Source organism: Malus domestica, chromosome 08 (genome assembly GCF_042453785.1).
Source record: "Malus domestica chromosome 08, GDT2T_hap1".
In the NCBI taxonomy this organism is placed as follows: domain Eukaryota; kingdom Viridiplantae; phylum Streptophyta; class Magnoliopsida; order Rosales; family Rosaceae; genus Malus; species Malus domestica.
The window spans coordinates 27,278,428-27,350,516 of record NC_091668.1 but is presented as its reverse complement, the minus strand read 5'-3'; the positions used below and the strand labels follow the sequence as shown (position 1 = coordinate 27,350,516).

Here is a 72,089-nt window from a genome sequence, read left to right as displayed (position 1 = left end):
GTAAGCTTCTATATAGCAATATATTTGCATTCATAATGGAACACACTAAAGTCATTACTTTTAATGTTTCCATCCAAATATCTCTTTTGTCATAATAAAGAGATATCTGATTATCTCTTCATTCATAATGAAGAAACATCCAATGATGGATTATATTCATAATCTAATACATTTACGCTTCCTTTACGTTACTCTAATTCTTCCTCATTCTTTGAGGAATCTATCCTTTAGTATTTCTTAAATACTTAAGGATTCACTTGACAGTTGCCATGGTTCTGATCCTGAGCTTGCACTGATATTGTCTTGTACCATTCTAGGTACAATTCATATCAACGTTTTTCATACAATATGAAATACGTAAATCACCTTTCTGCGTATGTATATAGGTTTCTATTTATGCATTATTTCTTTGGGAGTCAAAGGGTACGTTCCCTTTGAGAAGAGCAACTTCCTAGTCTCACTAGAGTTGTCTTTTGATTGAAGTTCATCATCATATGAGAAACTTCCTATCATCTTTTGTCTATATTTAGGGCTCGATATAATCCAATTATATCCTAAAATCTATCAATATAGATTTCCATCCCATGTATATAGACTATGTCCCCCATATACATTCTATCTTCATATAATGTTTTAAAGTCATAACTTTAACGAAGAAGTATTCTTTTCATTTCCAAAATTAATGTATCATATATATTTAAATTTTAGGAACATGATTAACTCCCACTAATCTTTTGTAAACCTAGTAAACAAAAGATTCATTTACATCTTTATGAGAAATCAAACGATTTGATCATTTTCTCATAAGATGCTTATAACTCCCACTAGCTTGCAAAGATCCATGATGGATGGATCTCTACAACTTAAATGTCTTGTGATTCATAGTTTTAGACATATATTATCAAGACTATCTTAATAATGGTTTCAGAAACCCATATTATCTACAAACATTGAATCACCATTTAGTTGTAGCTAGTAGTCTTCGAATTAATTGAAACTAAGACTATGTCAAAGATGGTTTCTTCAAAGTCAACCATTCTCTTTGATTGTAGTCACCTTAAGCTAACAATTAGTTATGAAGGTTTCATTATTTCGGGTCAAATGGTACTTTACCATTTCCTTGAGTATATGTCATATATACACTCAATGTAGTCATAAGGATTTTCATTCTTATTTCTTTCGAATTAAGAGGTGCAACTCTATGACATAGTCATAAAGTTCAAACCATTCAACTGAGACGGTTTATAAATCCTTCTCGACTACCTTGGAGCTTGTGGTATAGGAACTAGGTTGTCATATTTGTTGATCACTATCTTGTTTCTCAAAGAACCCATTCTTTGAGTTCTATCCCTCGTTCATTTGCTCTATCTTGGGCAAATCCTAGTGTAGGATTACAATGAACTACCCAACAAACAACATTTGTTAGTTGGTTTATAGAAGTGATATCCAAATGTTAATTTAAAGATATCCATAAGATAATTCTCAAACAAATATTGCTTATTAGCACACAACCCCTAATCTTAACATAATTAAGATTTGTCTTTCTTTCCAACTACATCCTATGGAGTCATGAAAATTTTGGAAGATCTTCTAATTGACAATCATATTGTCTTAGAAGTATATATCCCATATATGGGTAATTGATAATATCCAATGAACTAAATCTTATTCAAGTTCGTTCTTCTCTTAATGGAGAAATCCATTATCTTATGATGCTTCTTTCCTTGATATCTTTCAAGGAAACTATTCTAAAGTGTTACCTTTCCTTGGATCAAATCTAAGGAGGTAAATACTTTAAACGTCTTACTCATCAACTTACATTTCTTGAATTCTTTGAAACATTTTGCAAAGTATTCGGACTTGTGTTTATTCAAAATAAAGTATAGTTCAACCGAGAGTGATCTTCGGTGAATGTCATACAACATGAGTAGTATTATGTTGTGGACAAGTACCACTAACATCTAAGTGAATTAACCTCGACAACTTTGTGATTCTTTCTTCTTTCCAAAAGAATAAAGATTCGAACATTTCGCCTCCATACAATTTTAATAAGAAGGTATTAGATCCAGATCAAACGATCTAAAGCATCCATCTATGACCAACTCGTAATTTATGTTTTAGAGGTATCACAACTTTAGTTGGGATTAGTCACTACCTTGCAACCTTTTGGGTTTTAAGCATCGTTATTTTCTAAACAATTAACACTACCATATCATCTCTACTATAGAGATAATTAATTAGATTACAATAATCTAATCATTCATTAATAAAGAACAATGTTTTGTCAAACAAAACATTTATCCATTTAACATATGGAATTAAGTTCCTTTATTCAATTGGAATGTAAAGACAATCTTTGTTTTTCCATTTTCTTTTGTAGTTCATATGAGGAAGTAAGTACCAACTGCTTTCGCAGAGATCTATATTTTATTCACGTTTCGAATATGAAGTACTTTCTCTTCTCTCATTAATCTTCTACTTCTTATTAGCCACATTTTTACAACGATTGTAAAACATAGTTACTAATACGGAATCATGCATTCAAGTAGAAGAACCAACTGTTTTGAACTATTCAAGAACAATTTACAACACCTTCAAAAAGTATGTTCTTGACACTTGCAAGACATTTCTTGCAAATACCCCTTCCAATGTCCATCCTTTCATAAAGAAAGTTTGTTCTCTTGGAGTTTATTTCGCTTTCTTCATTTGACTTCTCCTTTGACTACAATAGTCATGGTCCCTAAACTCCCACTATCTCTCTTGAAACATATTTCAATTGTGTTATACACATCAAACAATTTGGAGAATGTGTGGTTATTGTTCACTATATAGTTTACAATAAACTTAGTGAACCATTTGGATAGGGACACAAAGGTGAAGTCCTAGCCTAGTTTCCGTCTCGTTAAGTGGTTTATCACTTCAACACTCAATGATTCAAAATCATCATAAGTCCATGTTGATGGACTATTTTTGTCAACCAACCATTATGTTCTAAACATAATTACAAACTTTCAAGAGTTGTTCAAGGCAACTCTCATTTCTTCATACAACAATTTGTAAGTGAAGAATCATGGCACATAAAGTGTCCATGCCCTTGTGCTTACTTCTAAAGTTCCTTGTTCATGAAACAAAGAAACAAGCACTAATGTTTGCATTTAACTAAGAGTTGTTCAAAGCAACTCTTATTTCTTCATACAACAAATTGTAATTGAAGAATTATGACATTAAAAGTGTTGTCCTCTTTATGATCGACTTTTTCTAACATATTCTTCTAATGATACATTATCAATAGGAAGATTGTGAGGATTAGACTACTTAGGTACATATACAATCCATTTAAGACAATCTTTGGGATTGTTGTACCAAGTCCGCAAACTAAAGCTTTCGGCTTTTATTTGTCAAGTGTTGGATAGCGTTTGCAAATATATTGGTAAATAAATACATAACGAATATAAATTGATTGATTTTAAGCCATTTGATCCGGGTCTTTAAATCAAATAGCACCACCCACTATTTTTGGCAAATTCCATGTCCCTCATTGGAATTCGAGAGTTTTGGATGAAACTCTTAGTAGGGTATGAGAGACTCACCATTACCAAGCCCACCTCAGAAGAATATCATATTGGCTAGCAACAATAATGATGAGAGGATAACGCTTTAGCCATTTACAACTTTTGTAATTACCCATCTAATTTGGCCTCTAGAAAATGATGCCTCAGAAGAATATCATATTGGCACCATTGCACTTAGTTAAGTCATTCCCACCATGCTAGTTCAAGTAGGGGTTCAAGAATGGCCTCAGAAGAATATCATATTGATCATACTCGTTGCCTTCCTTTCACTTCATCATATGTTTATAGGCTTCTCCTGAATGTAAGCACATACTTTGCATACCCCAGAACTGGACGAATACGGTGTATGAGTCACAAACGATTGAAGCCCACCATGGTGGAAGGCCTACGAAGAGATGTTCAAAGCATCTCTCGCTTATCAACTTAATAATGGTTTGGTTGAGGGTTTTAGGTCTCATCACATATAAACATTCATTTTAATCTTTATTAAAACAATTTTGGTCCTATTACAACTATTGGTCCATTTGATTGAATTTAGTTGTATATAATACTCCTACTATGCTTATAAAACGGTTTTTAAAGTAAGAGTATATGATACTACTAACATAAACTTTGCATTCATTTGATGGACTATATAGTTGCCTTAGGGCCTTAGGATGACTATGAACCTTTGTTTGGATTCAACACGAGCCTAGTGTTGAATTTTGGTCTAGGGATGGTGATTGATTTTAGTTACGCGTTTAATCACATTAAGGCGTGTTGTCTTAGGGGTGTTGGACCCAACTACTTCAATTTCATGCATATCAAATAAAGCAAGAAAGAAGTACTTCAAAGTAAAGATGAGCTTATGCTCTTTACAACATTTGAATAATTCAAATTACTTTAAAGTAAAGAAGAGTTTATGCTCTTTTACAACATTTGATCATATCAAATTACAACCAAAATCTAATCTACTCATTCCCATGGTTCAAACAAATTTGAAACGGCCTTTCACATAGCTCAATTATCGTAGGCTTAGGTTCATAATCACCATTTCTTTAATTAATTAACGCTTTAACTAATTAAACTTGAATGCAACATTTTCATTTGGTTTTTGTATCCATAGAATAGATTTAAATGGAGCTAAATGAAATGAAAATCCAATTCTCATTTAAAGAGACAAAACCATTTTGTTCTCAACCTAATTTGGGCCAAAATGCTATAACCTCAACTTTTTGGGCTATGTTGCAAAATTTAAACTTTTGAGCTCATTTTGTAAAAACACAAAAGTCCACTACTTCATGTAATTACAACTAGAACCCAAAAATTTCAACAAATTGAAAAAACTTCATTAAAGGAACAAAACAATTTGTCCTTTAATGATTTTGGGCCTTTACGTAAATACGTAAACTTTTGGGTCAAACTACAAATACACAAAAGTACCAAAACTTTATGTAATTGCATAAAAGCCCCAAAAACACCCCACTTGATAGGGTGGCCGGTTTTGGAGATAAAGGGAGTGATGTGTGTGTGTTGATTTGTAAGTTTTAGACATAAAGCATGCAAGTGGTGCATGACATAAATGTCATGCAAGTGGTGTGTGTGAAATGGAATTAATCCTTACACACCCACCAATATTTCTTACACCTTTCTAAATAAATATCTAACACATTTAAACATTGAAAAATATAAAACATAAACTTTATGAAATAAATCAAAACTTTGAATCAAAACACCAAACTTTTTGTTCTTGGCAAAAATGTCAAGAACAATGAAGAACACTCATGAAAAACTCAAAAAATTTCCATGAACAATTTTCACCCAAAAACATCCCAAAACCACTCAAACTTAAGGGAAATAACATATAACCAAACTAGGGTACATAGGGGTTCCAAAAGTTACTTGAAAACATTTTTAACAAGTCAAACAAGAACCCAAAAATCCACCCTTTGGATTTGGCCGAAAATTCCCAAAAACATGGCACCAAATTTTAGCTCCAATATTCATGCTCATATGAACTACATCTACAACATTTGAGATGACAAATTTTCTAACAAAATTTACATTCAAAGAAACAAAAATAAAGCTTGTAACATATTACAACATTTAAATCATAAACTATGAACTACAAAACCCAAAAGGATTCACCAACTACTAGACCTAGGCTCTGATACCACTTGAAGGAAATATTGTGAAAAACATGTTCATTTAAGCAACATCTATAGCATGCAATTAACAATTAAAAGGCGGAATCATGCTTGCATGCACTTAAAAACAAAACATTAACCATGAAATTCAAAGCCTAGTAGATTGGTGAACCAAGACTCAACTAAAAAACAAAGTGAGTTGAGAAATTTATACCTTTGTTGATTCCTCTTTGCATAAGCAAAGGATAATCACCCAAGAGATAGAGTCTTCATTCCTTGCTTCTTAGCTCCATGGATTTGGATGGAAGAATAGGTTTCTCCAAGTTCCCAAAGTTGAGAACCTCTAAGTCTCCACACCAAGGAGAGATTGATGAAGAAATGAGTAACCTTGGAGGAGTTGGATTGCTAGCTAATCCCTCCAAGGGGGCCGGCCACTTTAGAGAGAAATGAGAGCTTGTGTTCTCATCCTTTCCCCAAAAGAAAAACCCTAAATGAATTTTGGCTATAAAGTCATATTTATACCTTAATTCATTGGAGTGGCAAACTTGTAAATAATTCCAAAACCCACTCCATTTCTAACTTGGTATTAGAGCCACTTTCTGGTCGGAAGTGTGCCGACAAGGATGTTGGGCCCCTAAGATGGTGGATTGTAAGATCCCACATCGCTAAGGGGTGAGGATCCTCTATGCCTTATATGTATATGCCCACCTCCATATAGCACGAGGCCTTTTGGGAACTCACTGGCTTCGGATTCCATAGGAACTCCGAAGTTAAGCGAGTTCGGGCGAGAGCAATCCCAGGATGGGTGACCAATTGAGAAGTTTTCGTGTGAGTTCCTAGAAACAAAACCGTGAGAGCATGGTTGGGGCCCAAAGTAGATAATATCTTGCTACGACAGAGTCAAGACAGAGATGTGACATGCGTCCGCCGTGCAGTTCACATGTTTCACGCTCACCTCCACCTCCCTTCACCCTCTACCTTCACCGACATCACAAACCCTATGTACACGCAGAAAGGCCACAACTCGTACCCGAAGTCCCCACTCTCTCTCAGGCTATAACCAGGAGAATTTGGGCCGACTTGGTTACTGGACCCTAACCCGAGATCCAGGATGAATTTCTCGCCCTTGTTTAAGTTGAGACTGGACTCTGCCAATGTTAGGAATGAGTTCAAAGCGATAACCGAGGCCGTCGGTGCCACCTTGTTTGCGCCAAGCCTCCAAGCATCCCCAGGGCTTCCAGGTGTTATCATAAAGCCGGAGAATGAGCCAAAAGCCTGGGTTGAAACGACTGATGCGGTTCGACTTGGGCAAGGCCACAAAGGGCGTGACGATTGAGGCTGCAGCCACAAACGACCCGGAGAGGTCGTGGCTCGTTATCGACCAGCTTTTTCGTTCTCTTCCGTGTCACTCTCGCTTGCTCCCGAACGAGCTTAGCCAGCTCTGAAAGCTGCCTTGGTCCGACTATAAGACCATCTCCAACTGAAGGGTCTAGAGGGTTGGAGGGTCAAAAATAGCCTAAAAACCATCTTCAACAGAAGGCTAGGCCAGAGGGCTCGTGGGCCCTACAGAATCTGAAATGGTCAAGAGGCCAACTGGCTAGCCTAATCCAGCCAACCCCGAGCTAGGCCAAAAATTCTAGCATTCATGTTGGATATAACCGACAGCAATATATATTGCTGTCGGTTATATCCGACATGAATGCTAGACCAAATTATTATTTTTTCTTTCCCTATAAATACCTAAACCATTCATTCACCATTCCTACACCATTTCAATTCGCATATTTTCTTACCTCTTTCAAAAATATTTCCTTCAATTTTTTCAATAACTTTCAAATGGCTTCGTCTGCAATGAAAGGTAGGGCTAGGACTCGAAAAGAAGATGAAGCTATTTGCAAGACTTATAGATGTGTGTCAAAAGATAGTGAGGGGGAATTCTCAAATAAATGACGGTGTTTGGACTCGTGTGTCCAAAAAATACTTAGAGTTCTACAAAGGCACCACTCCATTGAATATCCGAAACCACGAGAGTTGTTTTTCAAGATAGAAGAAACATCTTCACCCAAGTTTGAACAAATGGCATCAAGCACTGTTAGCAGCCTCAAGTAGGCATGAAAGCGGCGTTAACTACTATGGTGAAGTAAGTGTTTTCACAATTTATTTTAAATATATTTAATTATATTACATTTAATTTCATAAATTAATTTCTTTTTATTTTTGTAATTATATTTTCTAGGTACACCAAACGGAGTTATTGTATATGGAGGGTAGCTCGAAACCCTTTCAGTTTTACGGTTGTTGGAAAATTTGTAAATGATTATTTGAAGATCCACCCCAACATAGAGCTCCTACGCTAGTGCTCATAACTGCATCCTCAGCTGTAGATATGGATGAAGATGGATCTCCTACCATTCAACAAACAAGGGTAGAAAATCCGTCTTTGGGTGAAAGTTCCATACTTAGGGCTATGGGACGAAACAAGGCCCGAAGGTGGAAGGAAAAAGGCAAAGAAAATGACGATTACACCACTCAATAGGAAGTGGCGGCCTCATTGCAATTAATGGCGAAGCAAAATGCCATTGCCGCGGAAGAAAGGAACCGTAGGCATGAAGAACGGGCCAAACAAATACAAGAAGAAATGGATGATAAGAATATGGAAAGGAACACTTCGAATTACACTCCAATGTGTAATGCCTATTTTGATAGGAAAAAAAAAAAGATATTATGACCCGGCGGCAGTTGTTTACGTCTGACTATACTCCTACAATGATGGATGATGTTGATTATGGATATTAAATTTAAGTTGTTGTATTTTTAAATTTAAGTTAATGTTGTTTTTAAATTTAATTTGTAGTTTTTAAATATAAGTTGTTATTTTTAAATTTATGTTGTTGTAGTTCTTAAATTTAAATAATAAATTATATTTGGCCCTATGACCTTTTGGTCCTCAGTTGGAGACAGGTTACAGGGCTAAAACGAGCCTTATGGTCCTTTGGCCCTCAGTTGGAGATGGAGGCAAATATAACATTTTACTGTTCATTAAAATATTAATATCTTGAAGGACCAGAGGGTTAAAACGAGCTATCTGGCCAGCTCTCGGTTGGAGATGGCCTAAGGATTGTACCCGCTCAACCACAAGAATATGACTTTTACCATCAATTCGGTTGGAGATAGTCTAACAACCTGAAAACAGAGGGCAAAATGGGAATACAAAATTAAATGGACATTTGAACCCTTGGCATCTACGTAAAGAGAACTAACGGGATCGATTCAATTCAGACGAACATTGAACGAAACGTCGTCGTAAGGCAAACAAAAATTCACGCTGAAACCCTAAATTGGACTAGGGAGAATTATACCTGGATCTTTGAGTGCGGTCGGCGGAGGTTCTCTTCACGAAAACTTTTAGGGGTTTCAAATTTGGAGGTTTTCTTTTTAATTGCACATATATATTTCAATATTTGCGGCTTCTGAATCTGGAAGACAACTGTACAACTGATTGGAATGAAATCTTGAAACCTTCTCAGCTAAAAAGGTTAGCAAGAATTTCTTTTGCCTTTTTTTATTAACATCCCACATAGTTTTGAATACATCCCACATAAAAATTTATTATTAAATAACTTATATATCCTATTATGAAATGACTATTTAGGCCACATTTTAATTTAAAAAATAAAATTATTTTCTGAATACACCCCAAATTGTTTTTATATTTTTTTCTTGAAGCTCTCAAGGTCACTCTTATCATCCGTTGTAGAATAAAACTCTAACAACTACCAAACAAGATGAGTATAGATACACACACACACACGCGCACACACACACACGAAATCTAAAATCCCTAATTGATTGGAATTGATCAAGTTTAGTGAAAACTAACCCTGCAAAATGGACAAAGATCTTTGTAGTTAATTGAATAGAGAAACCCTAAAATTCTTAATTGATAGGAACTCCAAAATGGAATAATTAAAATTTGAAAAAAGAAAATGAGAAATTTTCGTTTGGTACTTTATTCGAGTTTCTTAATAGATGATAAACCATTTGAGAAACCCCTTAACTTGACATATCTCAAGTCCAACAATTCCATATTAGAGGACAAAGTGGAGTCCTCAAAGATGCACAAAGAAAGAAGCAAGATGATACTAATGGAGTTTGGTCAAACTTTATCTTCATAAACCCTAAACCATTGATGTGAAGATGAAGCACCTTCTCTTTACACCTCATAGAAATTTCTCCTCATGATCATTCGACAATACTCATTTCTGAAAATGGTGGAGAAGATGAACTTGTGAGACGAACACATGACTTGATTTGGATTTTAAATGGAGAGTGTGGGGTATATGTAGAAAGTGTGGGAGTGTGAGGATAGTATTGGAAAGTATGTGAGGTGTATGAAGATAAATTTTAGTCTAAAAAGTAAATGTGAGGGGTGTATTAAGTATATGAGGTGTAGTCAACAAAATGTGGGGTATGAATAAAACAACCCCTTTCTTTTTTATTCCTCAACAGTAATTAGTATAGAACTTAAAGTAGGTTTTGGGATGTCTTGGCTTTGTGATGGAGAGAGACAGATTTATCTACAGCTCTTTGGGGCTGCCTTTATAGTAAAAGTTTGTGCATGAGCTACTTTGTGGTTAGCCGGGCCAATTACTTACTCCGTAGCATGATGGTAAAAGTCATATTCTGGTGTTTGAGCGGGTACAATCCTTAGGCCATCTCCAACCAAGGGCTGGCCAGAGGGTTCGTTTTAGCCTTTTGGCCTGCCAAGATATTAATATTTTAATGAACAGTATATGGTTTTATTTGCCTCCATCTCCAACCGAGGGCCAAAGGGCCATAGGGCTCGTTTTAGCCCTGTCACAAAAAACCGTCTCCAACCGAGGACCAAACAAAATTTATTATTTAAATTTAAAAACTACAACAACTTAAATTTAAAAAGGGTGAAAATTATGTGAGAAATAGTGTAGGAATGACTTAGGTATTTATAGGAAAAAACGGGGAATTTTTTAAATTCATTAAAAAACATTTGGCCCAAAAAAAAAAATTGAATCCAAGGGTAATTAGCCGTTAGATTCAAAATTTTCCCTTCTATTTGTGTCGATTATAATCGACATTATTTTTTTTATTCCTGTCGGTTATAACCGATAGGAAATCCGACAAAAATAACAAAAATTTGGGCCAGCCAGTTAGCCCTTTGGCCCTTTCAGATTATGTGGGGTCCACGAGCCCTCTGGTCTAGCCCTCAGTTGGAGGCGGTTTTAGGGTTATTTTCGGCCTTCTAGCCTTTTGGACCCTTCAGTTGGAGATGGCCTTACACTTAAAAGCAGTGGTCCGGGGGTAGTGTAGAGGTTTTTAGGATTTAGGAAACCTCTATCTCACACCCATTGGAAGGAGGTATAAAATTTCTAGTTCAAGTTATTTGACCTCTGCCAAAAATAAAGACATCATATGATGCTAGCTAGTTGGTTGGTAAATGCTTTAAGTAGAAAAAGAGCTACAAGGGGAAAATGGTCATCGGTTCTGATGTTAGACTTTAAATATTTCATAAACAACTTAAAACACTAACATGAAAGAATCTATAGATGATAAAGATGAATCATCTTGATTGAACTGTGCAGAATAGGCTTAACCATGAATGGATTTCTCCTACAGCGAAAATCAAATTGGATCCCTGCAGAATAATATATTAGTTTACCGAAGTCTTCTGCACACTCAACACTCCTTTAAACTCGAACTAATGGGGCGTCATATGAGTTTCTGTGTGTTGTGAGCAGGGCCCTTAGCCTTGTATTTATATGGACGTAACCCTAATGAATCTTCCCATAATAATGTCATTAGGGTTCCCTGCAATCCAAGGATAATTGATACACCAAATCTCATTCCAAATAGGATAGAATTATGAGCCCTTATGCCCCAAGGAAATCCGGAATAGATTAACTTTCTTTGGGGTACAAGCTATAGCTATTAACTAAATCCTAATCTTATTTATATTCCAAGCAATCCTTGAATTAATTGTGCAGACTTATTAATCATTGGATTATGGTCCAACGTCCAACATTCTCCCACTAGGCCAAACAGTTAATTCAGAAAAGATCTTTAATGGATTTATAAGCAAGATTATTTTATTGGCTAATGAATTTAGTCAGCTAATAATGTTCCAACATGTTCTGTCAAGTGAAGTTTACTTATCTAAAACTATCAGAGACTATGAACTTGGTAGCATCCATGAGCTCTTATAATCACTGAAATAAGCTCTCAATTTACTTGAAACATGACACATCTCGTCCCGATGTCCGGGGGACAGCGAGATGGCCACGTGCTGGCCAACACCCGAGGGTGACGCAAGCTATTTAATGAATGCATATGCTAAGAACATGAGAAACATGCATAAAAAATTCGCGCGTAACTAAGCAAAGTAATATTAAAATATTCAACTGCCAACAATGAATAATAATGCATGACATGTTTAGAGCATACTACTAATTCAGAATACAAGCGGAAGATATAACGGAAAATGCTGATGTCAAAAGCAGAGGAGACGACACCAAGATCACTGGTAGGAGAATGCGTCGTAGCTCGAACCATAAGCCTTGTTCCTATTTCCTGAGGGGGCGCAAAACAAACATGAGTGGACCAATTTGATATATAAGTAGTACGAACATAAATATTCAATAACGTATTAACCCCCAAAGTTTTATGAAAGCTAGTATCATAATATGTGATAGGTATTCCAAAAACCCTAGCATGCCATAAAACCTTTCATAAATCATATATCATATACAGTGTGCTAATAGTGGTATCATAAACGCTCGTGGTACTATATCTCTCGACCCAAAGCCAATATCTATATCTCTTGGCCCGCAACCATATAAAGTATCTATTGGCCCACAACTATATATAAGTATCTCTCATCCAGCAACTATATATGTATCTTCTGGCCCGCAGCCAATATAAGTATCTTCTGGCCCACAACCATATATGTATCTTCTAGCCCGCAGCCAATATAAGTATCTTCTGGCCCGCAGCCATATATGTATCTTCTGGCCCGCAACCATATAATTATCTTTGCCCGTAGGCAGAATAGTGACCACTAGATACGCACAAAAACATTGAATATAATATATTTCCAAACTATATATATATATCTCTCGGCGGAGCTCAGTAGCTCAAACAACATATCATAAAATATCTTCATAGTATATAGTTATAATCAATGGAGTATGGTATTCCAGAATATTCTCAGTAAAACATGTATTCATAAAACGTAAGTTCAATTTACTCATAAAATGTAATCATTAAATCATCATTTTCATTTATGCATTTCTAGTAGTAAATATGCAATTTAGAAGGGGTCCACTCATAGATACTTCACCATCGAAGAGCCGCGCAAAATAGCGAAGACGGAAATCACCACAATAAATGCACCTAAGCACATAAAGGGTCCAATTAAAAAAACTCTATCATAACGATTTAATTTGGAAAAACGGATGTTAAAACGGGTTCAGGACGTCGAATTATCCTAAGAAGGGTCCCAAGTAAGTTTCGAAAAAGTCAACAAAAGTCAACCAGAAAGGAATATTCCAAGAATATTCCTCCGGGTCAGGTTAACGTAGGTTAATAGGTCTTGGTCAAAGGCCGATTGACGGGCCGGGTCAAACTAGGGTTTAGGTCGGACATGTTTGGGGTTGGGCTGGGTCAAAGGCCAGTCCACTGGGCTAGGTCTTAATGGGTTTTGGGCTTATGGCTACCCGGCCAGAAGCCTAGTTCGAACGGCCCAAGGGCCTAAGTCCAAAAGGTTTCTGGGGAAGGATGGGTTTGGAAATTAGGCTAGGCTTAAGGCTTGGGTTCAGGCCTAAAGGCTTGGCCCAAGGATTTGGGTTAGGCTACAAGGTTGGGCCGAGTCCCAACCTGGGTCCGGATCTGGGTTTAAAGGATTTAGGTCGGGTTGAACCATTTCCAAGCCAATGAATTGGTCGATTTCTGGGCACCACTCCAATCACCTATAACTTCTTCGTTACCCAACCAAATCAAGTGATCCAAAAATGAAAGTTGTAGTACTTGATGAGATGAAGAGATTGGTACCTTGCACGATAACCAACTCGCCATGGTTTGGCCAAAAAACATCTCGAAAGGGGCAGTGCTCACCGAAAAATTTGGAAAAGTTACTCCGAGTTATTTTCTGCGATTAACACGTATACACAACTTAAAACAAGCTTCAATCTAACCCCAAAACACATCCCAAGGGTTTTTAGAAGTTTATCAACGTTGGAAAATCAAGAAACTCGTCGAGGAAGGCAATGAATAGTGTTGGCCGAGAGGGAGATAAAGGTTTGGGGGGTTGTTTCTTCATTTCTAAAAACACATGGGTGATGGTGTTTAAGTTGTTGTTGTGTTGTTTGTTGCTGAGGAAGGCCCTCGGAGGGGGTTGTTTGAGAAAGAGCTGAGAGGTGAAAGAGAGAGTTTGAGAGAGTGAAAGTGTTTAGAGAAAGAGAGCTTGATATTTTCAGAAAAGGGAATGGGACTCACGAGTGCATGGGGGAACAAGGAAGGGCATGTGGACCCTAGTGGCTCACATATTAAGATTCACTAAAGACAAAACGTGAAAATATCCAAAAACGCTCAACATTCGAATGTAAAATCTTCGTTATAAATCCGAATTCGAATCCGTTCAGGTCTACACGTTCGTGGCGATGAGAACAATACGAATAACTTAATTAATTTATAACTTCGCGTTTCATCGTGACGTCACGCGTCGATCCTGGATGTATGTTGGGTTCGGGACGTGACGATATGTTTCAACTAGGATGGTAATACAACACTAATATATATTCATGAAACAAATGTGATTTAGACACGTTGTAGGGATGTACTTACATTTAAACTTATGAATTCACATGCTTTGCGACAATAGTTGTCTCATACACTGCTTCAAGACCATCACATATGCGATACACACAATCCTGTAGGCTTCATGATCAGAGGAGTCTTCTAATGTTCTTAATGAGGTTGTTCCCTCTTTTAACCAATTTCAGCAGCAATACATATCTATGGTATTCAATCAATAATATAGTCTGCATGCTATTGTCTCAATAGTTAATTAATCTCATAATACCAAAGCATGGGCTATAATATAAGCAATATATACATATTCAAGGTCATGAAGTATCATTAGTTAAAGCTGAAAACTAAGCCATACATGGCTATGACCTTTAAAGTAAAATCCATTGAAATAGACATGTATTAAACATATGCATACCTCACCGAATGCATTTCGGACTAATCATGCCTGAAAAATAATGTATATCACTGAAGAAAAACATGAGATTTACATATGTACATATGCATTGCAAGGCTGCAAGTATCACTGATAACATATAACATAAACTTCATGAATAAAAGGTAATCAAAATTACTGTAAATTACCACTTTCATGCTATCAGATTTTTCATATATTTATACACATATCAAGACTTACAATGTATGTGAACTAACCAAGAACCTGCAACACAATTTTCATTAGTAGTACCGAGAATCTCCATAAAGTAATTTATCAAAAACTTGAACAGGAAACCAAGTCAAAACCATATGTTAAAGCAAATTATGGGTTGCCACATATTCTTAATGCTTATTAACATCCTTAAATTCTCCATGTTGCCAAAAATTATGTAATAACCTTGAATGATGATAAACTAATAAGGCCGTATACTTTTCATTTTCTAGGAATACAAGAATGATAAAATAAATGTAAATCCATCATATTACTAAGCCATATGACATTCCCAAGAATTTTATCAACATTCAAACTAAAAACTGAAAGTCAAAACCGAAACACATATTATATATATATATGCCTATTTACATTCCGAAATTCTCTATGTCAACAAAATAAAAAAAATGAAAATTAATAGGTTAAGAACCATATTTACCCCTTTTGCCGAAATATGTATGTGGCAAAAAAGGGTTTATCATCATGCTATATATATACCTATGCCAACCTCAAGAAGTTCTAGTTCATGACAATTATATATACTTAATACCTTTTTAAGAAAATTTTAATTTTAACATCCCAAATTGTATATGCACAACCACATAGGAGACTTGCTTAAGGTAGTTGTGATAAAGCTAATAAACATGTATAAGCCCAATAGGACAATGAAATCGAAATAGGATGTAATATCAATTAATAGGTTGTAATATTCCTTCAAGTCAAACAACAAGTTTTAATATATAATGTCCCATACTACAATATAAAATTTAGGTTAAATCACAATTCATATTGAAAACCAATTTCTTTTTCCGTGAAAACATGAACATGAAAATTGCACAAAACTTAAAACATGTCTTGGACTCAAGATACCAACTTTTAGGGTTTACCTGGTAGGTCTTTAGTTGTATTATGACCTGCCCTAAGACCAACTGTTAGACTTTATATATTTCATGAGCAACTAAAAACACTAACCTGAAAGAATACATAGATGATAAGGACGAATCATCTTGATTGAATCGTGCAAAATAGGCTCAACCATGAACGGATTTCTCCTACATCGGAAATCATATTAGAACCCTGCAGAATAATATGTTAGTTGATTAAAGTCTTCTGCACACTCAACACTTCTTTAAAGTCGAACTAATGGGGCGTCATATGAGTTTCTGTGTGTTGGGAGCAGGGACCTTAGCCTTGTATTTATATGGACTTAACCCTAATGAATCTTCCCATAATAATGTCATTAGGGTTCCTTGCAGTCCAAAGATAATTGATACACCAAATCTCATTCCAAATAGGATATAATTAGGAGCCCTTATTCCCCAAGGAAATCCGGAATATATTAACTTTACTTGGGGTACAAGCTATAGCTATTAACTAAATCTTAATCTTATTTATATTCCAAGAAATCCTTGAATGAACTGTGTAGACCTATTAACCGTTGGATTATGGTCCAATGTCCAACAAAATGCTTTAACTAGAAAAAGAGCTACAAGGGAAAAGTGGTCTTCAGTTCTGATGTTGCTGTATTTTCTTTACAATTTTCACCAAGTGGTTTATTCATCCAGCTCGGAGCAGCTTCATTTGAGCAATAACAATTTGAACAGTCTTTTATCCTGCTGATTTTCAGAGAGATGCATGCTGCACTTTTTTCTGCAATATAAATTGAACATGGTCCTGCCTGTGCTCACCATATTGAATTAAAAGTGTGCAGATGGTAGATTATGTATGCATACATACACTATCTGTTCCATGTCCTCTAGCTACATTACCGTTCTATATCCTCCAAAGTCTTCCAATTTCCTTGTACAGATATTGGATTATTTTGATTGGTAATTAGTGTTAGCCTTATAAGGTTACACAATTAAAACACAAACGAATGAGTGACTGACTTGATTCCAATGGCGGCCATGAAAGTTGAACACTAAAGTAGTAGAGCACGGCAACACCAAGATCTTCTATAAACTTCTAGCTGAATACAACTACTATATGGGAAGTATTATGTTGTGTGTTCTAGGGCTTATAGGGACCAATGTTTTTATATAGGCTAAAAGTTAGGGTTTCCATCCATAAAGGAAACCTAAACTTTACTTTCTTAACCTCCAAGTCAAGTACCATAATCATGTTCAATTAAGGATTCCATCAATCCTATTTCCAATATAAGACACCTTATATAGGATTGATATCTTTAAGAGATCAAATCATAATCAACATTATTCTCCAATATTACATTCCTATTACATGTAGTATACCACTTAAAGGTTGATTTATATTAGATAAATCCAACATTCTCCCACTTGGTCTACTCAATGTAATATTTATGTTTATACTTGAGATTGGAGATTAATGTCACTTTAGTGGCCATGTAACAGTGATTACATCTCATCCTCAATGCAACTTCTGTCAAATGCATTTCTTAACATGGAACTAACAAGGTTGTAGGATTAACACAACCCAGAACCTTAATAATCACACATGCTAAGATCCTCATTCACATGAAACACAAATTATGATCAAGAGATGAAACTTTAAATAAACTTTAAGTTAACCAAAACATCTTACTATATATCATCTTAGGTCCACCTTATAGTAACACACAAGTTACACTTTTACGCTTCTTCGAAGCCTTAAATCTGCCAATGCATATATCCTTCATCTAATGAAACCACCATAACATGCAGGTGTGAATACATCTCCAAAACAATCATGCATCAGTTTCATTAGACCAATAACAATACAAACAATGTTTGTAGCCAACGGACACAGCTGAAAATACCACATAGGCTCATGTCCAAGCAAAATATCTCATAAAACAAATTAATTCAACACTTGTGAGCAAGATGAATTAATATGTTTTTGACACTGATCTATGCACCATACCAGTTACTTTCATAGTGATTTCCAACACCTGCGGGCAAGATGGAAATCCTCACAATTGAGGCAGTGCACAAACCATGCCATGCCATTTAACATGCAATTTGATAACAACTTGATATCTGATATATATTTCATCAGATAATTGAGTAGCACACGAAAAATGTGACTTAATGAATCCAACTAGAGATTAAATTGAATACATGGATACTATACATACCTTATAGGCCATCTGCAAATGTAAGGCATTACTAACACAAAACTCAAACTCCCACTGATCTGTAACATCATTACTTAATTTACAAATCAATACTTAAATCATATTTTTGAAAATATGCCTTTGGGAATAGCCTTACTTGGTCAATGAATGCATATTACCTCAATGAAAGGTTTAACTAAGCATGAAAGCATTCACCGCTGTTACAAAAACATGCATCCAACAACCATATTATATGTATTAATAAGTCCACATTTATGCTAAGTCCTTATGAGCCCCAAAACAAATGATCAGCCGAGAAATCCAAATGATTGCAAGTAATAGAAAAATGCACCCGTATACCAAGTATCAATTTGTGCAACTTAAACATATTATAGATGTTGATGCACAAAACTGAAGGTCTTGGAACAACGTAAATCCGACCGTAAATCTGCAAGAAATGTAAAGAACACAAGGTGTATCGTGGTTCACCCCAATGTTTGGGCTACGTCCACACTGATATTGTATTTCTCTGTTTGTGAGAGGATTGTGAGGGGGAGAGAGCTTTTTCCCATGGCCTAAGAATTGGCCTTCCTTAATGAGGAGAGTGAGGGGTCCTTTATAGAATAATGGCTCCTCACTTATTACATATTTGCCCTTTCATTTATTACATAATTACATTTAAGTCCCCCGAGTATTTATACGAGATCTAAATACGGAGGCCCTAAGTATGGTACAAACAGTAGTCCCCCAAGTCTTCAGTCAAGAGAGTCTTTTGGCTGGAGACTTGAAATTCAGTCCATGTGTGGGCCGAAGTAACAAGATGTTGTCTTGAACTGATGTTCGATATAAGGCGGTGCTCAATCTGAAGTGATGCTCAACTAGAAGTAGCGCATGTTGCGAGGTTGCTCGGTTTGTGGCTTATGTTGCTTTGGTTGGCTCGGCTTGTGGCGTTGAAGATGAGGGAGTCCCTTTTATAAAATAAGGGCTTGCTCCTCAATACATGAATGATGGGCTAGAGTTGATGCTCTCTAATGATGGTGAGGAAGTCCCTTTTATAGAATAAAGGCTCGCTCCTCAATACATAAGTGATGGGTTAGGAGTTGATGCGATGAAAGTTAAGCACTCAAATTAAACCCTCTTGTTGTCAAATTGTAGTATAAATGCAAGTAGGGATCGTTCTAAACCGGGGATTAGGAGGGCTTGTTAAAACCTTTAAACTGACTCAAAAACATAAAAAAAAAATTAAAAACGTTTGAATAGACTCAAGGGACTCAAAACAGATTTTAAAGATTCAAAACAACTTAATAACACTCAAAACTGCTTAAACACACAAACTGGGCAGATTTTGACTTTAAATCAACTTTGGATGAATTTAGTGTTTTGGTTTGAATCAAAACACTCAAAAACACAAACAAAACAGAAATTTAACACTTTGAAACAAGAAAGTAAAAAGGGGATTTTGGTTTGGATGAATTTGAAATAAACAAGCAAGTTATAAAACTAGGCAGATTATAAAATGAATTTGAGAAATAAAATGATGGATGGATTAGTTAGAGGTCCGTTCTTCACACATGACACTCTTGTACATGAATCGATTTCCAATTGCTTTTCAATAAACTATGAGGCTTAACACCCCAGATTAACCGTGATGCACAAATTAACCCTTAAATTTTTCATTACTCATTGAATTGGATGAATGCATGCGACAACCCAAATCATTCTCTAAAAGTCCCCTATATGAATGCATAATAGAGATACAATTAGAGATCATTATGTTCAATGAAAATCATAAGTGTTGACGAGGCAATTATAACTATGAATGCATGATACAATTGCCAAGAATTCAATTAACGCGATTGTGATAAACAACCTTCACTACTCATGAATATAAACTTGTAACGATTAGGTGAAACTCATTTATATTCTAGCATCTAATTCATGCATGAAAATTAAGTATGCATCCTTAATAACATACAAGAATCAGTTATGAATAAAATAGATAATTGAATTGCAATCACAACTTATCAAATCACAATTGGAAGAAATCAATTCATATCTCAAGCATGTTCATGGCTTCAAACTTATCCCTAACTAAATGGGGGTTTAGCCACTCATAATTGCAATAAAATCAGAAAATGAATTTAACATTGGAAACAAAAGAAAGAAAACACCTAAAAGCTCCAACGATCCAAGTTGACAGCACGCACGTCCAAGCACTTTCCTTTCCTTCCTTTGCTACGTCACAAGGTGTTGGTGGGTGTTTGAAGGTTTGTTTGTATGGAGGAATGGATGTAAATATGAATGGATGTGTTTGGATGAAGGTTGTATTGAAATGGGAGTGAATGATCTAAAAAAAAATATGAACTCCATTTATGTTACAAACACTTCCTTTTATAGAGGAAGTGCAAGGCAAAGCATGGGTAAAATGGAGTAGTGTTGAAATGATTCAAAGGTGAAAGTGGAGTAATGATGCAAAGCATGGGTAAAATGGAGTGGTGTTGAAATGATTCAAATGTGAAAGTGAAGTAATGATGCAAAGCATGAGGGGTAAAATGGAGTGGTGTTGCAACAATGAACGCAAGTAGGGAACATGAATGATTGTGCACATGGTAGAGAAAGGAAAGGGAGGTGGAATGGTGTAGAAATGAGTCAAGGGTTAAGGTAGAGTGATGATTGATGCAAGAAATTTGGAATGATGGAGGGAACAAGGGTGGTGCTAGGCAATGAGTGAATGAAATAGACAAGGAATGTTGTTGGAACTTAGGGACATTGAGGATTAGGAAAGATTAGATCAAAATAAGGTAATCTTGACTCATGTTTCTTCTTTGGTTGCTGAGCTCTTTGTCATTAATTATTCTTTCTTTTTAACAGATTCCAAGCCTCTTTAGTCTTCAATTTCGTCCATCCACCTTACTCTATGCATGTGCTATCCATTCCAAGCCCAAAACTGCTCCAAAATGCACCATATTGCTTTATAAGGCCTATGGACCTACAAACACACGAAAATAGCTTAAAATACATAATTAACTAAGAAATAACAACATAAATGCATGAGAACAAGCTAACTCAGTCGCATAAATATGCTCCTATCAGGAGTGATGCTCGCGGCGAGGCGGTTGCTCAGCTGGCGCCAATGCTCTTTAATGAGGGTGAGGGAGTCCCTTTTATAAAATAAGGGCTCGCTCCTCAATACATAAATAACGGGCTAAGTCCCCCAAGTATTTTTCATGAGGCCCAGTTGTGCAAGCCCAATATATGGTACATAGTGTAGTCCCACAAGTCTTCAGTCAATAGGGTTTGTTGGCTAGAGACTTCGAATTCGAACCATGTATGGGCCGAAGTGACGGTTGTTCGGAGGCGGTATTTGTATACCTGCACTAAAGCTTTGTAGGTGAAGCTTTGCAAGTGAAGCTTTGAAGATGGAGCTTTTGTAAATGAAGCTTTTGAAGCTGGAGCTCTCGAAGTTAGAGTTCTGTAAATGAAGCTTTCGAAGCTGATTGACATGAGTGATGTTCATGAATGTTTATGTTGATTGACATGAGTGATGCTCATGGATTTTAGCATGAGTGATGCTCATAGATGTTGGCATGAGTGATGCTCATGAATGTTGACATGAGTGATGCTCATGAATGTTGACATGAATGATGGTCATGAATGTTTATGAATGATTGTCATGAGTGATGCTCATGAATGTTGTATAAATGACATGAGTGATGCTCATGTATAATTTTTTAGTACTGGATATACTTTTGATCACCTAGTGGGTGATAATAGTGGCATGCTACCGAATAATTTTGGAGTACTGGGCGTACTTTTGATCACCTGGTTGGTGATAACAGCGGCAGGGTGACGAATAATTTTGGAGTACTGGGCGTACTTTTGATCACCTAGTTGGTGATAATAGCGGCAGGGTGCCAAATAAATTTGGAGCCATATGGCTTGGCTCTTTTGAGCATATGGGCCTTGGCCCTCCACATAACATTCCAGCCCATTATTTTGGGCTTGCCGTTTTTTTTTTCATTATTATTACCCTCTAATGGGGTTTATATAGATGTCTCCGAAAGATAAGAAAAATAAATCGCATTATTTGTACCATATTTGAACAATCCCGAAACTACTGAGCACCGGTCAACTTTATACCGTCAAGGACCCAGAAGAGTTTCCCTCCAACCAGGAGGCCAATCACAGCGCGACAAGTGTCGACATCAGAAACTAATCATAGCGCGACATGTGTTAACATTAGAAGCCAATCACAATACGACACGTGTCAATGTCAGAATGAAACTAGAAACTCTCTTCTATAAATAGAGATCATTCTCTCACAATATTTCCTAATGTCATTTGTACTAAATCATTCACTAGTATTCACTAAAGGAAAACTTGAGCCTATGTACTTGTGTAAACCCTTCACAATTAATGAGAACTCCTATACTCCGTGGATGTAGCCAATATGGGTGAACCACGTACATCTTGTGTTTGATTCCCTGTCCCTATCCATTTACATACTTATCTACACTAATGACCGGAGCAATCTAACGAAGGTCACAAACTTAACACTTTCTATTGTACCAAAGTCCTCACTGATTTTGTGCATCAATATTTGGCGCCGTCTGTGGGAATAACACTTATTCTCACTCTCTTCAGCTTTGTTAAGCTGGTTTCCACCATTCGTACACTCTCTTTTGACCAGGCATCCCTCTTCAACATGAGGAGCGAAGGAAGTCACAACACACAGAATGGCACCCTTCTTGCACCTAGTGCGAAGCAACGAAAGAAGGAAAAAAATAGGGTTGCTCTTCAAGCTAAAGTCGATGAGCTAGAATCTCAAAACAACAAGATAGCAATGAAGAATAAGGTCTTCCAGGAGCAGTATGAGAAACTCTTTAAGATGTTCCACGAAACTAGGCGTACTCAAACACGCGAACTTGTTACCCATGTGGACATCAACCATCATCTGGATGCCTCCCAACAAGAAAGGTCACCTTCCTTCGACATGGGTATCCCTGATGAGGAGCAAGCTAATCATCAAAACATTGATCAACATGAGACTTCTCTCAACCCAGCTGCTTCGACCCGAAGCAGGAGAAGTGGAGGAAGACACCTTCTTACAGAAAGGTTGGAAGGATCGAAAGCTGTTTATCGTGACTGCCGAGACTTCCTAAAGCAACGTCGAGAGAATCCCCTCCACATAAGCTTGAAGATCAATGACCCAAGGGTTTCTGAAAGACTCGGTCCCCTCCTACGTCCCAGGCCGGCTACCAATTTGGGGAAAGGGCAACAAGTCCTAGAGAAACACGAAGGTATATGGGACTCAGAGATGTTTCGATAGACATACCTTGAAAGTCAGTACGGCGAGTCCAAGGAAAAATCACATGCTATTGATCAAACCTTCTTACTTCCAAGATAAGATGGAGATTTACGAAAGAAAGCTCCAGTGGTACAAGACTCCACTCAGGACCCTCTTGCTATAACTTTTTAAGAAAGTAAACAAGTTGAAGGTTGAACGACAAGCTGAGATACCTGATTGGAACCAACCTAGGCCTGGCCTTCTTATAAGGAAGATCCTCGACACCCCTTCCAAGCAAAGACAAAGCAGAAGTTTGGCTTGCAACTCTATACTGGAAAGGAGGACCCGATTGAACACCTTAACCTCTTTGAGTCCACCATGGCATACCGGATACACACCGACGAAGAGCGATGTCTTCTTTTCCCTTCCACCCTCTTTGGCAAAGCACTAAACTGGTATTGCCGTCTTCCACCTGAGACGGTAGACTCATTTAAGGAATTGAGGAAACTGTTTATTTCTCAACACATTTTCCAGACCAATCGCTTACATTCTACAGATGACTTGTACACTATTCGCCAAAAGCCGAACGAGTCACTACGAAAGTATGCTGGTCACTTCAGCCATGAGTATTCTCGCTGCGTTGAGGCAGATGACAAGACCGCCCTCAAAGCCTTCACGGTAGGCCTACGTGATTGTTTCTTCAAGTACATGATCAACGATCAACGTCAACACTTGGAAGACTTAGTCTAAGGTGATGGCACAGGCTTACAACCATGTCTCCGCCGAGGCAATGACATATCAAGGGAAACCCCCCACAGCCACCCTTTATCAGCAAGTAGGGAGTGGAAGCCAGATCCAACCAAATGAGAAGACCTCGACCTTCCAAACGACAGCGGTGCCTCCCCCTGCCGTACTTAATACTTTGCCAAGTTAACAGACATATCAATCGCAGGGCAAAAGGAAAGATTTCCATCCTCACCAGTCTCATTTTAGTAAAAGGAGTAAGGGACACTACCGTGATAACCAAAGGTATCGCCACAATAATCCCCGACCCCAGGCAGTCAACACAGTGGGTCAAGCACGTGTCAGGACAGCCCCTACCCCAAGGTATGAGGCATACACACCTTTGAACGCCACATGCGTGGCCATTTACCCCAGCATAGCACAACTAATACCGAAGCCAAAGTCGAGGCACCCAGATTACAAGTCAATGAAGAACACGGGCACGTTTTGCTGCTACCACGAGTATAACGGCCATGACGGCGAGAAGTGTATCACCCTTCGTGATCATATTGAAGATTTGGCACGGGAAGGGAAAAAATTGATCAATTCCTCCTTCACCCTCCAAGGGGTAACCGTAACCAACACCAGGTGAATGTGATATATTCCATAAGTGATGGCACACCCATATCTAAATCTTCCAACAGGGCCATGAAAAATAGTGAACGAGCTTTAAGGTCTGGCCACCAAGTGTTTCACGTGGAAGACATCAGGGGAGGCAAGTATCAAAAGCCTAACTGGGATCCAATATGTTTCTACCCTGAGGAAGAAAGAGGTATCATCTACCCTCACAACGACCCACTGATCATGGAAGCTCACATAGCCAACTTTGAAGTACGACGAATCCTGGTAGACATAAGGGCTTCGGTCAATATCATGTTTGCTGAAGCTTTCAGGGCACTTAATGTAGCTAAACACTTGCTCGATCGCTCGATTTTCCCTCTGATAAGCTTCTCCGGTGATATCATTCAACCTTTAGGGAGCATACACTTACCTTTCACCATTGGTAAATGCCCTTACACAGCTACCATTACCACTAACTTCCTGGTGGTTGATTGGCCAACGGCATACAATGTCATCTTGGGACGCACAGACATCAATGATTTCAAGGCCATGGTATCCACAAATATGTTGTTGATGAAATTTCCAACCCCCTATGGCAATGGTTACATCAGATGAGATCAACTTAGTGCACGATCATGTTACAACACTTCGGTCAAGCAACAGCACCTGCTTGTGCCTAAGGAAACCCTTTCTATACATGATCAAGTCATAAAGATCAGCCCAGACGAAGCCAACTTGGATCTTCACGGTGGAAACAATCAACTCGACAATCCTCAAGATGACTCTTTCACCCAGTAAGCACAACCCGCAGAAGAGTTGGAGAAGGTCTCCATCTCAAAAGATTATTCATATCGCATGGTGAAGATTGGCACCACCTTGTCACCACCCATTTGGTTGGCATTGATCTTTTTTTTTTTTGCAAGAGAACACTGAGGCCTTCGCCTAGTCATACGAGGACATGCCAGGCATCTCTCCCGATATCATCTGTCATCGCTTAAGTATTGACCCCAAGACCAAGCCAGTGAGATAGAAGCGAAGATCCTATGACGCTAAACAGTACGAGGTAATGAAGGCAGAAGTTGAAAAACTCAAAGGCATAGGCTTCGTCCGCGAAGTCAATTATCCAACGTGGGTAACAAATGTTGTCCTTGTTAAGAAGAATCCGACCAAGGAAAGTCTCCTGCTCCAAAAGGTCTTGTGGAGAATGTGTGTCGATTACACCGACCTAAACAAAGGATGCCTGAATGATAGATTTCCTCTTCCTCTCATAGACAGACTTATAGACTCTACAATAGGGTGTGAACTTCTGAGCTTCATGGATGCTTACTCAGGATACAACCAAATCCTTATGAACCCTCCGGACCAAGAACACACAGCCTTCACTATTGACAGGGGACTATATTGCTATAAAGTCATGCCCTTCGGCCTAAAGAATGTATGAGTGACTTATCAGAGACTGGTCAATTCAATGTTCACATTAATGATATGCTAGTCAAAAGCAAACATACTGACCAACACATCACCAACCTATCTGAAACTTTCACCATTCTGAAGAGGTATCAAATGAGGTTGAACCCCAACAAATGTGCCTTCGGCGTAAGCTCTGGCAAATTCTTAGGCTTCATGATAAGCTAACGAGGCATTGAGGCTAATCCCGAGAAGATCAAAGCAATCATCGACATGAAGGAACCAGTAACTTCAAAAGACATCCAAAGCCTTACTGGCAAGGTAGAAGCCTTAACTAGGTTCATCTCTAAAGCCACAGACAGATGTGCTCCTTTTTTTAAAGCACTTAAGGAAAGTAAGAAGTACATTACATGGACTAATGAATGTGATGAGGCATTCAAGAATCTCAAAGACTACATGAGTAAAGCCTCTATGCTCTCCAAACCTGAGGTTGTGACACTCTCATTATCTATATGTTGGTACCGGCTTCAGCAGTAAGTTATGTTCTCATTTGAAATGATGGTAATGTCGAACGGCCTGTCTACTACGCTAGCAAGGCCTTACAAGATGCGAAGACACGATATTCCAACATTGAGAAATTGGCTCTAGCATTGGTCATGTCTGCTTGAAAACTTCACCCTTACTTCCAAGCACACTTCATCATCGTGCTTACCAATCATCCTCTTCGACAGATACTTCAAAGTCCAGACACTTCCGGGTGAATGATTAAATGGGCGATAGCATTGGGTGAGTTTGACATCTCCTACCAACCAAAGCCAGCTGAGAAAGGCCAAGCAGTGGCAGACTTCATTGCCGACTTCACATATCCTGTTGACATTGTTTCTACGCCTAAAGAAGTGGTTTCATTACCCTCAGAAACTCAGAAAACAAAACCAATAGCCCCAGCATGAAGCCTATATGTTGTTGGTTGGTCTAACCAACAGGGTTGTGGAGCAGGACTAGTCCTTACGACCCCTGACAAAGTGGCAATGGAGTATGCTCTTCGTTTCAAATTCAAGGCGTCGAACAATGAGGCCGAATATGAAGCCATTATAGCAGGCTTACGTTTGGCCAAACACCTTGGGGTTAAACGAATTGATATCTTCAGTGACTCCCAATTGGTGGTTAACCAGGTCACCAACAACTTTGACGCTAAGGATAGCTCCATGGCAGCATATCTGGCACAAACACAATTGTTGCTCAAGCACTTCCACTACCAGATCACCCAAATTCCTCGAGCGACAAACAGTCATGTAGATGCTTTGGCTCGCCTCGCCTCAGCGGTGGAAAACAAGATTGGGAGAAAAATCCAGGTCGAATTGTTGGCAACACCAAGCACCACGGCTGCGGAAGTGTGCAACTTACAATAGGGGGATAGTTGGATTACCCCGATTTATAGATTCTTTGCCCATGGCACCCTTCCAAATGACAAAGTCCAAGCTAAGCAAACTCGATACAAGGCTACCTGTTACTTGATCATTAATGACCAACTCTACAAGTGGGGTTTTAACCTACCATACCTATGATGCCTTACGCCCGCAGAGGCGGAAACTGTCCTTCAGGAAATACATGAAAGAGTCTGGGGAGATCATGCTGGATCTCGATCCCTAGCACACAAGGCTTTTCGCCAAGGATATTACTGGCCAACATTCCACCAAGATGCCACCAGAATATCCCGCTCATGTGATAAGTGTCAACGCTACGCAACTATTCCTCACTCCCCTCCCGAGCTACTCACTCCTATGATTAGCCCTTGGCCCTTCGCCCAATGGGGACTTAATTTGATCGGCCCAATGCCTGCAGGGAAGGGCAAGGTTCGCTATGCAATCATTACAGTTAATTACTTCATAAAGTGGGCCGAAGTATAACCCTTGGCAACCATTACTAAGGCAAAAATAGAAGACTTCGTATGGACGAACATCCTTTGCAGATTCAGCATTCCCAATGCGATAGTCACTGGCAACGGGCGACAGTTCGACAACAATAAGTTCAGGATGTTCTGCTCTAAGTTCAACATCAACTTATGTTTTGCCTCTCCAGCTCATCCCCAGTCTAATGGACAAGTTAAAGCCATCAACAAAATAATCAAGTGAACTTTGAAAACCAGCTTAGACAAGGCTCAAGGTTGTTGGCCAGAATTTGTACCCCAAGTTCTTTAGTCATACCGCACTTCGTATCGGACATCAACAGGAGAAACCCCATTCTCACTTGCCTTTGGTACAGAGGCAGTTGTCCCAGTTGAGATGGAGCAAGCAACGTTCCAAGTCCAGAACTACGTGCAAAACGAAAATGACAAACAACTTACCCTCAACTTAGATCTAGTCGAGGAACACAGAAACCAGGCTCACTTGAGGAATGTCACCTACAAGCAGCGCATCTCTAACTACTATGACTCAAGGGTCAAACCTCGTTCTTTCAAAGTGGGGGACTGGGTATTGAAGAAAAGATTACTCTGCGACAAAGTCCCGAGTGAATGAACACTTAGTCCAAACTGGGATGGACTGTTTGAAGTTGTTGGCATCAGTCGCCCTGGCTCTTACAAGCTTAGAAGCTCCAATGGCAAAACCCTTGGCCATCCATGGAACGCCGATCACTTGAAGTACTATTACAAGTAAACTCACATTGTACAAGTGTTAAGCTTCAGCCGTTCGGCATCCTATGTAACGACGACTATTTGGCATGAATTCAATAAAGAGGTGATTTAGACAACTCGATCCTAATCCTTTTACATTCCTAGCAATGAAACACTCGGGTTTAAAGCTTCAACATGAATGCTTCCAACATGAAACAAAGTCTAAGTATATGTCAATAAGACTATACAAATAAACGAACAGCTTCATAGTATATTCGTTCAATCATACATTCCAACACATTCATATATAAGCCAACTGTGCTTTGAAAGGGTTCAACATACTTTGTGTCATTTGACACTTGCTATAATATGCGTAGACACCTTGCCCTTATTCTCACTAACCAGGTGATGAATTGAGAAGAAGGAACTCATCTTCATGCCACCAACCAGGTGATGAAATGTACAACCCGTACTCTCCTTCATGCCACCAACCAGGTGATGAAATATATAACTCGTACTCTTCTTTATGCCACTAACCAGGTGACGAAATGTACAACCCGTACTCTAATATCATTTGGCAACTTGCCACTCATACCACCAACCAGCTGAAGAAAGAACTAATCTTCATGCCACCAACCAGGTGATGAAATATACAACCTGTACTCTCCTTCATGCCACCAACCAGGTGATGAAATGTACAACCCGTACTCAAATATCATTTGGCAACTAGCCATTCATGCCACCAACCAGGTGCTCAAATGTACAATCTGTACTCTCCTTCATGCCACCAACCAGGTGAAGAAGGAACTCATCTTCATGCCACCAACCAGGTGATGAAATGTACAACCCGTACTCTCCTTCATGCCACCAACCAGGTGATGAAATGTACAACCCATACTCTAATATCATTTGGCAACTTGTCATTCATGCCACCAACCAGGTGAAGAAGGAACTCATCCTTGTGCCACCAACCAAGTGATGAAATGTGATGAAAGGTGATGAAGGAACTCACCTTCGTACCACCAACCAAGTGATGAAAGCAACTCACCATTCATTCCACCTACCAGAAGACGAGTGGTACAACTTGTACATGTGAACTCGTATCATTCACAAATAATTAAAAACCTTCAAGCTTGACAACTTAACTAGGGGAGCACTTATACCCAACAAGAGTTATAGTCACCAACAAAGTCTTATTGCAAGCCACTAACAACTTTAGTGCATGGCATATAAAGATCAAGCTATTCAGCCCTCTTGCATCTACTTCAGACATTTCTCCTCTGTAACAATGCAAACACTACAACTCGTAGAAAGCTTCACACACTCTTGATCAAAACAGTGTCAAGCAAAACCAATTCATGGTGCCAACAAAAGCTTCATCAATGGGGGGCAACCATAATTCTCAAAATCTTCACACATTCTTGATCAAGACAGTGTGAAGCAAAACCAATTTATGGTGCCAACAAAAGCTTCATCAATGGAGGGCAACCACAATTCTCAAAAGCTTCACACACTCTTGATCAAGATAATGTGAAGCAAAACCAATTTATAGTGCCAACAAAAGCTTCATCAATGGAGTTCAACCACAATTCTCGAAAGCTTCACACACTCTTGATCAAGACAGTGTGAAGCAAAACCAATTTATGGTGCCAACAAGAGCTTCATCAATAGAGGGCAACCACAATTCTCAAAAGCTTCACACACTTTTGATCAAGACAGTGTGAAGCAAAACCAATTTATGGTGCCAACAAAAGCTTCATCAATGGAAGGCAACTACAATTCTCAAACCTTCGAAGCAAATTCAAGAATTTTCGAAGCAAATTCAATTTATATGGTTCATCCAAACCTTCGACTACTACAAGGTGTGGCTTGCATCACACTCTTGATCAAGATAGTGTGAAGCAAAATCAATTCGTGGTACCCAACAAAGCTTCACCACAAAAGCTTCATCAATGGAGGACAACTACAAATTCTCAAAAGCTTCACACTATCTTGATCAAGATAGTGTGAAGCAAAATCAATTCATGGTACCCAACAAAAACTTCACCCATAAAAGCTTCATCCACCACAAAAGCTTCATCCACCACAAAAGCTTCACCTACAAAAGCTTCACCCATAAAAGCTTCACCAATAAAAGCTTCACCTACCACAAAAGCTTCACCCACAAAAGCTTCACCCATAAAAGCTTCACCACCTACCACAAAAGCTTCACCCATAAAAGCTTCACCAACAAAAGCTTCACCCACAAAAGCTTCCCCCACAAAAGCTTCCCCCACCACAAAGCTTCACCCACAAAAGCTTCCCCCACAAAAGCTTCCCCCACCACAAAAACTACCCCCAGCACAAAAGCTTCACCCACAAAAGCTTCACCCATAAAAGCTTCACCAACAAAAGCTTCACCCACCACAAAAGCTTCACCCACCACAAAAGCTTCACCCACAAAAGCTTCACCCACCACAAAAGCTTCACCCACAAAAGCTTAAACACAAAAGCTTCACCTACAAAAGCTTCACACTATCTTAATCAAAATAGTGTGAAACAAAATCAATTCATGGTACCCAACAAAGCTTCAACCTCAAAGCTTCACCTACAAAGTTTCACCTATAAAGCTTAATATATATATATATATTCGGAAAATCAAAAATTTGAAAATTCGAAAACTCGAAAATTCAAAAAACAAAAATGCTTAGGCCTCATCTTCTTTAGGCCTAACAACTTTCATAACAAATATATATAAAGGAGGAGTTTTGGGCTACCACTTAGAAAGGAAAATGGTGAAGTTTTGTTACTTTGGAAACTTGGCTACTAGCAAGACACTTCCTTCATCAACTCCCTCGACCTGAGACTTGGGGGACTCCTACCATATGTTACTGCACCTTGATACTCGAAAGTTTCACGACCACTTAGTGACTTGGATTTTTTCAAGTCTCCAACCAAGAAGTTTTCCTCACTCGGGAAATTAAGGGAGCACTACCTCAACCTACATGCTTCACTCATAAAGCTTCAACATACAAGCTTCAACAAAAGGAAAAATTCAAAGAACTTAGTGAAGAAGGCCTTGGTGTAATTAACACAATACGTTGAAATGAAGCAAAGCTTGTTTATTGATATCTCCGGTAAGTTACAAATATGTACATATACATGAATCAAAATAAACAAACAAGAGGGAGCCTTCACAAAAGTTGCTCAGGAGAAGTCTCAGCAGTCGGCAGAGCCCCAGAAAGATGAGGCACCAGAGGGTGATTATTCAGAGCCTCAGTACTAGGCAAAACCCCAGAAGGAGGACACACCGAAGATTGATCATTTGGAGCTTCATTATGCAGTACAGCCTCAGAAGATGAAGGCAATAAATGCCTTTGGAACAAACCCACAAACTTCTAATAATCAAGTAAAATCTGACCATCAGATTCTTGCATCTGGTCAAGCTTCTTCTTCATGTTTGTAGCATAGTCATGTGCTAGCCTGTGCAACTGTTTATTCTCATGCTTAAGCCCTCTAATCTCCTGTTTGAGACTTATCACTTCAGCCACCAATGATTCAACTTGGCGGGTTCGAGCAAATAGGCGTTGGGCCATATTAGACACAGAACCTGCACACTGAACATTGAAAGCCAGAGAATCCTTAACAGCCAACTCATCAGACCGTTTGGAAAGTAGTATGTTATCTTTAGGAGTGAGAAGGTTCCTGGCCACCACTGCAGTGGTCATATCATTCTTCATCACAGAGTCTCCAATGGTTAGATGACCAGTAGGGGATAAGAAGGATAGGCGCCATATGTTGTCTTGAGGAGACATAGCTGCCTCTTCACCAAAGTTCAAGTCAAAACGACAGTCGGATAGGCCAGACATTTTCAGAAATAATGAATGAGAGGTCTAATAAATCTCTGATGTACAAAAATAAGGGGAAAATTCCTACAAGCAATAACTCTCTGAATGTACTTCTTGCACACAATTGGTGCCCTTATAAAAGAAAGGGCAACATGGCCATTGGTTTAAAAATCGAAGAGGCACCACTCTCCGGATTTCAAAGAGGCACCACTTTCCCCACGCAACATCAGCTCCTCGGGTACCACAGATAACTTTGCCAAAGATCTCTGACAAAGTTTAGACACGTGAACCTTGCAGCTCCCACTTCATTGCTATGACCAAGAGGGTAAAGGAATTGCAAAGAAAGGGCAACATGGCTGTTGGTTCAAAAATCGAAGATGCACCACTCTCCGGATTTCGAAGAGGCACCACTTTCCACACGCAACATCAGCTCCTCGGGTACCACATATAACTTTGCCAAAGATCTCTGACAAGGTTTAGACACATAAATTTTAAAGGTCCAACTACCCTACTATTACCCACAAGGGTAAAGGAACAGCACCACTGCTTGATAACTGGAAAGTCCCTATGTGTGACAACCTCTGTGCTCCGTGGCAAGGCAGACTGACAAAAATGTCCAACCTTTACTCACATTCGAGAAAACACTCCCAACAAGATTGCTTGCTCAAAAATCAAAGAGGCACTGCTCTCCGAATCTCGAGAGCCAGACTCTCAACAGGATTACTTGCTCAAAATTCGAAGAGACACTGCCCTCCGAATCTCAAGAGCCAGACTCCCCACAGGATTACTTGCTCAAAAATCGAAGACACCGCCCTCCGAATCTCGAGAGCCAGACTCCCAACAAGATATAACATGTAAAGCTTGCAGCTCCCACTACATTGCTATGACAAAGTTAAAACACGTAAAGCTTACAGCTCCCACTACATTGCTATGACCAAGAAGGGTAAAGGAATAGCATTACTACTTGTTGTTAAGGAGACTCCTATATATGTCGACCTCCATCCTCAACAGACAGGAAGACCTGCAAAAATGCTTAACCCTTCCTCATATATGAGAGGGCACTCCCAACGAAGCCTCTTGAAATACTCAGCTTTCTTTCCCCCCGACAATACCTCTGCAAACAAGCTACACCAGAGCAAGAATATCTCATATCAACAGGGTTAAAAGCAAGAGTATCCCATATCATGTTTTTTCCCTGTCTTTTCCTTTGGCCTTGTTCTTACCTGCAAGATAAGGAGAAAGAGAGCAATCAGTCAGCACTTCGAATCAAGCTTCTAGTCAGAAACTGACTGCCTGGAACCCCATGCCTGATTACTTACCTGGCATTGCTCTCGAGTACTCATCTTCAACACCTTATGCTTCCAGAGAAGATACCACATTTGCCTGAGGAACAGATAGGGCAAGTGAGAATGATACAAGGAAGCATGTGGAGACAAGCTTAACATAACATGTGTAGATACATCCACTACTTTGTCAACAACAAAAGTATCTCTTATCATCAGGGTCAAACATACTCTAGATTTGATGGACTTGTTTTGACCCCGAAATTCTTGAGTCAGCCTTATACTCTGGAGGAAACCAGAAAACCATCCAGCCCAATTCAAGAATAAGTCTGTGGAAAGTTACTTCTTTCAAAGAAAAAGTATCTCATATCATCTCTTCTCCATTTGCTTCTCCTTATCCTTGTTGTTGTTTACGACACAAAGAGAAGAAGAACAATCAACCGAAAGCCGAAATCGAACCTCTGATCCAGGTTGCTTGCTTGGAAGTCAGATTGCTTACCTTGTCTGTTACCTCATTCGGCAAATCTTCTAGCTCGGCGACTTGGGGGACTCCTACTATAGGGTTTGTATCGCACTTGACCAAACCCGAAACTACAAGTAAGTTTCAAGTGAAATTGATACATTACCTTGTGCATCTTCATCGGTTAAAGATACCACCCTTGGATGGAGGAAAAGTACTTCCAGAGAAGATGCCACATCTACATATAAGACAGATAAGGCAAGTAAAAATGATACCACACTTCGGTACTTAGAAGTTTCGTGATTACTCAATGGCTTGGATCTTGAAAGTCCCCAACCGAGGAGCTTCCCTCACTCGGGAACTTATGGGAGCACTGTTTGTACCATACTTGAACAATCCTGAAACTACTGAGCACCGGTTAACGTTATACCGTCAAGGACCCAGAAGAGTTTCCCTCCAACCAGGAGGCCAATCACAGCGCGACACGTGTCGACATCAGAAGCCAAACATAGCACGACACGTGTCAACATCAGAAGCCAACCACAACACGACACATGTCAATGTCAGAATGAAACTAGAAACTCTCTTCTATAAATAGAGATCATTCTCTCACAATATTTCCTAATGGCATTTGTACTAAATCATTCACTAGTATTCACTAAAGGAAAGCTTGAACCTATGTACTTGTGTAAACCCTTCACATTTAATGAGAACTCCTCTACTCCGTGGACGTAGCCAATTAGGGTGAACCATGTACATCTTGTGTTTGATTCCCTGTCCCTATCCATTTACATACTTATCCACACTAATGACCGGAGCAATCTAGCGAAGGTCACAAACTTAACACTTTCTGTTGTACCAAAGTCCTTACTGATTTTGTGCATCAACACACATTATTCAAAAACAAGAAAAGTAAATCACATCATTCTGGTGGGGTGTTTATTCCTTGCTTTTGCAGTGTGGGTGTTTATTATTTGCTTTTGCATGTGGGTGGTCGATGGCCCGCCCTCTTCTGTGAGATCCAGAACACATTTCTATGTTTGCCCCACCATCAAAAATTACTTTTACTTTCTTCTTTTATTCCTGTCACTTCTTTCTGCTTTTGCTTTCAGCCTGGTTGCTACTAGGACCTTGTAGTGGGATGGCAAACAGCTTCATCAGCCCATCTTTGCAGTTCTTGCCATATTTTTCACCGCTGGTAAAGTAGTAAGGACTCCACTGAGTTAGCTTCACTTTGAAGCCGTCACCACCTCCCTGCATCTGACTCGCCAGCAGCTTGGTGTTGCTCGGCCTTCAGTTTATCATTCTCTTTCGAAAGGTTTTCACAGTTAGCCTTGAGATTATTGTAGTTGGCTTGCAACACCTCATAATCCTTCTCAAGGTGTTTTGTCTTCCACCTTGCCCATCGGTTCTGGAACCATATCGCAACCTGCCGAGGCTGCAAGCCTAGGTCCTTTGCAGGGTTTTCCTATTTGGTTACAGCTTGTTTTCCACATCAAAGCTTTTTTCGAGAAACTAGACTTGATCAGCGGTTAGCCGCCTCTTCTTCCCAGGTTGATGGAGATACTCACCCAAGTCATCTTCCCTGTTATCTTTGTGCTCATACTGGTGGAACAATGACCTATTCGATCCACTTCCTCCACGTACATCTTCAATCTTGAACCCAAAAAATGAGCAAAGGAAGAAGTTGATGACCGAGAAAGGAACAAAGAATCAAGAGGCTCAGAACTCCTCTGGTTCTGAAGCAAAGCACTGAGGACCGACGAATTTCGACTGCCGTTGACCCTCTCGCCGGCCATGTTTACAGTCAACACTCCGACCAGGATACAGAAAATTGGAAATCAAACTTCTTCCATTGTCTTTCACTCCATCAACCAAATCAGTAGAAGGTCTCTCCTCGACAGATGACTCAACCCTAGGTCCAGCTCCAAACTCATATTGCTTCTCTCTCAAATCATCATCAACAGTGCAGCAAACGACGTCACCGCGGAGGCTCCTCCAGATCGGTAAATCACTGAGCACCGGTTTCGGCCTCCTCGAGTGGTGGACTCGAACAAAACCCAGCCGGTTTCTGATTGGTCCCTGCCGGTCGAAGCAATTGTGGGTGCGATTTCAGATGAAGTTCAAGTTGGAAATGGAAGCACAACTGGTGCTTCCCATCTCTCATCCGACTCTTCCAATTGCAAGTTCGCTGCTTCTTCTTCTGAACGATGTCTGAATGTGAATGACTAGTGGGTAATATTGGGTGACTCTATATCTATATAGATAGAGGGAGTTTGTCTATACAGGGGATTGAGAACAACACCTGGAGTCTAGCGAGAGAGAGTCAAAATGGGGTTGTGTAATGGAGAGGAATATTGCGGAAGATTCGAGAGAAAGAAAAATGGGTTTTTGGAAGGTTTTTTTAAACTGCACAGAGTCTGCGAAGGTTTTCTGGAAAAGCACAAAGAGGAAGGTTCTGGGTTTTTGCAGATTCACGGCGGAGGTGAAAAAATGAAAGAGAACCAACATAGTTTTTTGTGTCGATTCCCACAGACGGCGTCAAATGTTGATGCACAAAATCGTAGGTCTTGGAACAACGTAAATCCGACCGTGAATCTGCAAGAAATGTAAAGAACACAAGGTGTATCGTGGTTCACCCCAATGTTTGGGCTACGTCCACACTGATATTGTATTTCTCTATTTGTGAGAGGATTGTGAAGGAGAGAGAGGTTCTGAAGGTGAGATAGCACTTTCCCATGGCCTAAGAATTGGCCTCCCTTAATGAGGAGAGTGAGGGATCATTTTATAGAATAATGACTCATCACTTATTACATATTTGCCCCTTCATTTATTACATAATTACATTTGAGTCTCCCGAGTATTTATACGAGATCTAAATACGGAGACCCTAAGTATGGTACAAACAATAGACATTTGAGTAACACAAATTCATGGAAGATAGAATAACGCTTTAATAGATTCATGCAAGTTCACTTAATGCTCAAACTTTTAGAACAACTCCCACTAAGTTTTCAGAGTTTATACTTGCAAATAAGTTCATGAGTGTGAAGCCCAATTTTTGTTCACTAATTCTCCCACTTGGGCAAACACTCGTTAATATATTCTTTCAAATATGTACCTAAAGAAAATTTCTTTATATTTTAGACATAATAAATATACATCACAACCAACATAAAGTTGTCAAACAGAATTTTAACAATGAGTTACACTTACTTTAGAATTTATCATAATTAATTTACAAGCTTGATTGCTACCAAATTTATATTGATAAAAATAGACATACTAATCTTCATAAAATAAAAATATAGAGCCGTTTTGGGTCAAAATAATAGTCTAAAGTCACGTCTCAAAAAGACCAACACAATCTGCCAGTAAAACTGCCTATACGAGCATGGGTTACTAGTAAATTCACCATAATTAAAATACATGGCAAAAAATTACGAAACTTTTCAGACACATATTAGACATCTATATGTTGAACATATCCAAAATTCAGGTCATTTGGTGACCATTAGACGTGTCATTCACCCGATTTAAATCAAGACACGCAATCTGCCAGAAACAATTATGTGCATCTATCATGAATTTATGCATCCATAACAAATTCAACTTCATATCATTTCAATTTCGATGTCCAAAGGAAACTCTAGTAGTCAAATTTCATCCTCAAAACCAACATCATAGTTCAAATTGAAAAGATTTACAAGCATAAGACTTAAACAATGCGTACCTTAGCAATCCTTGATTAACCTTCATGGGTCCAATACTTTGCATCAACAAGTCTCATGAAGAGACACAAAATATGTCATGATGCAACTGATTTCCATGCCTTAAAACCACAACTTATTATGGGGCTCATAGTGAAAATATTTGTAACTGATGGCATGAAACTTTATCCCCAATAGACTTCATGAAACTAAATTTATTTACACATGTAGGCAAGAAGATTATCCCTTTTATTCTAATTAAGATGCAAAGTTGACCAAAATAACTTGAAAAAACACAGTCCCATCATCAACTAAGCCATTGCGGCTTGCTTAGTTGAAAGGCATTGGTCAACTCCGCCCTGAAACAACACAAGAAGTCACATGGATTAATTAACTGTAAGTGACAAAATTATGATAACCTGATTCAAGCTTCGAGTCTTGCCAACAAATGACACTAATTCCTTCACAACTCCCTTTGACATTAAATTAATCTCAAAAATCTGACAGCATACTTGAAGGAGATTAATCACATATAGAACAAGTTTTCATCACAAGAATGTCAATACTTATCATCACGGAGTCAATTAGAAATACTTTACGTAATATGAGAGAACAATACATTCCTTTGAATTAAAAGCTAAATCACTCAAATCAAACGGGTTCCTTTCCTTTTATATATTTCTTTCCGTAGTACAAACTACTAAAAATAGCATTAAAATCATGCATTAGCTTTGTAAATCCAAATTAAATAAAGGGAACAACCAAAATTATTTTCTTCCATAGAAAGCATCTCCAATATTAGCCTTGAAAAGTTTCTTTTCTTCTCCCCTTATGGCACATAAAAATTTACTAATCAAAGCACTATTTTAATTCTTTAGTCATAGGAAAAACCACAAACAATAATACATGTTTGAAAATTCATGCTTATTAATTAAGCCACATACTTTGAATGGATTACATACCTCATGCCTTCATATGTTCACCACTTCTTTGTAAACATATATATAACCACATGACCAACCAAAATTCTCATATAAGAATATATAAAAATACAAATGAGCATTGTCACATAATTACTACAAACCTCAGTCATTTGTATAATGTCCTTGTTCTTGCCACTGAATGTTTTCTGTCATTCTCAGTCAATCCATAAGTCATGCATCAATTTCCACAGTTAACTAGTCATGTATAATTTAAATGACTATACTGAGATAAGAAAGCAAAATTGTAGACAAACCTGATTGATTAGTCACGCATATTTCTTGTGCTATTAATGGCATAAAAGTTCATTCACATCTCGTGAAAATTAGTAGAAACAAAACTACAATTCACTATAGTCCAAAACCCACGACAATATTAAAAATATGTCATCTCATGCTTGAACCAAATTAGCCATACAAGTAACAATATACACACCATTTGCTTAATAATGTTGCCAAAATATGTAGGACTTACTTTCATGCGTAGGAATTTTATTAAAATTCATTAACATATATGTATATAGTTTACATGCATAAAACTTAGAATATGCTTCCCTACAACACAACTGTAATATATGTTATTACAATCATAGGCACAACATATCCCAATAGTATCGATGAATTATAGCATATGACTAATTCCGTCTCCTACAATCAGAAAGATGTCACGACATAGTTGGATTTTGCAGGAATAATTCAACACTTCATGAATCCAACACAACCATTCCTTATATAATTTATCATGAAAAGCAAAAGAAAAGATCATACCAGAATTTCATATACTGATGTATATACGAACCTCTTCATTGGGCTTGTTCGACTGAGAGATCTCAAGGAATTCTCCAATGCAAGGTTAGAACAAATGTAAATTTGTACATATGCTTACACAACTTGAGAATACATCGGCAGTATATGGTAAAACATTCTAATCAAACTTATCTTTACATCCCTTTATCAGAACCGAATACGATAAGAGCTTTAACAATAGCAGGCTTGCCACACTTAAAATCCAAATCTAATTATTGATTAAGCAGTTTGCATTCAGTCTCTAAGTAAATTAATTAGCCCACAGTTGTATTACGACTTGAAGCAATTGACATGAATATTCATGTAGAATAGTTAAAAGTGATATGGCAATCAAACCAACATGTAATCACAAGTTCACGATGCAGGCTCAGATTTTATAAACTTTAAGCCTCATATGCAGAAAGACCAACTTTTACAATAAATTCATTGCATACTTGCAATGGGCTCCAAACCTCTTATAGTGCAAAAGCAATACGCATGAGCATAACCCACTTTCCTTCTTTAAAATTGAATGACTCAACACTGCCTAATTTCTTTAGAATAAGCCGCTAGGAATTGTTGAATGCAAAAGAGATCGCAATTCCGTAGAATATTATAGGACTATAATTGATTTGGAGCATATATACAAGTCTAAATCATATCACAAATCAATAGCAAGGTATAATTCTTAATTATTAATATGTCAAAACCTCATACATAATTGTTTTAATTGAAACTATCAGGAATGATCAGAGCCAAATTCAATTGGTTGCTAGGAGAAAGGAGAACACATTTGTTGTGTGAAAAGGCGAAAACACTCATAATATTGAATGGCACGTAGTATTAAAGAAAACTAATGAAAATGACTTGAAAACTTTGAGTTTTAATGATAATGACAAAATAAAGGGTAAAGTGAAAAGTACCAGGATTGATTTTTTAGTGTAAAAATATGATTTTTTTTTTGTTAAAGTGAACAGTATCGGGAGCTTTTCGTTAAAGTTCTCTTGTATTAAAGCTACACCCATTGTATTGTGAATAGATATTTTGCAAGATTTGAAGAATTAATTTGTGCTATCTAGAATATTAGAATATCGTTTGTTTGATATTCTAAATAGCCTCTATGAGTCTTTCTAATCCCTAAAAAGATCGACTATCGTGACTAAACCACTAACTAGTTTTTTTTTTTTATATAATTTTTTTATTTAAGAAAAGGCAATGACAACAAACAAAAACCAGGGGACTTTCAATCCAATATGATTAGAAAGAGAATAAAACAAACAAGTTGAGTTGTCACTTGCTAGTGTGATGAATTATGACAAAAACTATTATTTTCCAAAAGTGGGTGAGTGATTTTTCATAATTTACTATTTTAAGTATAAAAATAACTAGATTGATTAGTTAACTATTCAACTGGTGATAATTCTCCTTTCAGTGTCGGAAGAGGCTCCAAATTTCGGAAAGGATCCTCTCTCGGATCCCTTTCACCAAATCCTGACAATCAATCAATCCAGATCCCTGAAATTTGATTCAATGGCTAAAAGCAGGGGGTCTTTAAAAATTATAATAATTTTAGCAGCTGGATCAAATTTTAAGGATCCAGATTTGTTGATTGACAAGATTTGGTGGAAGGGATCCGGAGAGGATCACTTTCCCAAATTTCAATCTCCTTATTTTGAAATTTTGTTCAACTAGATTATATACTGTTCGTAAATTCGACATGCTTCTGAATGTGTCAATTTTAAACTATCCTTAAAGTGATCAAATGACTTCAAGATTGAACTGAACTGGGAATCAATTAATTTTCACGATTTATATTTAGATTTGAAAACTAGCAACATAATGGTTATGGTTATAAGCATTGGTAAATATGTGACTTCCATACTTAGAGGCCAACTAGTAGGAATAAGAAAATTTGATAATAGTAACACTATGATTGGGAAAATTGATTTTTACACTCTCTTTTTCTCCAATGCGCTTATCTCTCATTTATTAAAATATGTCACTTCCATACCAAGGGCTCAAATTTTCTGGTTCTTAGAATCCGTACAATAATTTTCAAAGAGGATCCAAATTCAAAAAACACAATCCCAGAGATGGAGCCGGTGAAAGAGTACCCTATCTCCAGGTCCGTGAGAGAAGTCCACAAGAAATAGTGCAGTTTTCAAGTAAATGTTCGAGAGATTGTATTGGTCTATAAATTAAAGAGGCACATTAATGGAACATCATCAAATTTAAGTATTTAACTGGACAGATTTTTTGAATTTGGTCCCAATAAAGTGTACAGATTTTGTTGAATGAACAAGCAATTCTTGGGAAACTTTTAAGTTCAGTAACTTGGAACACAAGCATTGTATAAATTTGAACCATATAAGGTTTTATACCAGCGAATAATTACTCGTACTCGTCAAGATGCATAATTGCATAGTCGTACACCCGCATACCAATTGCTCTTTGTGTGTGTTATATTGTGTCACTTGATTTGCTAAAATCCAACTCGTATCTCACTTTGTCTCATATCAACAAATTCCATTAAAACTGTTTGCGTTACATGGTTAGAAGCAAGGTCTAAAATATCGATGATATCGGATATATCAGTAATTCAAAAACACGGAAATTTCGATAGAAATATCGGAACATTATCGATATCGATAAAAATTGAATAAAAACCACAGAAATTGTAAGAAAAACATGGAAATTTTTATTGAAACTTTGCAGGATGTTTATTTAGTCAATTATCTATTAGTTTATCACAAAAAATTGGAAGGAAATGCATTGCATGATGGATTTAACTGATTTAAGTTGATTATATAGCGAGCTGGCAAACATTGTGAGTGTAGAAAATATGAAGTAATTAATGAAATAAGTTTAAACACACAATAATCATTTATATATAAAGAATTAGTACAATATTTTACACTTTATACATTGCATGGTAAGATACATGAGTGACTTAGTACCACATAGAGCTCCTATCAAGGTCTAAAATATCGATAATATCGAAAATATCAGTAGTCCAAAAATACGGAAATTTCGATGAAAATATCGGGATAATATCGATATTTTAGACCTTGATTAGGAGGACTCATTGTTGTTGTGATGTGGGTCACGCGTATCTCACTTTGTCTCATATTTTTTGCTATAATACATCAATATGAATACTAAGGATATCAATGTGATTAAGCAAAGAAAAATGAGCAAAACTTGGGTGGGTGTTAAGTTGTTTGAGCGTGTGGTCAATTTTTACGCATGTAAACTGTAAAATCTTTTTTGAATTGGTTATGCTTATGCTTCAGTTTCTATGAATTTTTTTCTCTTTTAATAGCGCAAATTACTCAATAATATGAAAAATGAAGGATCAGACTTAAGTTGAGAATATAATATATTTGCTTACTACCAAGCAGTTTAGACTATTGAAAATTTAACTAATAGAGAGCAAAAAATTCACTAAATAAAATTGAACATACAAGACACTACAGTAGTAAGTTCTCCCCACCCTACATTTATTCCTTTTTTCCAACAAAAAAGCTTTTGACAGCTCCCTCTATGGCTGGTATCTCTCGCAACTTCCACCCCACTCCAACAAACTAGACTGATTGATGCAGCGGACTGCAGTGGTGAACGTGACTCCGACTCCGACTCGTGATTATTTCTCGAGTCCCGACGGCAAAATTGTTGTTGCTCACCAGTATTTGTACGTATCCCTTCATTTATCAATGGTTTGTTCGGACATACATGGATAGTTAAAGAAGCTAAATGGTCTTTAAATTGAATGAATTTTTTAGAGACACTTTAAACAATGATAAATAGAATAAGAAGTTAGAATCATGACCTTTGTTTGATAAAATAATGTCACGTCGTCAAGGACCGAGTCATAAAGGGACCAAAATGGTCTCCGGCCTACCCTGACATTATTTTCACAGAGAGCTTGTTCTCCTAGAGTTTAATTGTTTTCACATGGTGCTGGTGGTTGTTGACAAGCTTGAATTCTGCTAACATCAATGTCCAATTTTCATGTTCTCGTTAGCCCTTTCTATTAGGTTGTTTTATTTGCCAATCAACTCTCAATTGGCCAAGCCACTCAGTACTATGGTATGATGGTACTATGATCTTATGGTATTCATTTTCACTTGCAAGTGATATGTCTTAGGTTCGAATCTTGTGGATGACGAATTCTATACCAAATTAGGTTGCCCATTGTGTGACTTAGCCGAACTCTCCCTCCCCTTAGTGTAAAATATATCATTGTACTCAAAAAAAAAAAAAAAACTCCCAATTGGCCAGAACGTACTAATGAAATGGAGTGGAATTGAAAAATCAACATTGTCGTCACCAAGCAAACAAACATCAGACTCAAACCAAAAATCTAAAGCAGCAAAGTAGTGACTGAGACAATGACTAGACGATGGATGACACGATGATCAGACGACGGCTGAGAAATGAATTCACGAGAGAGGGATTCGTGAGCGGTTGTAACGTTATTGCATTGTTGGCAATATTGTTGCATTTTTTGGTTTTTTTTTACATTTATTAGAGGTCCTTCCTAATATGAAATTCTACCTCCACCACTAACGCAGTCATTCCAAGGGTAACGGCCAGGGCCAAATATTAACTTCCTCAACATCATCTGAATATTAATCGTATCAATTTCCGAAACAGATACCTGCTCACTGTATTCATATCATAATTCTAGAAGTCAGCTAAACCCTAGGAATGTAGTTTAAGGGATCCCATAGTTTAAATAAGGAATAATGGTGGCTGACACTGACAGTTCCAAAAGTCATAACAAATCACAACGAAAATATGATAGAATTGTTATATAAAATTAATCCCCCAGCCAAACAAAGCCAAACACGAGCAGGCCAATAAGATATGATAATCCCTCCTTCGTCAAAGAATGCATTTTTTCTCACAACCATTTAATGTGATGTATGTTCACAATCTTATTTATTATTGTTAGATGAGTTTGAATTTTGAGATTTGTGCTTATCTACTACACGAATCTCGAAATTCAAACTCATCTAACGGTGATAAATATGGTGATGAGCATACACCACACTAAATTGTGTTAAGCAAAAATCTCCCTTCATCAAAAGCTCATTACAGCTATCGTCCACATTAATTAATAATTCCCCTACTTTTATTTGATTAATTAACTTCCACTCAACCAGACAGTACTGACTACTGAGCGCATAGCCTTCACCCAAGTTTAGAAAATATTTCAGATTCGTGTTTTTGAATTATTCTATGTTCATGTCATAATTATTTTGGTAGTTATAGTTGATAAGTAACGCTGATAATAAAAATAATGTTATAATTATTTTAATGGTTATAGCTTACAAGTAATATTAATGTACTTCTAAAATTTGACGAAATTTAATGGTAAGAAGTTAATTGGTTTATTTCAAACAGTTCAAGAAATTAATTTACAAAAAATAATAATTTAAGGGATTAATTTTAACTTAAATAACAATTCAAAGAGTCAAACTGCAATTTATTGTACATTATTATATCGAAACAAATTACTCAGTTTTATTTATTTCGTTAAAAAGGAAAAACAAAAACAGAATAAGTACATAGCCCTTCCCTTACCCAAATCTTCAAACATACATAATTGCGTATCCATAAAACTTAATCATTTAATTACTACTTTATACTAGACTACAAAAACAGAAAAGCAGCTAATATTAAACTAATTAATGTGCTTCGCTGTGCCAACAATTGGATCACAGCTAATGCACATTTAAATTATTTCACTAATCCAAAACTAACATCAAACATTTTTTTTTAAGATAAATTACATTTTTCCTCTTCATATTTGGGTGTCGTTTTGTTGGCAGAATTGGGTGAGGGGTGGGCGAAGACCAAAAGAAGAAGAGAGAAAGGAAGGGGTGGGTTGGAGAAGAAGGAAAGAGCCTTTCTATAATTTAAAAAAAAAATTAATTAATTAATCCACATGTCACATGTACATGGGGCCCGTGAGATCCACATAAGCAGATAACTGAAAATATAACAAAAATTAAGACGGTCGTGCGGGATTGAAATGAAATAATAATAAAGATATAAAATTAAAATATTTTAAAGATATAGTAATTGCTTCCAAACTTGAAGATGCAAAATGTAGTGCTTTTTTTTTAAGTCTGCGTCTCCAATATCATTCCTCGAATAAAAAAAATTGCAACTAAATCAGACCCTTCATTTAAAAACTAAAAGGGAAAATTAAACAATAGCCACACGATTAAAAACAAAGTGTGCCCTGTCTACTCTCTCTCTCCTCTCACTATACACACCTACACATTCTCTCTCATCAGTCTGTTCGTCAGTACAAGTAAGGACCAAACCCCCATAAAACGACGACGTTGTTCATCCCAGTCAGCCGACCAGATCTGACTGCTGACACAGCTCCTTCCTCAGCCGCTGCGAGAAAAGCCTGCAGGCATCCATGCTCAAATCAACGGCTGCGGCCAATGCCACGAAAGCCGCTGCGTCCTCCGTGCAGTTCACGTGCTGCACGCTCACCTCCACCGCAGGTTTGCTGCATCTCCCCTCACCTTCCACCTTCGCCGACATCACAAACCCTCTGTACATGCAGAAAGGCCACAACCCGTACCCGAAGTCCCCGCTCCCCCACGGGCTACAACCCGGAGAATTTGGGCCGGCTCGGTTACTGGACCCTGACCCGAGATCCAGGACGAATTTCCCGCCCTTGTTTAAGCTGAGAGTGGACTCCGCCAACACGACGCCGGCGCCGCTCGTGTCGGGAATGAGTTCAAAGCGGTAACCGAGGCCGTCGGCGCCACCTCGTTCGCGCCAGGCCTCCAAGCGTCCCCAGGGCTTCCAGGTGTTGTCGCCGGGCCGGAGAATGAGCCAGGAGCCTGGGTTGGACCGGCTGACGCGGTCCGACCCGGGCGAGGCCACGAAGGGCGTGACCATCGAGGCTGCAGCCACAGGCGACCCGGAGAGGTCGTGGACCGTTATCGACCAGCCCTTTCGTTCCCTTCCGTGTCGCTCTCGCTCGCTCCCGAACGAACTTAGCCAGCTCCGAGAGCTGCCTTGGTCCGACTGTAACGACCTGAAAACAGAGGGCAAAATGGGAATACAAAATTAAACTGAGATTTGAACCATTGGCATCGACGTAAAGAGAATTAACGGGATCGATTCAATTCAGACGAACATTGAACAAAACGTCGTTTTAAGGCAAACAAAAATTCAAACTGAAACCCAAATTGGAAAGAGGGAATTATACCTGGATCTCTGAGTGCGGTCGGCGGGTGTTCTGAAGCTGAACTTGCAGGTGAAGACTGGCTGCCGGATGTTGCCTTGGATCTGAAACACTTGCGGGCTACACTCGGGTTCGCCGTCGAACTGGAACACGAATCTGGGGTCGGGTTCGGCCTTCGCATTCAAATGGAACTGGGACTGAGCCGACGACCCGCCCTTGTTGGCCCCTTTTCCCACGGAGACCCACCCGTTGTGGAAAACGCTGGGCTTGGACTCGGTTCCCGCCAGATCCAGGGGAACCGAAACCCGGCCCAACAGCCTCCCGGAGCTGACGCCGCAGGTCGTGCCCCTGCGGCCGGTGTAGATGGAGATTTTGAGGCAGAGCCTGGAGGTGAAGATGGACTTGGAGGCGAGGCGGTCGAGATCGGACTTGCTGAGGTGGAACGTGGCGGCGGTGGCGGGGTTGTCGAGGGTATGGGTGTCGGGATGTAGGCAAGGGACGACGGCGTTTTGAGGGGGGATGTTGAGGTTGTTGAGCTTGATCTTGCAGAAACACGGGGAGGAGGAAGGGTGGACGACGGAGCTGGCGGGCTTGGAGGCGACGGGGATCTTGAGAGCCAGACTGCCCACTGTGACCCGCACAAATGGGCATGGATCCATTTGAGCTACAAAATCAAATCAAATCGAATCACAGTAAATGCTTATGCTCTTCTCTCTCTCTCTCAGTGGAGTCTTGTAGCAAATGCTAATGCTGCTGCCGCCATTGATTTCTGGTTGGGATTTGGATTTGGAGTTTCTAAATTGGAAAGTGTTAAGAGGGTTAATGGTGAGATTGTACGTTTTTATTTTATTTTATTTTGGGGTTGGGAGACAGCTGGGTACAGCCTGCCCTCGCTGCCAGCTCGGACCGAAGTTTACCCCATTTTCAGGATGAGGTGTGATATCCACACATATTTTTTTATTTTTCACACATTATTTTAATTTTAGACCGTCGGATCGAATGAATTGAAAAATATTAAAGAACAAAAATTAATAAAAAATATGTGAGAAGTAAAAAAAACTGTATAAATAGCACGCTTCTTCAGGATTATGGATGAATAGAAACAATTCTCTCTCCCCTTTTTCTCTCTCCTCCAGTGGGACCCCACCTGTCTTTTCTCTACGGCCTATAAACCTATTGTGTCTGTAATATTTTTTTTACTACATCGATATTTTTACATTAATAAGAAAAAATTAGGCAAAATTACACAATAGATAACTAATTTGATATCAAATTTACCATCTACGATATTTGAACCTAAAATCTTTTACTTTCAAATGAAAAGGAATACCACTAGACCGTAGTACTGAGTGACTCTCCTACTAATCCATAAACTTAAAGGTGCACTTAGTGTGATATCACCCAAGATGAACTGATCAAGATCACCATAATTTCACTTGGTTAGACTTCATCAAGACAATTAATTATTTTAATACTCTGCTTAATTACAAGTTAACGCTATTTGGCGTCTCCCCGGTAATATTAATAAGGGTATTTAATCTCTCCAGCTATGGGATTGAGAGAGGATGGAATGTGCGGCTCTGTATGCCAAGTATGTAACCAGCAAATCTGTGTGCTGCTTCTTTCCCCTGTGCCACACGATGACAGACGGGCAAACACGTGGGTCATACTCATTAGTTAGGCATGAATATGATCGTGTTTCTTTATTTATTTATTTTTGCTCAACCGCCCAACTCTGTTCACAGGTGATGGATCCCTCAAACGCCATATGTACCATCCGGCTGTGATTCATAAATACTCAGTCGTGGCGTGACGTTAGATTTTTTTTATGTGATCGGCATACGAGGTGATACATTATATATTGCTACACAAATAGTATGATATGTGTGTTAAAAAGTTAACAACTTAAAAAATAAAAAATTTCATCACTCGCATAAAAACATATGATGTATCATCCGTATTTCTGTCACAATAAAAAATTTCTCGTGACGTGGGAGATGAAAATGATTCGGCATTTATAAAATAGTAATCAATTTTTAACATTTTCTTATTTTTATTTTTATTTTTTACAGCACATCGGCTTGCTCGGTTAGGGTTTACTTGTACCCAGGAGTTAGTGTGGTTTGAGAAACCTCTGGACTTAATTCATGACATTCTGTTTGAGGAAGGTTTGTAAGATCGATTGTTCATTTGAGGATAAGTCTATTGTTGTGCGAGACGCTATTTTCCTTCGACCATGTTGAAATCCTCGGCAAGGTTTTTATCAAGGTCCATTTTACACACTATCCTCTATTTGTATGAATTATGATTTGCTTAATGAATATCGTACTTTTGTTAAAAAAAAATCCTAACTGTTGATTTCTCTACTAATCTAAAAATAACGCACTCAAAAAGGCCACGTTGCACCAATGGTAATTTTTTATACAGTTAGGATCATTTGGCCGTTGAAAATCCAACTGCTATAAAACTGGCGTGTCATGCAATCTTTGTGTTGGCAATAGAGCTGCTGCAGCGGCCCCATGATCCAATCAACTATTGATTTGGAAATTACTTTAGTCTAAAGTAAGGATTGCAATTGGCACTATTCAAATGAACAGTGTTTGTATCCGAATTTCAGTTTAATTACAACCATGCCATTGCTTTATGAGTGGGCTTTGTGGACGGTTTAGGTTCGGGCTGAGGTTTTTTTTTGGGTTTGGGCTGTGGCTGGGTTTGTTTTGGTTGGAGTGAGGTGGATGCGGTGACTCATCCACAGAGCCTAAACCTGCAGCTTGCAAAATGGCCGAGAGAATAGGAGAGATGGAAAAGTCGTGGGTGAGAGAAGGGCTAGGTGTAGGGTTCTTTTCGAAATTTCAGTTTGTGGGGTTGCCCGGTCAGGAAGGGGTTACTGAGACCATCTACAACCTTTTAGCATAAAACCTAAAAATTTTAACTCATAAAATTTAGATTTTAGTTCAGAAATTTCTGCTCCAACTTTTTTGATCTAAAATTTTAGTTCCAAATTATTAAAGAATGAATTTAAATTAATTTGTTTCTTAAAGTAACTTTTTTTTAAATACAAAATTATGTAGACTATCCTAATTTAATTTTATGAACATTTTAACCTTAAAATATCTAGATTCTAACAAATACTGAAAAATCACTAATCTACACCATGAAACTTGTTAAACAATATGAAACAAATGAAAGATTTTTTTTTAATTATTTTAACTGTTAGATTTAAATTTGGACCGTAAATTTTTTTTTTTGCCGTTGAATTTCATCAAATTAGATCTTAACTGTTGGATTTAATGAATTTATAAATATAAAACTAAATAAAATATACATATATGGTGGTCTAACCCCACTAATCCTGGGCTAAATTTGGCTTCTATTTGAGATTTAGGTTTTAGGCCACATTTTAGCTTGGTGGAGTTTTGAGATGGAATAGAAGTAGAAATTTGAGTTTTAACCCGGGTTGGAGAAGGCTGAGGGAGGTACGGGAGAGTTTGATTTCTCTGTTTCCTCCCTTGATTTCTCTATTTCGTCCACTATATCCACCAGCCATAAAACACAAAAGCAGTTATACTGAACACACACACACATGCATGCATGCATGCATACACACACACCCCAGACACCCTCACAACTCACCACCCCACCTCCATTTCAGCTAATAGCTTAGCTCAGATTCCAGGCGTCCAAATCAACCAGTTTTCGACCCTTGAATGTCTTTAGGTACTTTTCTGTTTCTTTTGGTTCCTTCTTTTGTTACTTAAATTCATGTGATTATCTGCTGTTTGGTGGTCGAGAAAGTCTGGAAAAATACAGCGAAAAAGATGTAACTTTTTTATGGGATTGACAATTTTCGGCTTAATTTTGGCTAACAAAAGAATTAGAGTGTTTCTTGTTAAGTTGAGTTAACAAATTTGTAGGATAAAACAGAACACATAGGAGAAGTTTCGAAACGAGTTAAGAAGATCCAGCTGAAAAGAGCATACAAGATAAAGAACTGGTATGCTGCTTTGTCTTTGTGTTGGATTTTGATGTTTATGTTCTGCTACTAAGTAGATTTTATAGTGTTCTAAATCTGTTTTAGCTACTGTTTGCGAGTGGTCTCCCAATTTTCCCAACCATTGTCAATTCTAGGCATGGTCTACACCTTAGCAGGAAAATCAACTATCATTGATAAAAGGCAGGGATCTATACAGAAAAGAACCTAAGTTCCTAAAGAGTGGGCTTTGTAAATGTCAAAATAACCTGAGTTTTTTATGGGTGATTGAGTGGTGTTTGATTGAGAAATTTACTGATTAGGGTTGGGTTGGGGTCTGTTTGGATTTTGGATTGTGGTATTGTGAATTGGATTGGAATCATGGTATTTTGAATTGAAATTTGGATTGGAATAGGTATTTGGTTTAAATTAGAATTATGGTATTTTGAATTGGATATGTGGTATTTTGATTTGGAATTTGTAAATGTGCTTAAAGATTGGACATGTTATTGAATATTAGCCATGTAGTTTGAATTGGATATGTGATTGAATATTAGGTATTTAGTTTGAATTGATTTGGATATGTGGTTTATTGAATTGGAATTTGGATATGTGCTAATTTGAATTGAATATGTTGAATTAGAGATGTACTACTTTGAATTGGATAGGTTGAATTGCAGATGTGCTATATTGATATATGATTAACTGATGGTTACTGAACACACACGCACACCCACACACAAGTTGTGGGCCACAACTGACCACCCCACCTCCATTACAGGTAGATCATGCTATTATGATAACAAAAAAGATTAGTAGATTTGTAAATGACCCCTTCTCCGACAAAATACTTGGCAGATGCAGTAGTGCTCTTGCTGAAATATAAAACGAATTAGGAAAAGGTAAATAATGTTTAAGATTATGGTAGGCATAAGAGTGAGTGTCAGAGTGAAGAAATGAACCTCAAACATGTCAATATTTTTTCCTTATTCTTTCAAATCATTTTAAGGTTAATCAAAAGTAATCCTAATTAATCAAAAGTAATCCTAACATTTGCATTTTTCCGATGAGTTTCAAAAATCCGACAGGTAATTTCTGGTTAAACGATAAGCAAATGTCGTCCTAAGCGTCGTCGTCCTTCTTGGTACAAGGCCACAACGCAACCGCACACCACTCTTCCGCTCTGCTGGTGAGGTAACATCACTATTTAATCTGGGGGAATTTTTAATTTGGTTATTAATCTGCTTTTCGATTTATTTACCATTAAAATGTGTATGTTGCTTAGATTTATGTTGGTTTCGATACGAAAACTAAATTGTTTTGCTAAGTAGTAATGGCCTATTAAATTGGGAACACATTTAATAGGAAATGAAACTATGCTTGCACAAATTTAGTCTTAGTATACTTCTTGGCTTTTTGTTTCAATGATCAATGACGGTACCCCCTCATAAATCATTCCCTCACGTGGTGAATTGGATTTGGAAGCGAAGTTAGGCCAAGAAGATTTAATACGTAGTTTCAATGGATCGAAGATTTGGTATTGATGGTTGAAATGTTCGACTGAAGATTATAGACTGAACCAAATAATATAGTTCATAAGAAATTAACGCATATACATGACCATTATAAAAGAAAAATAAACAAAGCTGAAATCATTGCAATAACTATAATTTGGTTTTGTCATTTATATATGATATTCCTTGATAATTTATCAGATAAATTATAAATTTGTTGTTTTGTCATACAAGTGAACAATAATATATTTATATTCATTTGAATGTCTTGCAACGAAACTCACGAATGAGTTACAAACCGTGAAGGAAATAGCAGAAGAAAGATTACTGCCTGAAGCCTATCTTGCTACACCCTTGAAATATAATGCAAATGAGGTACCCTAATATACTTTTTCTTTAGATACATTTTCTCACGCAACCCTTTGCTATGTGAATGTGCAAGAACTTTCCTAGGACATTTACTTAGTTTTCTATTACCAGATGCATTTGGTTATATAAATGTTTTAGATTTATTGTTTGAAAAAGAAGGGGCAGTGGACCATAAATTGGTATGTCAATTGGAAACTGAGGTGGTTGATGCAACTAAACAAGTTTGTCTACATTACTTCAAAAAGTTTGTAATGTTAATGATGGCTACAAAGTAAACTGTTCGAAATCATCTATCACTTTTAATTTTGGGCCAACGTACTTGAATAGAAAGACATTTTCAGGGTTATTGTTAAATGAAAATGTTCTGTTTCTTATGCGTATTAGAGAAAAAAATATATGTTTCATTCTGACTTCATGTTTTTTTCCACTAAGTCTAGAAGTATGAATTTTCCTTTTTGTTGACCTTTTTAGTCGGTGCTCATAATTTGGTTTTTTTTTTTAATTACTAAAGGTTAAAATTGGTTGTAGAGAGAGAGAGAGAGAGAGAGAGAGAGAGAGAGAGAAAGAGTTCGTTCAATGCTTAAATTGGTGAAAGAGAACATGCAATTTGTTATATTTCTTGATAATGTGTATATGGGTGATGATGAAATATGCAATTAATTTATTTGCTAATTGTTTCGTTTAGGTGGTACATGAAGCAAAGCTCTAAATTAAAGATGTTAGAATCGAATATTTTACTTTTGTGTATATAGGTACAACTATTGATCGAAAGCCATAGAAACTATCTAAAGGCCGGAAAACTATTTGTGTTAGAAGAACAAAATATGGTGCAAAGCTTAAATTTTGGGCACTTAAATATATGTTTTTTTTTTTCAATTACAATAACTTGCTTGAAAATTCAATTGGGTTTGTTTTGATCTCCAAGAATTTTGCTTTGTTTGGTTACTGATTAACTTATGTGGTGGGAGTTTAGTTTTTGCCTTTCTGTCTATGTATATATGATTTGAAATGGACCATTCAATTTGTTATATATAAATTTGTAATAAAAAAGCTTGAAGAAGAGGTGAATTAGAAACAATGGTGGGAGAGTGATGGAGTTGAGGAGTTGAGAGTTTACGGGTTTACTTGAGTTTTTGTAATTCATCCGATTGAGCCTGAAATAGCTGGTTCCCGAAGTAATGCGCGGGCATATTTTCTTGTGACTCTCTATATCGAGTGTTTCGCAAACAAATTAGGGCTTGACACCAAATTCGACATTAGCTTACCTGTTGACAGTAATCCCACACATATTCTCCACCATATCTTGGCTATGTTCATCAACTGAAACATAGAGGTTGCAGAAGACACCAGTTATGACCCCTGTTTCCTTAAACGTAAAGACTTTCCAAGTGGTCTCTGACCTCATTAATCTTCGGTATAGCTCAACTGTGATGCATTGATTGAAAGTACCTTCTGGTGGCTTTTTTTTTTTTTTAATTTGAATTGGCTAAATAGCTAAAATGGTTCATGAAATTTGCATAACTCATTACTTTGGTCCTTAACATTTCAAATCGATAAAAATGGTCCCTGAGATTATCCATCATCCATCATTTTGGTCATTTTGGCTATTTAGCCATTTGAATTTGATGGAAATCTAAAAATCCACCGATATGGTGGCTTTTTTTTTTTTTTTAACAAACGATATAATCTATACTAAAAAATGAGGGTTGTCGGTGTACCTGTACCTCACAATGGGTCAGTAAAAGTATGGTTCAAATTCGTCTTTCGAATTTAAGACCTCTCATTTACACATAAAGAGAAAATAGACCGTAATACTAAGTGGCAATATGGTAGCCATTAGATTAGCCCCAGCTGACCTTGTTTTTTTTATTTAAAGTCTTTTTGTATATATAGTTTTTCGTTACAGTAAACAGTACCACGAACTTTTCGTTAAAGTTTTCAAAAACCAAGGAAATGGCAAGATTGGTGGCTGCTCATATTGTTGAATTGGACCCAATGAGCAAAGCAAAAGGCCCATTTAAACACCCAAGGTCCAAGACAAATAAGGATAAATGCGGTATCCTCAACGTTATCCCCGAACGAACAAACAGAGGAGCAAAAGCAAGAGCAACCCAAGCGAAGCGAAGATGTCAGTCTCGGCTGTGTTGGGGTCTCAATTCGTGGCGGTGGGTGTGCCCGTGAAGAACCCATCTGCGACGGCGTCGTTTGGTGTGACCAGTTCGGCCCCATGGCGCGGCTCAACCACCGGTAACGGCGGCGGTGGTGATGGGTTCGTGATAGAGTGCTCGTCAAGGCCACAGAAGAAGGCGACTGCGCACCACCGGAAGACTCGGCCGCGCAAAACGCAGCCGTGGGACGTTAAGCGCAAGCCCACTGTGTACGCCCCCCTCCCTCCTCTCCCTGCCGAGTGGACCTTGCTCTCTAGTGCCGACGAAGCTGCTTCTGCTTCTGCATCTTCTCCGGAAGAGTCCTCCTCTACTGAGTAGTCGGTCTCAGTCAGCAGAGCTTCTTATTTACCTCAATTAATCCATGTTATTATGTTTTGTTTTGTTTAATTTAAAGTTTGGAGATTTGAAGTTTGTTTTCTGTTTGTTTAATTTTAATTTATATTTACTTGTTTAAATTGAATTATCAGAATTTGTACTCATTTGTTTGGATATTAAGAAACTTTAGATTTCAAAATGCAAGTGCAGAAATGGGGAAATATTGGAAAAATCAGACAAGGAAATGGGATGGGGAGTGAAATCTAAACTTCACCTTACATCGGAGAAATTCGAAATGTTTGATATTCATTAAGGTTTCATTTTAATTTTTCATCATTTCCATCGAAAATAACCAATATCGATATCTATCAATATTTACACAAAATTAATACCGATATTTTAAACCCTAAAATTTAAACTTCAGATTTATGATTTTAAAATTCTCAAGTCTCCCTCTCCATTGCTTGGTAATCCAAACAAAAGAATTAGCGTTTAGAGAATCTGAAGTTTTGTCAAAATCACAAGTTTATTTTCATTGTCCAAACATATCATAAAATAACGATAATTCAGGATGGCACGGTAGTAAAACACGAATTTTATACAAACAGGGGATCAGAGTTGCTTGATACGAACTCGAAATCAGCACAATCTACTAAATTCTACAGATTTTTTGTTAGTCTTGAAACTCTTAAGGCGATTTTCGTTTCTTGATATGGACGCAAGGCATAGAGATAGAGAGAGAGAGGTAAGGCAGATTTTGATTGCTGGCGTGAAACCAACACACAAGCTAACATGATCGCAATTTGATCACCAGACCATAACAAGGCACAACCGGAACCCGGATGATGCCGACAGAAACAATCGAGCCCTCGAATCACCGCGGTTTTCGTGTTCTAAAAGCTCGTTTACGTTAATGGAAACGATGGTGCATCATAAACTTTCAAGAAATAGAAAAGGGATGAGTTAAAGAAACGAAGGGACACTAGAATTGCATCTTTTCGATCTTTATTTATTAGCTTCAAAAATGAAAATGCAGATCAAATCCGAAATTAAACTGATACATCGCAGGGATATATGCACGTCCTACATAAAAAGCCCGACAAATTATGTGATTGTGTAATCAGCAGCTGCTCACGTTACCTGCCAACATCGCAAGCGAGTAGGAAGAAAACGAACCAACAAACAGAGCCGTTAGATTTATGAGAACTCTGTACACGATGCATTATTCCGGGCTGAACATCTCCCGTTAGCAACTTGAATGTACGGACAAACATACTCCTTCAGCCATCGGCAGGGATCCACACCAGTCACTGTACGTGGGACGGAACCTTGCCCTGCAGAATCTTATTTAGGTGCTTTGCTATCTGCGTTAAGACTGTCACCTCGAAGCAGAGTCGATGGAAAAGTTTTCAGCCAGATCTCTTTTTGAGCTTCCCCTTCACCAGGCTTAAGAGGAAGTCCGTGAATATGTGCTCATATTCCGGCATTTTCCCATACCCTGCAAAAAAGTTCCAAGGCCAGTTTAACAACCATACAAATGACTGCTGTTTGTGCAATCGATAAAGTCAACATACTGATGTAAATAAGACGCTGAACTCAGTCAGCCGTAAATTGATAACTGAGAAAGATTATTCACTTACCTGGGAAGTAGTTAATGTCAATGACATAAAACCGATCTCTGGTCCCATGCTCTCGGATCATATCCAAGTTGAACAATCGCAGACCCTATATAAAGACAGGACAAACTCATTAATTCCAACTTCCAACCTGGCCATGGCATAAAACCACAGTGAAAAGTGTGAGTTACCAGTCGACGGCGAAGTTCCTTGGCAAGTTTCTCAAGTAATGGTCGCGGAGGAAGTTCTGCAAGCAAAATAGTAATTACAGGTATTAGAGAACCCTGCATTTAAACTTCACAGCCAACAACAACAACAACAACAACAACAAAGCCTTTTCCCACTAAGTGGGGTCGGCTATATTTAAACTTCACAGCCAAGATAGAAATTTCAAAACCACTACAATAGTAATTGGCGCCTAACAAAAAACATAAAGAAATGTTGAATTTCACTGTTCATTCCCCAGTTGCCGGCTCAACCCTTTCAAATACCAACGACCAGCCAATTTAATTTGTTTTTTTTAACCAATGCCAAATTATACTCAAAGAGTCCAAAATCCAGCAAAAAAACACTAACTTTATGTTTGAAAAGCCAGTAAATGCAAAACTTGTAAACATGCAATGGAAGAACCTGAATTCCTGGACAGGAAAACTCACCGGCAATGCATGGGTCCAGATCTGCATCATCTGCTGACGCTGCAGCACAAGAAACCCTCGGAAAACGATATACTCCAGCCGTTTTGGAGAGCTCTCGTTTCGTAACATCCGGTAAAGAGAAACGCCTGACCACTTTTATAGCTTCACCAACTATATAGACTTTAAAAAGAACGCCTCCTATAACCAGGAAAGAAGTGAAAGTTCAATAATTATTATATGCTTGTGCTGCTACTCAGGACATAATGATAAGAAACTATACGGATTTTAGTTGCATACCATGGTTTACAAACTCCTGAAGAACAAGAGGAGGGTCAAGCTTTTGGAGCGAGTACCGATCGTAAGCAAGTGATAATTCATGTGACTTTTTGCTTCCATCATTGACCAGTGGCTTTGCAACTGAAACATAAAATCAGTACATTTATCAAAAAAGACTGGCCAGAAAAAATTACAGATATGGAACTTATGTCTCTTAACAGAAAATACTTAAGTAACATAACACCAACGGGTAAGCAAATGATCCTGATAATTTACTATAACTAATTACTACAATACATTAACCATACCAATGGGTAGTTTCAGCCCAAAATTTGCAACAGCATCAGGGATGGACGATGCATCTTTCTTAACAACCAACTGTTTGGGAACCCCAACTTTGCCTGCATGAATTCATCAATAGCACTACCTTTAGCATCACTAAGGACAAAATTTCAGTTGCCATGCTTATAATTTAACCCAACTCTCAGACTAAAACGTGTGAGCCAAAGTTCAAGCAAAATACTATTCTCGGGTAATCCAACATTTGAACAAAAGGCACAGAAGTTACCATAAGAGTCAGACAAGTTCAAATCAGCAACAGCCTGGAGCATGGATTGACGATTGTGTAAATGTTGTATGGCATCAGGAGGATCAAGAACGGTGACTTCTGGGTGTGTTTGCCTATAGTCCTATATAAGGAAGAAAAAGGGTTGTCAAGGGAGTACAACCCAAATTCTACAAAGCACATAACAAATATTACAAAACAATAAGGATTTAAATGAGTAAAGCAATCCGACCAAATTCCAGTAACAGTACCCCTCAAACAAACAAACAAAAAAACCTGGACTGTGCATAAGATGTCATCCATCACCTTTAAAGCAAACATACAATTCCAGTCCATATCATATTTCTACAAATACGAAAATGAACCTAGGCCATGATGAATCGTACATAGAACAAAATGCCAGCCTTCCAATAGCTTCTTTCAAGAACATAAGTGGAGAAGAAAGCAAACAAAATACAGTGCTATGTATAAATACTTGAGTCTTTTGCATACAAGGACAGTGCAGCACATGGACAAAAAATGACGAGGGGGAAGAGAGTCGTTCTGGTCCAGTTTTAAAGAATAGATTGAACCCTTATTGTCCCATTGTTAACGTAATTACACAATAAAATTTTGACAAGGACTTGAAATGTCCATTTAAAACAGGATTGGATTGTGCAAACTATTGTTCCTGAAAACAACTTGAATGTGGATATGTATGTGCACCACCTTCCCTCATTATTCAACACAAAGCAAAACTGAACAGAAAATCATTGTTACTGATCACAAAGATGTCAAATATGGTAGTCGAACACGGAAACAACGATCAATCAACTTTCACCAGAATTTCCAACATTTGGCAAACGTAAAATATTCCTTCTTAAACCCTTTGTTTCAAAACTTATGAAAGTTGTAGCACAAACCTAAAGTAACAAAAAATGAACACACTACGTCCTCATTAAGGTTTTGGAATACTAGCAGGCATAAGCAGAGGAAAAAAGTAAATGATCTTATATCAGATAGATTGAATAAATTGTGTTTACTGTAACTGATTACAGGTCATAGAACCAAAGAATCCTATTTGGGACACAATGGACATGTTAATAACTTAATATTCACTTCCTATTAAACTGAGTGTTTTGGATCTGAAGATTAGAATTCAGTATACAGATAGAAAACCTAACAATTTCCAAGATATATAGAGAAAGGACTTCACAGAAAAAGTATTGCATGACAAGAGATACCATGCTAATTACATGTTAACTGAAGTTTCATAATACTATAAGCCTAATGCAGGCTGCTGACAATGGGTCAATTGTACACAACATAGATCATCAATTACTGACTTGAAATTTGATTTGTGAAAAGCCTAATGCAGGCTGCTGACAATGGGTCAATTGTACACAACATAGATCATCAATTACTGACTTGAAATTTGATTTGTGAAAACCAACAGTAGAAACAATAAAAGGTAGTTATTGAGTGACACTCACAACATTTGTCCAGAAAACATAACCATGCTTTTGGACACATTACCCACAATCACAATGACTATGATCGAGCCCACCAAAATAATAATAATTCTGATTAGTCCAAAGTGTTAGTTGCATAATCATCATTCCACATGACCTTTACATGTCACGGATTTTTTCTAAACAACAAAGAAGTAGTTTACATGCCATGGAAAGAAAGAAAATAACGGAAATCAGGATATAATTTGTATATGGTTCATGCTGAGGTCGTTCAAGATTTTAATCAATTACCAAACATACTAAGTTGTTTAATCTACTACTTAATACTCTCCCATAAGCACAAGCAACTACAAGTTATAACATAAAACATCAATCCAGCCAATATAGGAAAGTTTGCAGCTAAATCCTACCAGTGTATAATTGAGGGCCAGCAATCTAAATGCACCCAAATGTTGGACCAGCCATCACAACCAGCGCCCGAAATAGGATTTTGAGGAAGGGTTTTTGCAGACCTTATCCTAGAACTTATAGCGCCCTAGACACTCAAAAGCAGGTGTACCAAATCTAAATTCACTCACATCACTTCAAGTTCGCTAACTCCCATTCAGCTGACAGTGAGGGTTAGTTATACCCTGAAAACATGAACCCATTGAAGAGAATCACGAATCTTCCACAAGAAAATGCTTAGAAAACCTGAAAAACTCAGCTAGATGGCCATGGAAGTAGAAACATCATCACTTGCTGGCTTGAGGCCTCGACCTCAACTACAGAGTCATAATTCATGACGAAGGAAAGAGAAGCACTCTGCACGTGTCGTCAGACAGGAATAAGTTCTAAGCTTTAACATTCTGGTTGCCAACCAACAAGTCAGTGATTATTTGATCCCGTACAATGTATAAATGATGTCATGCACAAGATGAGGATATTGAATTTAAGCAGCAAGTGTGGTTTCAAGACAAATCAGTCTAGAATATAAGTTCTTAAGGCTATAAAATGATGAAATTTACAGAAACCAACCTCAAGAATCTGGCGCCACTCTTTTCCAGACAGCTGCAAGAGAGAAACGATAAAAATGTATGAGTTACTCTTGACCATCTACATTTATCAGACCAAAATCAATAGTGGGTATGAATGGTGAAATGAATACAGCGGGAAGAAGACTTTTACTAAATCCCTCATCGTACGGGTTGGAACCGAACAAGATAAGCAACTGATTAAAGGAAATTTCCTAACCTTATGCAGCACTATGTCAAAAGGGCCTTGATCCGAAAGGGGCTTGTTATGATCAATAGCAACAAACAATATCCCCTTGTTTCTGCATTAAACAAACAAAACAACATATTACACTTAGTAAGGAAACACCTGAGTAAACACTGCATGACAACATCACCATTACTTGAAAGAGCAAAGACATAACTCCAACACGGAAACTCCGAATCAAAACTATCCATCACAAGGAAATTAAGAGAAGGAAAAAATCCACACTAATTGAATAGTATTGAAAAGGAAAATTTAACATTCAACCACTAATCTTGGTACACATGCAAGTGACACAAAGCATATTCATAATTTTGAAACTTGTTAGAAATTCAAATTCTGGCAAATGCGTATGAACACAGATTAGCAATTTCCATAAAAACAAATTTACAATTTTATATTTTGGATTAAACCCAGATTACAAACGTGATTGCATTTCTAATAAATGGGTCATTGGAAAATGACTTAAAAGCACACAACTTTTGCGTGCCCTTAACTCCTAAAGAATAAAAAATAAAAAATCTCAGGACTTGGTCGAGAAATAATTGATGGTTAGAATATTCCGCAACTTTCTTTCACTTTCTCGCCAGCCAAACAAAAATGACAGTAGGGGCTGGAATATTCCAGATCGGAAAAACCCCACATCACAACAAATTCAGTCCGCAAATCAATCCTCATGGGCACATCAGAAAACATAAACAGAAGGGTTTTTCAGATTATCAAATTGTGATTAAGGTCCACAAACAGATATTAATTACCTAGCTAAACCTTCGAGCTTTGGCTGCAAAAAGCTCTTAATCTTCTTAGAGGTAAGAGCGTAACCCACCACCACCAATCTCTTATGACTGGTATTAGGGAACCCACCTTCTTCCTCCCTCTCACCTTCTTCGATTCCGTACGTCATTTCCTCCCTCATTTCTCTCACCATGGAAAGATAATTTCAAAAATTTAACTCCTGGGTACTGAAGATCTGGTAGGTTTAATGGCGTCTGATGCGACAGAGAGAGCAAGAGAGGCAGAGAGGAACAGAGACAAGTGAAGGTGATGACGATGGTTTTGTAATGTGCGTAAATTGTGTATGTGATGAGAGCGAAATTGATGAAATACGAAATGTGGAAATAAGAGTTTAAATAAGATTTGGCCTCCGACCAAAAAAGTAAAATGATTTGCTTACGGTGCCAAGTAAAATCGGAATTTGAATGCCCCCACCCCACGCGTTTTGTAATGTCACGCTTGCCAGGGTTTATCGTCCCAGAAAACGTACTGTATTAATCAAATAAAGATATGTATAAATTTTAGTCACGTGTTTTTATTTTATTTTCACGAGATTTGTTCATGTGTATTTATTTCATTAACACAAAATGTTATATCGTAAAATACTCATGCCGTGTAAGGGTTAGTTTGGGTTGCTGTGTTTTTTATTCAAAATTGCTTATGTTGTGATGTGAGAATGAACAGTTGTGATAAAAAAACATGTTAGTGTTAGGTAAACTATGGTGGCTAGAGTGCTATTTGCATAAAAAAAAACACACAAAAGATGGGTAGTATTGTCGATATAAAAGTTTCATTAGTTGGTATTATTCACTTGCCTACAATGAAAAAAAGCTTTTTGAAAAGCATGTATAGAGCTGCTTATGCTTTCTGCTATTTTGGACGCATAATTTTGAGACTTTTTTTTTTTAATTTACCAAACACAATTAAGGTCCCAATTTAAAAAATAAAAAATTTAAGCAATTTCAAAACAGTCCTAAGTTATTCTTTTATCTTACTCATTGCACATTAAATAGCACCTCTATGTTCTTTTAGAAAAAAAGACAATGTATTTGTTTACCAAACAAAAAGTTTACAACTCAATTGGTTAAGAACAATTACATCGATCCTAATTTTTGTTTGTTCTTCCTAATGTCGTTCGATATGTAAAATGTAATTCTGATGGGCCAAATTGTTTATGAAAAAGACATTTGTGTTTATAATTCGGCAACAAATGAGCACTCCCACTAGTTACTAGTTATAAGGGCTATATAAAAATATGGTTACATCAACGTCATCTAGATAATCATAGTAGGCACAAAGACTCAATCCACCTCTATTGCGTCAAGAAGCATACTTTGAGTGACGACATATTCGCACAAAACTCAAAAATGAGTGGTGGGTGAGAAAAGTTAGGGTTCTTTGTTATCGTTCTTGTATTAAATTTTTAGGTAAATTACAAAAAATTACCTCAATTATTGGGGTCAAGACAGTATCATACTTCATCTTTTAAAATTGATAATGTCATACCTCATGTTTAGAATATGGTCCAGTATTATACCTCTGTTAGCTTGTCCGTGAATTCCCTAGTTAAATGCTGACCTGACTTGATCCGGGGCCCAGTTCCTCGCCCAGATGGATTCCAGGTAGCACCACACCTAATGTTTTCCCGCCAAATGGCATCCACATCAAAAAAATATAGGGAACTTTAACGAAAAGCACCTGATACTGTTCACTTTAACAAAAAACCACATTTTAACACTAAAAAATCAATCCTGGTACTATTCACTTTACCTTTTATTTTGTCCTTATCATTAAAACTCAAAGTTTTCAAGTCATTTTCATTAGTTTTCCTAAAAATATATTTGATTTTTTTTTTTGGTAATTTGAATTTCAAATTTTCAAATTTGAAATTCAAATTTTCCCACCAAAAATTGAAACAAATATGATCTTCCATTTTAAGGACAGATTATTATCCTTGACCTCAAATTAGAAAAATCTCACTCAAAAAATAATGATATAACCACAACAAAACAAGTGTATTCAAGCACAAACTACTCATCATTTCCAAGAAAAACATGAAATAGACCAAATTAAGCATAAAACATGCTTAATTAACCAGAAATTCTTAAACTTGTTCAAAAACTAACATAATTCATCTAGCATCTCCAACCAACATTACAAAACCTACTGAATTCATAAAAACCTGCTACTTCATCCATTCAATTCACAAAATACGTACTGGATGCATAAAACATGTTCTAACTTTACAATTCCTTTACAAAAAACAATCATCTGTGCAAAAAACGTGGTTGGATTGCTTGATATTTTTGTGCTTGGTGCCTTTGATGATTCAGTTATGGGTTTGCTTGGTCTTTCTCTGTTTGATGCTTCTAGGTGATTTAGCTACTGATTTTGATGCCTAAATCCATAGTTCATTTGAGACCAAGCAAGCTTTTTAACTAAATCCAAATGTTTTAAAACTAAGGAAATGGTTAAGTTTTTACCTTTGTTTTCCTTGTCCTCTTTTTAGGTGCAGTTTGAGCTGAAATTGTTGATGGTGATTGTCCTTGAACAAATGTGGATGCCTACAAAACAATTTAAAGGATTAAGAATCTGATATGATGTTAAAGGATTTTAAAAATCACACAAAGTAGAAAATGTTACATGTTTTGTCCCTTGGAGGAAGATGTCTATGATGGGTTCTTGCATTATGACCTTCCTTGTTGCATATAGTACATCTTGCCCTTTCCTTCTTAGCTTAAGTGGCTAAGGAGGACATTGAAGATTATTGGTTGGGTTTGTGGGAGTTTGTTCACCCTTATTGTACCTCTTAGCAGCTTCCTTGTTTCTCCTCCTCCTCGGCCTTCCAGGTTGCCTTGTATATGTAGGAGGCAATATTGGTTGGTTATCAGTTTCCTTCCACAAAGACATCCCATTCATCGACATTACTAAATGAGAATACACCTCCAAGTACCGTGCCTTCGAATAATAAGCATCGACATAGTCTTTCAGTTTTTCTCTCTTGAAATTTATGGCTATTTGCATGGTTGCATGAGATTCATGTCAAGCCAAACTTTCTGCAAGAATAGGTCTTCTCAACCAAGTCAACCACATATTGCTCCCATTCTCCAACATCAACTTGAAATTTAGCGCCCCCTGACCATTGTGCAATGCACCTGCCACTTTGAATTTTGGCTTCGTCCAACTTCTTCTTGATTTTAGGACAGAGATCTCCAACCTTGTTCACCATTATATCCTTTCTCATCTGAATTCTCTTCATCAAAAGTGTGTGAATAAGGAGTAGCATGGTGACAATAGGTTTTTGTCTCGGCACAAGTATGACAACATTGAAACTTTCACATAGATTGTTCAGCAACATGTCACACTTGGGGTATGTTTCAAAATGGGACTTGCTCCAATGATGTGCAGACTTCTTCACCAACCAATTGTAGGCCTTTTCATCAAGCTTCTTCATATCCTCCATTGCGTTTTTTGAAGTAGGGAACTGTTGTTGTTCTGGCTATTGACCACAAAGCATCCTTCAATGTTTTCCCTTTAAACAAATTTCTGAAGTTGGTATACAAATGTCACACACAAAATCTATGGTGGGAATTAGGGAGGACTTTTTAAAAGGCTGGAATTAACCACTTTTGCTGATCACTGATAAATGTCCATCCCCCTTGATTGACAATCCCAACATCAACGGCCAATAAATATAAGAACCAAATCCAACTAGACTTATTCTCCATTTCTACAATTGCATACGCTATAACCTATGTTTCATCATTTGGGTCAATGCCAACAACACAAAGTAGCTGACCTCCATGTACACTTTTTAAATGACATTCATCTAATCCTATCACTGGTTTACACCCTGACTTAAACCCCTTTTTGCAAGCCCCCAAGCACACATATATCCTTTGGAACCTCCCCCTATCCAACTTCACCTTCACTGTGCTTCCAGGGTTAGTCTTCCTCACTTCCTCAGCAAAGTCCCACAACTTTGTGTATTGCTCTGCATGTTTTCCCTCAATGATCTTCAAAGCCATATCTAAAGCCTTGTAAGCCTTCCTTTTTCCACAACTGTGATTCCACTCTGATTCGACTGTTGCTAAAAAGGAATCCATAGGCCATGTGAGATTCAGTTTTATCTTGTCCATGTACAAATCAATCAGCAAATGGGACTTCATGTTCTTGTTTGCCCAAGTTCAGTATGCATTTGGAATCACCTAAAGCACAAAAAAAAAACTTATAATAGGTAGGCGTCGTTTCATCGAGATCGTCGCACACGTACCACCCCATGTCGAATCCTTCGATTTGTCTTCGAAGCTAATGGAACCCAGATGAAACCCCCTTCCAACACCAATGAAGTTAGGGAAGCGAGTCGACAAGATGGTTTGGGTTTTTCACTGAATTTCTAATCCAATTGTTTAAGATTTGGAGTCACGAGAACTAAGGTTAAGGTTCTTGTTTTTCTAGAATTGGGAATGAATTAGATGGACAAGATTTTGGTATATCGGGAGGAAAACCAATTCGCAAGGCACACTTTACAACGTTGCCTTACCTTTTTTAATTTTTAATTTTAAAAGAATATACACATGTCATCCTGTGAGAAAGCCACATATTGGGAATCTCAGCTGGATGCCATTTCGCGGGAAAACATTAGGTGTGGTGCCACGTGGAATCCATCTTGGCAAGGAACTGAGCCCCATATCAAGCCAAGTCAGCATTTAACTGAGAAATTCAAGGCCAAGCTTACAGAGGTATAATATTGGATCAAATTCTAAACATGAGGTATGACATTATCAATTTTAAAAGATGAGGTATGATACTGTCTTGACCCCAATAGTTGAGGTAGTTTTTTGTCAATTACCCTAAATTTTTCATTTTTGAAACTAATGAGTATTAAATAATTGGCCAAAATTTTTTCGTGATCCTTGTGGTGATACTTTACTTTTAGATTAACTCATGTGGTGAAAAAGTTATTAATTGTAATCACGTGGTGAAATTCGTTATCAATTATAGTCCTAATTGGATTTTTCCTCATTCTTCTGTCATTTGAAGGGGCAAAATTGTTATTTTCGTTTTTATTGATTCCATCAACCAATCATAAAGCGCCATACAGACATAATTTTTTTTTTTTAAACTTTTAAAGCTACAATAAAAGAATAAAAAAATAATAAAATTACAAGGTTCATATTATCAGACTTTCTCATTTCATGAGAACAAAGAGTCCAAATCTAAGATTTAAAAAATCACAAAGTACCTCGTCACATTTATGTTATAATATAAGTTATTATGAAAACATTGAATTTAGTTTCATTTTAAGAAGAACATTGGACGGGATGGCTAGGGTTATGTGAGAGAGAGGGGGGAGGTGATGGGTGGTTGTTGTGGCTGTGGTTGACAAAGGTAGGGATTGGGAAGGGATTTTTTTTTTCCTTTTTTTCCCTTCTATTTTTGTTAATTATAAAAAAGTGGAATTACCAAAAAGAAAAGAAAAAGAATGGAATGACCTTTTTACCCCTGCATGTGGATGAGATTTTGACAAAAATTTCAATTTGGACTACGATTGATAACCAACTTCACAACAGGATTAAGATTAACACTTTTTTCACCACAGGAGTCGATTTAAAAGTAGTTTCTCATCACAAGGATTAAGAAAAAATTTAGCCTAAATAATTTAGCTACAATTAGCGTTTTTTAAAAACAAAGATTAGATCCAAGAAGAATTCACCAAATGCAAGTTTTATAAAAACGAGGATGCAATGATCGGATTGTCACTTCTCACAAAATAGTTTGGTGCTCGATTATGATTTTCCAACCCAACAATTGTATTTTGCAAAACCGTCTTAATACTACGCTCGTAGAACCAAATTTAATTCACTGTTTTTGAAACAAGCCAATTTCGTGGACCGATTGAAGTGGTTTGATGACAAAAATTTTGATTTTTGAAACACAATAAATGCTTAAACAAATTTCGCATTACAATATCAATTTAAGAAGTGCAATTTTCATTTCTCGATCGTATGTAAGATTCTCGCCAAAAACTTCGCGAGTGGCCGATTTTGTTACGATCTCTCTAAAAATTCACCAAATGTTTGATAGCCAAGAAAATTGGTGCCTTTATGTCCGGATTGTCGACTTTAAGATGGTGTCGGCGGTCCACGACAACGCCGTTCATGATCCCATGAATTCAAGGTTACTTTGCCAAGTTCAAATTTAGATCCGAATGAGCATTTGAAATTCAAAATTACCAAACTGCCCTACTTTAAATTTTTTCAAAACTGAGATTATTTTTTTGAATTTTTGAACAAAATCCGAGATAATTAAATAATAAAAAAGGTTTTTTATATTAGCACCCCACAAAATGTGGAATACACCCCACATTAAAATTTAATATTAAATAACTTATTTACCCTACTATGTAATGGTAATTTTGACCTTATGAGGTTAAAATAAATTTAAAAAAAAAATCTATATACACCCCAAATCACTTTTAATGTATTATTTATCTTCTTCAACTATCAAACCCCTCCTACCCTCAATTGTTAAACAAAACCCTAACCAATGAAACTACAAACATGTTGATTGAGAAAAAATATTTTTGACGAATGAAACATGAAATCGATGTTTCGGAAGCTTCACATGAGGTAAGACTTCATATTTTTATTGTTTTAGTGATTTTGACAATATCGATAATTATTTAATCTTGCTTTTTATGTGTTATTCAAGCTTATATGTTCGTATTAATATTTTAGGAATTACATGAAGAATTAAACACCTAAACTTACCATCAAATATTAAAAATAGATGACACGGGTTTTAATGGTGGAATTGAAAACAACTCACATATGCTTTAAATCTCATGCGGCATCTTTTGTCAAAATTCTAGTCGGCATTTTTTGTCCAAATTAAAAGCTTCATAAGATTTGAGAAATGTGGAGTGTATAGAAAATATGGGGTGCATGTAGAAAATGTAATGTGTATATTAAGAATGTAGGGTGTGAGGGTATGATGGGGAAATATGCAGGGTGCGTTAATATAATTTTTAATTGCAAAAGCAAATATGGGGTGTATTAAGTATGTGAGGTTTATTCAACAATTTGTGAGGTGTTAATATAATAAGCCTAAAAAAACCAATTAAAATTCGAAACCCAAAATACGAAAAAATGAATAGTAAATCTTGAGACGATAATTCACGGTAGCAACAAAAGGGAACGGACTTTCTGAATTAGAAAATGAGATTGCTCACTTTCGCTCTTGCAGTGATTCTTCAAAAATATTGTAATTCATTGTCAATTTATGCAATACGACTCAAAAGTTAAGAGGAGTATGTGAAGGGTAAAAAAAAAAGTGTAGGGATAACCCATTTAATTTGGGCATGTCTAACTCAAAGTAGTGATGGATCCAGAAAAAATTATTCGAAGGTTCACATGTCACAAACATTTTTTTAGACATTCACAAACATTTTCTAGACATATAATAACTTAAATTAAGACATAACTCCATCATTCATTATTTATAGAACAAATAACAATACAAGTTAAAATTATCCGGGATGCATTTTCATATTTTGAAAACGCTGCATTATAGCTTCATTATTTAATGAAAGAAAAAACATACTCTCTATATAAACCATCATGCTATCACTCACTCATTTATCTATCATTCAATTACGCAATGGACTTTTCACAATATGCATGGTGGAAACAACTCTCTCTATTGAAGCAGTAGCAACCAATAGAATCAAAGCCAATATAATTAGGGAATACACATGATTATATACTATGTTATCAAAGCCAATATAATTATAGAATACACATGATTATATACTATGTTCCTCCCCTCTCTGCCATTTTTTCTTTGAAGGACTACTAATTCTTTTGAATTGAGAAAATTCATACTTGAACGCATATCAAGAATATAACACTTAAGTTGATATTTGTTTTTAAAAATAATAAGAACAGTAACTCCTCTTTTAAGGCATTTAGATGGCATATATGAAGGACAACTCCTACCTTAAAAAGATAGCACCAAATTATCCATAGAAATTACCAAACTTCAGAAAGTTGGCTGACAAAGATTGATCGACCAAATTAATTTTTTAAAGATTATAAAGATTGATCGACCAAATTAATTTTTTTATATTAAAGTATCTTAATTAGGTCCAGATGGGTCTGAGAACCTCTGATGATTAAATCTTATCCACATGGTGTGGATTAATTAAGCAATGGCAAGCTGTTCACCACTATTTGTTTTCATTTGAATGACAAAGATTTATCACTGCATTCGTGTTCCTCAGTGGCCGACCAAAGCCATGCATGCTCTCTTCCTCAAGCATTATTTAGTTTTGTGGAAACAGATTTGGCAAAGTTATGCCTACATTTTTTTTAGTAAAATCGATGTATTATACTACTTTAGATTAAGAGGGACATGAAAAGTTTGAAGACGATATACAGTATGTAGAAGATGCAAACAAAAACGACCATGGACATTCACGATTTGCCACTTATACAGTAGGTAGGCGACGGATGTGTGACGTTTGGAGTTGTCGTCCCCGTTTTCAATTGTCTCAACAATTAGATCATATTGAAGAAATAAAATATTACTTGCGTAAACTAAATATTATAAATATAGGCGTGTATGCAGTTTAATAATTGTTCTTATAGAGTTAACTAATTCGTGTCTTGCATGCCAGTCGACAGGAGGTGCACAGATTGTGTATGCTACAAGGCTTCATTTGGTAGGTTGGATGAAATAAGTTGTCATCAATTAAAATAGACTTGAGTCTAGTCTGTTGTTTGTTGTGTCAAATGTGAGATGGACATGATTGGACATGATGAGTTATGAGTTCACAGTAGAGTGAGTTATCTAACATATTCTTATATATAAGTTACAAGTCCTGTCAAACAAGTTCATATCAATCTAATCATATTCCCTAAGATTCAATATCATCCAGTCCACCAAACAGGCTCCAATTGACCTTATTATTATTTATAAGAGAAATATTACATAATTCTCTTATACTCTCTAAATAACATTTATTTGAGAGGCACCTTGTGGATTTCGATATTTTGTGAAAAATTAATAATAAAAAAAACACAATATTAACAATAGATCAACAATATTTATGTTAATTATAAATAGATCAATCATGTATTGTAATACATAAATGCATTTAAAATTACAAAAAATTACAAAATTTGCCACTACAACTGGCACACACTTCAACTAATACTCTCTTTCTCTTAGTTTTATATTTGGAATAAGTCAATACGGATTAGACACTGTAATGCAGTGTTTTGTTCCTGATTATGTTTTTTACATTTGGATTTAGACACTTCGTTGCAGTGTTCATTTACTAGTTTCATTTTTTCCATCACTCACACGCCTCCTACATGCCCATTTGTATATTTGGATTCAAACACTGCAATGCAGTGTCCGTTTTCTGGTTCTGTTTTTCACTTTTGGATTCAGACGCTACGTTGCAGTGTCCATTTCCTGGTTTTATTATTTCCATCATTAACACATCTCCTACACTTCACACCTCACGACTCCTGATCTCTTACATTTAGATTCAAACACTATAATGTAGTATTCGTTTCCTTGCTTTGTTTTTTACATTTAGATTCAAACACTATAATGCAGTGTCCGTTTCCTGGTTCTTTTTATTTTTATTTACATTTGGATTCGGACTGATTCCCTTTTTTTTTAGTTGAGTAGACTCCTCCATGTAAATGAAGTGTGAGAAAGAGAGTGATAGAATATACATGTTCTAACTATTTATAGAATTTAGACTCTCAAGATCAGTTCCATAAAAATAAAAATCCAACGGCAGAAGCCTTTTTCCCCACCTCTCTTCCCTTTCACCTCATCTTTCTCCCTCACACCCACACCGTTGTAACAAACCTCAAATTCAATTGCAGGTCATCTGTGCTCAAAATCTGATTTATTTTTTTGCTATCCCTTACTATTTTGGCTTTTTATTTGTCATCTTTTTCTTCTTCTTCATCTTTGAGATTTCTCTC

The 72,089-nt window shown here is 37.3% G+C and overlaps 3 protein-coding genes and 1 pseudogene across 6 annotated transcripts; 1 reads left to right on the top strand and 3 right to left on the bottom strand.

Moving 5' to 3' along the window:
• Positions 1 to 35,717: 35,717 nt before the first annotated feature.
• LOC103421344 (homeobox-leucine zipper protein HAT5-like) lies at positions 35,718 to 36,288 on the bottom strand (annotated as a pseudogene).
• A 9,834-nt stretch (positions 36,289 to 46,122) lies between these two features.
• On the bottom strand, positions 46,123 to 48,254 carry LOC114826623 (uncharacterized). The gene is made up of 2 exons (XM_029107277.2): positions 47,194 to 48,254; positions 46,123 to 47,019 (listed from the first exon to the last, which is right to left on the bottom strand). Exons 1-2 carry the CDS (start codon positions 47,826 to 47,828, stop codon positions 46,320 to 46,322), a joined length of 1,335 nt encoding a protein of 444 aa, XP_028963110.1. The 5' UTR covers positions 47,829 to 48,254; the 3' UTR covers positions 46,123 to 46,319.
• Positions 48,255 to 55,148: 6,894 nt separating this feature from the next.
• LOC103441762 (large ribosomal subunit protein cL38) lies at positions 55,149 to 55,508 on the top strand. Its single transcript, XM_008380465.4, has one exon. The coding sequence runs from the start codon at positions 55,149 to 55,151 to the stop codon at positions 55,506 to 55,508; it is 360 nt and encodes a 119-aa protein (XP_008378687.3).
• A 985-nt stretch (positions 55,509 to 56,493) lies between these two features.
• Positions 56,494 to 62,525, bottom strand: LOC103441763 (inositol-tetrakisphosphate 1-kinase 3). Of its 4 annotated transcripts, none has more exons than XM_070826524.1 (11): positions 62,064 to 62,407; positions 61,282 to 61,363; positions 61,066 to 61,098; positions 60,459 to 60,852; positions 58,601 to 58,721; positions 58,341 to 58,433; positions 58,054 to 58,173; positions 57,778 to 57,954; positions 57,313 to 57,368; positions 57,146 to 57,230; positions 56,494 to 57,003 (listed from the first exon to the last, which is right to left on the bottom strand). In XM_070826524.1, the coding sequence occupies exons 5-11, from the start codon at positions 58,641 to 58,643 to the stop codon at positions 56,915 to 56,917; spliced, it is 663 nt and encodes a 220-aa protein (XP_070682625.1). In that variant the 5' UTR covers positions 58,644 to 58,721; positions 60,459 to 60,852; positions 61,066 to 61,098; positions 61,282 to 61,363; positions 62,064 to 62,407; the 3' UTR covers positions 56,494 to 56,914. The 4 variants fall into 4 exon arrangements, with proteins under 4 accessions (XP_070682625.1, XP_028963109.1, XP_008378689.1 ...); XM_029107276.2 differs by having other exon boundaries at positions 60,459 to 60,680; positions 62,064 to 62,326; XM_008380467.4 differs by lacking the exon at positions 60,459 to 60,852 and having other exon boundaries at positions 62,064 to 62,525.
• Between the last annotated feature and the right edge of the window lie 9,564 nt (positions 62,526 to 72,089).

What these genes read in the sequence shown, in the direction of transcription:
- LOC103441762 (XM_008380465.4), top strand. Translation starts at nt 55,149, where the DNA reads ATGTCAGTCTCGGCTGTGTTGGGGTCTCAATTCGTGGCGGTGGGTGTG.
- LOC103441763 (XM_008380467.4), bottom strand. Translation starts at nt 62,233, where the DNA reads ATGGTGAGAGAAATGAGGGAGGAAATGACGTACGGAATCGAAGAAGGT. An exon ending in TGGGCTGAAACTACCCATTG is followed by an intron (nt 58,174 to 58,340) that starts GTATGGTTAATG and finishes TTTATGTTTCAG; the next exon opens with TTGCAAAGCCACTGGTCAAT. An exon ending in AGGAACTTCGCCGTCGACTG is followed by an intron (nt 57,231 to 57,312) that starts GTAACTCACACT and finishes GTCTTTATATAG; the next exon opens with GGTCTGCGATTGTTCAACTT.
- LOC114826623 (XM_029107277.2), bottom strand. Translation starts at nt 47,828, where the DNA reads ATGGATCCATGCCCATTTGTGCGGGTCACAGTGGGCAGTCTGGCTCTC. An exon ending in GACCGCACTCAGAGATCCAG is followed by an intron (nt 47,020 to 47,193) that starts GTATAATTCCCT and finishes CTCTGTTTTCAG; the next exon opens with GTCGTTACAGTCGGACCAAG.